This window comes from Dendropsophus ebraccatus, chromosome 3 (assembly GCF_027789765.1).
Source record: "Dendropsophus ebraccatus isolate aDenEbr1 chromosome 3, aDenEbr1.pat, whole genome shotgun sequence".
Lineage (NCBI taxonomy): Eukaryota > Metazoa > Chordata > Amphibia > Anura > Hylidae > Dendropsophus > Dendropsophus ebraccatus.
In genome coordinates, this window is record NC_091456.1 from 191,526,334 (window position 1) to 191,577,579 (window position 51,246).

The 51,246-nt window shown below is 43.7% G+C and overlaps 3 protein-coding genes and 1 pseudogene across 3 annotated transcripts; all 4 read right to left on the reverse strand.

Annotated features, from left to right (window-relative positions):
* Positions 1–2,829: 2,829 nt before the first annotated feature.
* LOC138786626 (gastrula zinc finger protein XlCGF71.1-like) lies at positions 2,830–3,352 on the reverse strand. Its single transcript, XM_069963607.1, has 2 exons — positions 3,306–3,352; positions 2,830–3,220 (listed from the first exon to the last, which is right to left on the reverse strand). The coding sequence occupies exons 1-2, from the start codon at positions 3,350–3,352 to the stop codon at positions 2,830–2,832; spliced, it is 438 nt and encodes a 145-aa protein (XP_069819708.1).
* Positions 3,353–3,432: 80 nt separating this feature from the next.
* Positions 3,433–22,790, reverse strand: LOC138786865 (zinc finger protein 84-like; annotated as a pseudogene).
* A 5,233-nt stretch (positions 22,791–28,023) lies between these two features.
* LOC138786627 (oocyte zinc finger protein XlCOF6-like) lies at positions 28,024–29,736 on the reverse strand. Its single transcript, XM_069963608.1, has one exon. The coding sequence runs from the start codon at positions 29,734–29,736 to the stop codon at positions 28,669–28,671; it is 1,068 nt and encodes a 355-aa protein (XP_069819709.1). The 3' UTR covers positions 28,024–28,668.
* An 8,236-nt stretch (positions 29,737–37,972) lies between these two features.
* On the reverse strand, positions 37,973–48,367 carry LOC138786628 (zinc finger protein 271-like). The gene is made up of 6 exons (XM_069963609.1): positions 48,303–48,367; positions 48,002–48,209; positions 46,217–46,884; positions 42,185–42,250; positions 41,721–41,844; positions 37,973–39,190 (listed from the first exon to the last, which is right to left on the reverse strand). Exons 2-6 carry the CDS (start codon positions 48,129–48,131, stop codon positions 38,193–38,195), a joined length of 1,986 nt encoding a protein of 661 aa, XP_069819710.1. The 5' UTR covers positions 48,132–48,209; positions 48,303–48,367; the 3' UTR covers positions 37,973–38,192.
* Positions 48,368–51,246: the final 2,879 nt, after the last annotated feature.

The following is a 51,246-nucleotide window of genomic DNA, read 5'->3' on the forward strand; positions in this document are numbered from 1 at the left end:
GCCATGTGATGCGCTCCAGCCAATGAAAAGGCTGCTGGTGCACAAGTGCATTCACTGCTGTGGAAGACGCTGAAAAGGAAGAAGACCAGGCCCGCCCCTTGCTCTGACGACATCGACCCAAGATGGCGCCCGGGAGAAGAGGACGGGGTCGACAGTTATTTCTCTTCCGGCAATGGCGGGGGGGGGGGGGGGGTTTGAGGGGTGGGAAAGGGGGGAAACGGGGCCAGATAGCTTATTAACACACATTACAAAGTTATATGACAACAAAAAAAGAGAAGAATCGCCGTAGTACTCCTTTAAATAGATGCAGGAAAGACAGGATAGGTGGAGAAAAAAAATAATGAAGAGCACACTGGCCCTTTAAATTTAAGAAGGAATGTGCGCACCCTAGAGGACAGTGGAGACACTTCATCTGTGTGAAAAGGCTGGAACCCAGATCGGGAGAAGAGAGGAAGTTGGAGGACACTCACTGCAATGGACCGAACAGGGAGCTGCAGCAGATCAGAGACAGGAGGCGAACTGCAGCAAACAAGCGGGCAGGACTAGGATCGGCCACATGCGGTAAGTGGAGGAACTCTCCTGCCTGTATGGAATTCCTAGCCAATTAATGAGGTTGACTGGGATTACAGTGGTGCCTTGGTTTACGAGCATAATTCGTTCCGGGGCGGCGCTTGTAATCCAAATCTACTCTTAAACCAAAGCACATTTTCCCATAGGAAATAATTGAAATGCAGACAATTGGTTCCACAACCCCCACTCACTGCTGCACACAGGTCTGAGCCCCTCTCACCTTCATCCACATGGCAGATTTCAGCAGCTCCCTCCGTGCTGTGACCCAGCCCCTCTCCCTCACACAGATCCAGTCCCCCTCACCTCCCTCCCTCCTCATGGCAGACATCGCTGACTGACCTGGCAAACGCTGGGGTGTGGAAGCACAGCTGATCCTGCTCCTCTGCTCAGACGGCTTGTGGCTGGAGGCTGGAGATTCACGGCTCCTGGGACACCAGAGGAAAGTGCGCACACTGCTAACACGTGGGTTCTCCTTCACTGATCTGGCTCCTCCTCCCTGCAGTCTGGACCACCAATGAGAGCAGGTAATGCAAATCACATGACTCCCAGCTCCCTGCTCGTAAACCAAAATTCTGCTCGTAAACCAAGTCACATCTTAGGAAAAATCAGAGCTAGTCTTTCAAAATGCTCGTTAACCAGGTTACGGGGGGTCCAACCTCCGTACTGCTCTATTCATTTCTATGGAGGTGTTGGAGTAAGTTGGAGGAGCGCTGCACTTGGCACTCTCTGGCACCTCCATAGAAATTAATAGAGCTGCAGGTCACGTGCCGTACCTGTATTACGCTCCGTGATTATGTTCTGTGCATTAGGTGTGCTGGAAACTGGAATAATGGAACTTCCGGCATTAGGATTCATGATGATACCGGAAGCTCCAAATCGGTTTTATCCTTCGCACTACAGTACTGATACAGCCGGGTAGCGGTGTCAGAACAGTAGCGCAAACATTTTTGAACTGATTTGGAGCTTCCGGTATCACAATCAATCGTGATGCCGGGAGCTCAGCATTTGGTTCCGCAGTACATCTTCCTTATATACAGATTGGCCTCTTAGTGGCCAATGGTAAATTGGCTGCTCGATGCAGGACCACAACTGATCTGCTGAATGGATTGTTTTGCCCATCGCATTGCAAATGTTTTAGCTTCCATGTGCTAAAGCAGGATTTTTTGTATATATATTTATAGATATACACATATACACAATCATGACAACACAATTTTACCAACAAGATTTACATTTAAACCTAAATGAAGACTGACGTATAACAGCACTGTATAAACACTCGACAAAGACTCAGCTGGGATGTGGTGACGTGTTGAGAAGTGTTTGAAGAATATCCTCGTACTCACGTATGGATGAGTCCCGGTTATCTCACCTAACCACCTTCTGCCCCACAGTGTCGGGTTACCCGTCATCTGGGGTAGTACAAGTCCCAGGTCTCTGCTCTGGGTGGGGCTGGCTTGTAAAGTCCTTCCTACAAAGCTGAGCGCTTGTCAGTAGAGAGCGGCTGAACTTGCACTGTGCTCTACTGCAGGTCCAGTCTTGAGCTTGTCCGTTTCTTTTCTAAGGTAGTCAACTGTCCTATGTAGTCTGTCCTCGGCGTAGGCAAGGTAGAGGTGTCTCAAGGAATTTAGGCTAGCAGTCCATAGAGGTTGGACAACAGTGTTAGGAACAGCTAAAAGTAAATACCCATCCTGCCTGGCCTATAGCGAGGTACTAACTGACTAAAGGAAGTGATTACTAAAGAGAGAGAAATGTATGTGTAGCTAGACCTAAGTGTTAGCTGCAGCTGTGCGGGTGTGACATCTAGTGGTTGGAGTAAGAAACAGCAGCCTCCTGTCTTAACCTGTGACACTAGAGTGATACAGTTTTACCAAGGTAAAACAAGAGAAAACAAATAGTGGGACACTAAAGGATTGAAGATATACCCAGGGTGATCGATGGTCGTCATCCAGGGATGTTACATCTGCTCATACGTTAAGGGTATATTCACACTGAGAAATAGGATAGGAATTGAAGAGGAATATTTCCTCTCCTTGAATTGGTGCAGAATTCGAGCAGAAAGCAGAAATGCAAAGCCTCAATAACCTCTATGGGATTCTCTAGCAGAACCTGCCTAAAGAATGGACATGTCGATTCCTTGGGCAAGAAGCGGTCCCGCAGCGAAAAATTTCACGCGTAAATTCCACCATCTGAACACTCTAATTATTTCTGTAGGTGTCAGAAACAGCTGAGCCCAGGTCACGTGCCATACCCGCAGCTCTATTCATAACACACGAAAATGGCTTCCCCCGTGTGACTTCCTTTATGTTGAACAAGATTTGATTTCGCATTGAAACATTTCCCACAATCTGAACATAAATATGGCTTTTCACCTGTGTGAAGTCTCTGATGTTTAACCAGATCTGACTGCTCTGAAAAACATTTTCCACCTTCGGGGCAGAAAAATGGCTTCTCTCCTTTATGAATTCTTTGATGTATAATAAGTTGTAATTTCCTATTGAAACATTTCTTACATTCTGAACATGGAAAAGGCTTCTCCCCTGTATGACTCCTTTGATGTTGCAGAAGATATGGCTTCACAATAAAACATTTGCCACATTTTGAACATGAAAATGGCTTCTCTCCTGTGGGACTTTTTTCCCCTTTATTCCTTTTTTATTATTTATAAAGTCACGATCATACGAAAACAATAAATCACATAAAAACTTCCAATCTATTCCTTATTACAATCCCACTTTTCCTTATTCTTCACTTTTATAACATTTCCTAAAAAACACCCCATCCCTAACCCCCCCCCCTCCCCTTACCTCTCCCCCTAAAACCCATCCTTGCAAGTGGGAGATTAAAAACAAAACAAAAAAAAAAAAAAAACCTTACCACAGTTTCTTCTCTAACTTCAAATTTCTTAACACAATTTTCCCAACTAGCAATATTTGAAATTGTGGGAGCCAGCCATTTTCTAGATATTAACACGCATAAAATAACCACCTAATTACCAAGTTAAGTTTCTGTACTGTTATTGGAGCATCCAATTGTTCTTTCTGTCCTCTGTGTGACTTCTTTGATGTTGAGCAAGATGTGATTTTGCAGTAAAACATTTACCACATTCTGAACACAAAAATGGCTTCTCCCCTGTGTGAATTCTCTGATGTTTAACAAGATCAGAATGCTGCCAAAAACATTTCTCACATTCAGAGCATGAGAACGGTTTCACTTCTTTGTGGGCTCTTTGATGTCTTTTAAGCCGTGATTTTAAAGTGAAACATTTTCCACATTCTATACATGAAAATGGCATTTCATCTGAGTGAAGTTGTTGGTGGACAGCAAGACTTGAGTTACGAGTAAAACATTTCCCACATTTTGAACATGAAAATGGCTTCACTCCTGTGTGACTTCTTTCATGTTGAACGAGATGTGATTTCACAGCAAAACATTTACCACATTCAGAACACGAATATGGCTTCTCCCCTGTGTGACTTCGTTCATGTTGAATAAGATGGGATTTTGCCGTAAAACTTTTCCCACATTCTGAACATGAAAATTGTTTATCTCCTGAGTGGTACTTTTGATGGATAACAAGATTTGATTTCTGAGTAAAACGTTTGCCACATTCTTGACAAGAAAATGGCTTCTCCCCTGTGTGAGTTCTTTGGTGCTGAACGAGGTACGATTTTTACTAAAACATTTGCCACATTCTGAACAGAAAGATGCCATTTCTGTATGAGCTGCCAAATGGTCACAAAGATTTGATTTCAGAGTAAAACATTTTCCACATTCTAGGCATGAAAATGACTCCTCTGCTGTGTGACTTCTCAGATATTCTGTAAGATCTGATTTAACGACAGAACAATTTCCATATTCTGAATATGTAGGTGACTGTTCCCCTATGTGACCTATTTGTATAGAAGGATCATATACCAGATCTTTGCTGTGAGGGTCTGGGGGTATATCTGGGGTAATAGAAGGTTCTTCATATGTATCTTGTGTGATCTGACCATCTGCTGTAATATCTGGAGATATCTGATGTCCCTCTGATCTCCGGGGACACTCAGCTGCCAAAAAGAAAACAATTCTTATGTTTGATTATAACCATGACTTTTGTATTGATATTTCACTAACATTTTTACATACAAGGTTCTGTTCAAGTAGCAAGAAGTATTCAAAGAATCTATTATTTATAGTCATATGTATTACCTGCTGATGGGAGGGGCTGCTGATCCTCCAGCATCACATCCTTGTACTGATCCTTGTGTCCTTCTACATACTCCCACTCCTCCATGGAGAAATAGACCGCCACGTCCTGACACCTTATAGGAACCTGACACACACAATGATCACACAGTCATCCCCCCCACCCCTCCAGTGGTGTTACTGTATAATGTCCCAGCATTCCCAGCAGCCACAGTCTCACCTCTCCACTCAGCAGCTCCACCATCTTGTTGGTGACTTCTAGGATCTTCTCTTCCTCCATTTCCTCATGTATCAGGGGCCCCGGGATTGGGCTCAGGGTTCTTCCCCATCCTTCACACCCAGGGGCCCCACAGCGCCCACTAGAGGACTTCTTCACTACTGTGTAATCCTGTGTATGAAGAGACACATTACTATCACTCCATCCATTCCCAGAATCCCTCACCTCTCCAGTCCTATCCATCTGTTATTCCATAGATAAGAATGATGTCATGATGACATCACTCCCAGAATCCCTCACCTCTCCAGTCCTATCTGTTATTCCATAGATAAGAATGATGTCATGATGACATCACTCCCAGAATCCCTCACCTCTCCAGTCCTATCCATCTGTTATTCCATAGATAAGAATGATGTCATGATGACATCACTCCCAGAATCCCTCACCTCTCCAGTCCTATCCATCTGTTATTCCATAGATAAGAATGATGTCATGATGACATCACTCCCAGAATCCCTCACCTCCCCAGTAAGCAGGAAGAGTATGTGTAGGGTGAGGGTTATTATCCTCTCGGCCATCTTGTCTCTGTCTCTCTCCATGGTTGATGGGTCGGTCTCTTATATAGAAGATATCAGCAGAGGATCCTGGAGTGTTGGGAGATGAATGGAGAGAAGACGACCAGGTAACAATCACACAATCTCAGGAGGAGGGGACATCACGGATGTATCTGCAGCATGTAAACAAAAGACTGGATCTAAACAAAGATAGGGCTGGTATAGGGGACACAGAAGTCACAAATTACAGATTTTTTCCCCCATACAGAACTATTCAGCATGCGTCCCTTATTCACAGGATAGGGGAAAAGTGTAAGATTACTACTAGAAATGAGCCAATCGCTTCGTTTGATCAGCAGCTTATTAAAGGGGTTGTTCACAATTTGTTTTTTAATCAACTGGTGCCAGAAAATGCCAGAGATTTGTAATTTACTTATACAGCATTACAAAAAAAATCTCAAGTCTTCCAGTACTTATCAGTTGCTGTATATCCTGCAGGAAATGGTGTATTCTTTCCAGTCTGGAAAACAGGAGAAGTTTTCTATGGGGATTTCCTACTGCTCTGGACAGTTCCTGACATGGACAGAGGTGGCAGCAGAGAACACTGTGTCAGAATGGAAAGAATAAGCCACTTCCTGCAGGACATCCAGCAGCTGATAAGTACTGGAAGACTGGAGATTTTTTTTTTTTATAGAAATAAATTACAAATCTCTGGTACTTGCTGGGACTAGTTGATTTTAACCCCTAGACGACCCTGGACGTAGGGTTACGTCATGGAAGTCTGTCCCCAGACGACCCATGACGTAACCTTACGTCATGGGTGTTATTCCCGCTATGAAGCGCGCTCCGGAGCGGAGCGCGCTTCATAGGAGGTGGGGGCCGGCTGCAGTGAGCAGCCGGGACCTCACCGGTAATGACACGCTGCAGCGATCGCGCTGCCGCGTGTCATTAACCCCTTAAAACGCCGCGATCGCGGCGCGACCCGCGGCGTTTAAGTGTAAGTGACAGGGGGAGTCCCCTGTCACTTACCGATCGGGACCCCCGCAGTGTGACTGCGGGGGTCCCGATCGGTAAAACGGACTGCTGGAGGTCTCTCACCTGCCTCCATGCGGTCCGATCGGCGATCTGCTACACTGAGCCTGCACAGGCAGGCTCAATGAGCAGATCGCCGATAACACTGATCAATGCTATGCCTATGGCATAGCATTCATCAGTGTATAAATCAAACTAAACTATGTACAAGTCCCCCAAAGGGACTTCAAAAGTGTAAAAAAAAAAAGTTCAAAACACTATTACACTACCCCAAAACCCCTCCCCCAATAAAAGTTGAAATCACCCCCCTTTCCCATTATATAAATAAAACATTTAAAAATGAATAAATAGATAAACATATAATATACCGTAGCGTGCGTAATTGTTCGATCTATTAAAATATAACAAGCGTCATTGCGACCGGTAAACGGCGTACACGAAAAGAGGGGAAAAAGTGCGCAGATTACCGATTTTTATGTTACATTATATATTAAAAAAAATCAATAAAAAGTGATCAAAACGTCCGATCTTCACAAATATGGTATTAAATAAAAACTAGAGATCATGGCGGAAAAAATGACACCCCATACAGCCCCGTAGGTGAAAAAATAAAACCGTTATAAGCATCACAATAGGCCCATTTTATTAATATTTAATTGCCAAAAAAAAGGATTTCATAAAAAAATATATAACATTAGAGAATCTGTGTAACCTGCATATGGTTGTGTTCGGTCTGACCTATAGAATAATAGTGTCATGTCGCTGTTACCATATAGTGCATTACGTAGACACAGGAACCCCCCAAACGTTACCATATTGCATTCTTTCTTACGATTCACCTATTTATATCTTCATAAATAATATATTTGGAATTCCATCATACATGTTATGGTAAAATGAATGACGCCATTACACAGTACAACTATTCCTGTAACAAATAAGCCCTTACATGGCTCTGTAGATAGAAAACTGAGAGTGCTAGAGCTCTTAGAAGGGGAGGAGGGAAAAACGAAAGCACTAAGATCAAAATTTGCGCGGTCCACTGGGTCATTTTGGGCCTGGTCCTCAAAGGGTTAAAGAAAATAAAAAAAAACATTTTGGTTAACAACCCTTCGAAGCCTGTCTCTCTAATTACTACTGAGGAGAGCCGAGGTCGGTGGAAGAGGCTGAGCCTGGGTAGAGTGTCCGATAACTATAGACCAATGGAGGAGATCACCGTTCTCCACCCAACCCCTCTGTGTCACACACCTGCAATCCTCTTACCCCCTTAATGGGCTCCATCCTGTCCCCTGTATAACATAGTAACAGATTGTAAGGGTAAAAAACAATACAGGGAATGGCGGGAATATAGAGTCCAAAAATATATCAAATAAAAATGAAGCAGAATATCCCTTTCTTTCATCCCTCCTCTTAAAAAAAAAAAGTTACCTACATCCTCAAGATGGTGCAACTAGAAACCAACTAGCAAAACAAAGACTGTACCAACAAGCCGTGTGCTTCCCCTGTGCTTCCAGGACCTGCCATGATGTCACAGTCATGTGATCAGTCACATGGAGGAGGAGGAGGAGGAGTCACATGATCAGTGCTGCTGCTCAGTGTATGCAGGACTCTGCTGTGCTGGATGAGCTGAAGTGATGTGTGTGGAGCAGAGCTGTGTGTGTGTGATGTGTGTGGAGCAGAGCTGTGTATGTGTGTGTTATATATGCCTATATTGCACCACTCTTGTCTCCAGTTCAGGTATTCTTTGCAATTAAGCTCCATTTACTTCAATGGAATTAAGTATGAAACCCCCACCCAATCTGGAAACAAGAGAGGGGGAAAAGTGGCCATGTTTTTGTAGCGTTGAATAACCCTTTTAAAGGGGTAGTGCGGCGCGAAGAAATTATTCACAAAATAACACACATTACAAAGTTATAGAACTTTGTAATGTATGTTATGTTTGTGAATCGCCCCCTTCCCCGTGTCCCCCCCACCCCCGCACGTGTACCCGGAAGTGTGGTGTCCGCCATTTTGTGCCACGACGTCATCTTCTGCCGGACATCCGAAGCTCTCCGATCGTCCCGAGTGCCGGCCGCCCTCTGCAACGTCATCAGATGCTCAGCCGCGATTGGCTGAGCATAACTGTGCTCAGTTATTCTCGGCTGATGACGCGGCAGAGGGGGGCCGGCACTCGGGACAATCGGAGAGCTTCGGCCGGCCGAAGATGACGTCGTGGCACAGAAGCAGAAGATCGGAGACGGGGGTTGGCCCGTGACAGGTATGTATAATGCACCACACTTCAGGGTACACGTGCGGGGGTGGGGGGACACAGGGAAGGGGGCGATTCACAGACATAACATACATTACAAAGTGTATAACTTTGTAATGTGTGTTATTCTGTGAATAATTTCTTAGCGCCGCACTACCCCTTTAAGACAAATTATATTGCCTATTATTTTAAACAATCATGACATGATGTGTGTTAAGGTTGTTCTCGCAGGAATAAGGTCTGATACTATTCGCCCCAATGACTTATATCTTCTTATTTTCCCAGAGATGCTACGATTGGTTTCCTGGAACGTGAAGGGACTACGGTCCCCTCATAAACGAGGTATGCTTCTAAGGCACCTTAAAAAGTTCAAACCAGACCTTGTTCTACTTGCAGGAGACACATCTGGAGTCCTCTGATTTTTTCAGGACTTCGTAGGTTTGGGTCAGGGAGGTGTATGGGTCTCCTGCAGTGGACCGTAAGGCCGGGGTTATTATCTTAGTGCACAGGGCATTTCAGGGCACTATATTGCGATCCTCACATGATGATCTTGGCAGGCTGTGCGCACTACAAATTCGCCTCCCTATGGACGATATTTCTGTCTATAATGTCTATGGCCCTAATAGACCTAGCACGTCCTTTTTCAGTTCCCTATCCTCCCAGATACTAGCTGATCCAATATCTGCTAAAATCATAGCTGGGGATTTCAATGAAGTGATGTCCACGGTGGAGCAGCAGCGCGCCTCCCATCCTCCACACTCTCCCCTGATTTCCCTGTGCCAGTCACAAGTTCTGACTGAGTCTGACACCTGGAGATACTTACACCCGGATGCCTGGGAATTTACTTATTCTCCGGTCCATGATACTTGGTCGAGAATTGACTAGTGTACTGGTTTCTGCCCCCCATCCTTCCCAAACTACATGCTCATGAGATAGAGGAGTTGGTCCTTTTAGACCACACAACCGCTACTTTGTACCTTTCCATACGCAACTTCCCAAAGGCACTGATTCCTGTGGAAATTCCCTATAGGGATGGCCAAAGATGACGAATTCAAAGCCTAACTGAAAGTGTGGTGGCTCGATATGCTCATGATAATTCAGGGCATATTTCGCAACCTCAATTATACTGGGATACCGCTAAAGCGGTCCTTCCGCATTATGGCTTATAAGGCAGCGGTGCAGAAGAAGATCAGTGCTCATATTTAGAAGTACAGTGCATTACTGCGTGCGGCTTACACCTCTTTTCAGTTGACCCCCTCAGAAGCAACTAAAAAGGCGTGGAAGGATGCTCGATCTGATTATGAGCAATGGATGGAGAAAAGAGAGGACATTCATAGATCTTATTATGAGGCCCTATTATTCCGCCATGGCAGCAAGGCTGGACGCCTGTTAGCGCGTTTTTCCTAGAGGTCCATTCAATACTCACCCTATTTCCCAAATGGAGGATGGAGGAGGTCGGGTGCAGCGTGATCCTCGCTTGATCACTTCTATTTTGAAGGACTACTATGAACAGCTGTACGCGACTCCTCCTCCCCCCCCCCACGCTGGTCTGCCAATATTATCAGAGGACCATCTTAACCTACTTATTCCCCTATCTCAGTGGAGGAAATTAAGCGGGATATAGGGCAGCTGAAATCGCAGAAGGCCCCTGAGTGACGCTATCTCTCCAGCACTACATTCTTTATTTCTTTGTATCTACAAGGGAAGTGGTTCCTAGCTCGTCTAATACCGCCTATATCAAGCTCTTACTTAAACCTGGGAAGAATCCGCAGCATCCAAATTCATATCGCCCTATCTCATTACTAAATTTAGACTTAAAACTTATCTCTAAGATTATGGCAGACCGTCTTGCGGTAGTGCTTCCAGAACTGATTTCCCCGGCCCAGGTTCGCTTCGTAAGAGGAAGGTCAGCAGTCATTAATATTCGAAAAGTAATGGCGGTGTTGGACGAGATAGGCCATCCAGCTCAGTTCCTTTTCACTTTAGTTGGAGCTGAGCTGCAGTAACCAGTCTTGGCCACTACACAGTGGATGGTGCTATCTGCTTCCTGCTCTGTGTATACCAGCAGCATAGCACTCACAAACAATGGATCAGTGGGGGGTGCTGGGTGTCAGACCCCCACCAATTCGATACTGAGGATGCCAACAATAAATCTTGCCAGGGAATACTCTCAGGATAACAAACTATATGGTCTGAACCACTACAAAAAGTCTATTGTTACTTCTAAGTCTCACCCATTCCCCGTATAAAACAAATGACATATGACACAAACAAGTAAAAAGGAGCTACCAGCTTTCTTTTTCTGAAATACAATTATTTAATTATCGTTACGCCTCAAGATGACATAATGAAATTATGTTCTTAGTGCGGTAAAAAAGGGAAAAAAAATGGCAGCACCTCTATGCCTCTGTTCACACTGCAGGTTGCACGCTTCTTGTGGCTTAAAGCGTAACTGTCATGTTTTTTATTGCAGGAATCAGTAGTATAAGCGATTTTAAGAAACTGTGTAATAGGTTTCATCAGCCAAAAAAGCCTCTTTCTGTACTCAAGAAGCAATCTCCCAGCCTCCCCCCCTGACTTCTTATCTGTGCATTATCAGGCAAACACGTCTTTATTACAGAGAAGCCAGTGAATACGGGCTCTGCTCTCTCAATTGTAAGCCTATGAAGGGGGGAGGGGGCCGAGGGAGATGAGGGAGCAGGAAGAGGTGACATGAAGGTCAGCTGTTTGTAGACTCTCTAGGCACCTAAACCGCAGGATTCTGGGGTCAGAAAGGTCAGTGCTTATCTATGAACTTACTGAGAGAAGATTGCAAGGTGTTGTGCTGTGCTGGACTGCTCCGTGCTCAGTCACTCCTAACAGCCCCTCCCATCTCCATAGCCACATAATGGAGACAGAAATCCTGCTTCATTTGATGTGAGGGGGGAGGCTGGGAGATTGCTTTTTCAGTCCAGAAGGAAACTCTTTTAGTACATAAAACCTATTACAGAGTTTCTTAAAATCGCTTGTACTGTTGACATTTAATGTTTTCAGAAAAATGACCCTGAAATGACAGTTACGCTTTAAGTACAAACAAAAAACCAGAAAGTGCTACAGCAACCCACAGATGCAAGCGCTTACTGTACATACCCCCCCGGTGTATACATGATAAACACCTGCTCTGTAGATATAAAAAAATGAGGATCTTAGCAAACTATTTGATCAGATTGTACTATGTCGCCACGTTAAGGCGTCCTCAGAGACAAGGTCCCTACTCTAGCATTTTCACACTAGCAATGGCCTCTCCTGGGCTGAATAAGCCTACAACTGGGCAGATAGGAGCCTAATGATCTCTTTTATAGCACCCTTGGGACATGGGTGAAGTGCAAGCCAACAGGAGGTAGCCACACACCCCACATTCAACAGAAAAAAAATGGCCGCACCTCTATGCCTCTGTTCACACTGCAGGATGCACGCTGCTTGTACAGCCAAAAAAAAACAAAACAGAAAGTGCAACAGCAACCTACAAGCACTTACCATATACACTCACCGGCCACTTTATTAGGTACACCATGCTAGTAACGGGTTGGACCCCCTTTTGCCTTCAGAACTGCCTCAATTCTTCGTGGCATAGATACAACAAGGTGCTGGAAGCTTCCTCAGAGATTTTGGTCCATAGTGACATGATGACATCACACAGTTGCCGCAGATTTGTCGGCTGCACATCCATGATTGCGAATTTCCCGTTCCACCACATCCCAAAGATGCTCTATTGGATTGAGATCTGGTGACTGTGGAGGCCATTGGAGTACAGTGAACTCATTGTCATGTTCAAGAAAACCAGTCTGAGATGATTCTAGCTTTATGACATGGCGCATTATCCTGCTGAAAGTAGCCATCAGATGTTGGGTACATTGTGGTCATAAAGGGATGGACATGGTCAGCAACAATACTCAGGTAGGCTGTGGCGTTGCAACTATGCTCAATTGGTACCAAGGGGCCCAAAGAGTGCCAAGAAAATATTCCCCACACCATGACACCACCACCACCACCAGCCTGAACCGTTGATACAAGGCAGGATGGATCCATGCTTTCATGTTGTTGATGCCAAATTCTGACTCAACCATCCGAATGTCGCAGCAGAAATCGAGACTCATCAGACCAGGCAACGTTTTTCCAATCTTCTACTGTCCAATTCGATGAGCTTGTGCAAATTGTAGCCTTAGTTTCCTGTTCTTAGCTGAAAGGAGTGGCACCCGGTGTGGTCTTCTGCTGCTGTAGCCCATCTGCCTCAAAGTTGGACGTACTGTGCGTTCAGAGATGCTCTTCTGCCTACCTTGGTTGTAACGGTTGGCTATTTGAGTCACTGTTGCCTTTCTATCAGCTGGAACCAGTCCTGCCCATTCTCCTCTGACCTCTGACATCAACAAGGCATTTCCGCCCACAGAACTGCGCTCACTGGATGTTTTTTCTTTTTCGGACCATTCTCTGTAAACCCTAGAGATGGTTGTGCGTGAAAATCCCAGTAGATCAGCAGGTTCTGAAATACTCAGACCAGCCCTTCTGGCACCAACAACCATGCCACGTTCAAAGGCACTCAAATCACCTTTCTTCCCCATACTGATGCTCGGTTTGAACTGCAGGAGATTGTCTTGACCATGTCTACATGCCTAAATGCACTGAGTTGCCGCCATGTGATTGGCTGTTTAGAAATTAAGTGGTAACGTGCAGTTGGACAGGTGTACCTAATAAAGTGGCCGGTGAGTGTATACTTATTGAAGTAAAAGCAACTTTCAGATCATTGTTAGGCTATATTCCCACTATGGGATTTTTTGGCTGTCACTGATGACGATATTTGCAAACGACTGGTGTGTATAATGATCATGCTCGTTATAGACGGCCATCTTTAGCAAGTATCAGACATCTATTTGACGGCCACCGCCAACGACGGTCAAAAAATAACATAGTATGAACATAGCCCTTCCAATTTATTACCAAATCGTTGACAAATCTTCCTACTCATTGAATAGAGACGAAAAAAAGGATCATTGAGGGTAAAAATAGAAATGTATTTATTGCATAGGACGATAGATAAAACAACCCATTAGAAATGAAAAAAAACAAAAACTTGGTGGTCCATAGTAAAAAGAAATTCTTATAACTATTCTTTACAAAAATAAAGTAAAAACAAAAACACAAAGACAAATTATCTCCACGACTACTACTCCCAATCAGCAGATGAGCTTATGTAAACAGTTAGGAAAAGAACAAGTAGGGGGTGCCTGGGTCCCTTTACCCTGTTCTTCCACCACCGCTCTATGGCTACTCAACAAGAACACTGACTATGACTACTACTACTGACAGTGAGCCTATGGGGGGGGGGGGGAATGAGTGCCACTCACTCCCTTTGATATATTGTGACTGCCGCATAAAACATTCCCCACCTTCTGAATATGGCATCTTTCTTAAGCAAGTTTTAAGATCTGATTTCCAGGCAAAACATTTCCCACATTCTAAACATCAAACTAGCCACTTTCCCGTGCGGCTTCCCAGAAGTCTGACAAAACTGAGTTATCAACAGAGATGAGGGTTACTCAAGCATATTCAAGACTGATTGTTCAGCAATTAAAAACCGATGGGTGCAGCCCGAGGGAATCCTGGAAAACATGGATACAGGCTGTCTCTATGTTTTCCATGACTCCCTAGGGCTACATCCAACGCTATTCATATGCTGAACGACCAGTCTCGTGAAGTGCTCATCTCTAGTTCACAGTAAAACATTTTACTCATTCTGGGCTTAAATATGGCTTCTCCCCTGTGTGAGTTCTCCGATGTGCAACAAGACCTGAATGGCGAGTAAAACATTTCCCACATTCCGAGCATGAAAATGGTTTTTCCCCTGTGTGGGTTCTTTGATGAGTAATAAGGTGTGTTTTTCGAGCAAAAAATCTCCCACATTCTGAACATGGAAACGGTTTCTCCCCTGTGTGAGTTCTTTGATGTTGAGCAAGATGCGCTTTCTGAGTGAAACATTTCCCGCAGTCTGAACACGAAAATGGCTTCTCCCCTCTGTGAGAATTTTGATGTTTTATAAGAGCCGATTTCCAAATAAAACATTTTCCACATTCTTCACATGAAAATAGATTCTCGCCCGTGTGAAGTCTGTGATGTCTGACAAGATGTGATAGCTGAGAAAAAGATTTCCCGCATTCGGAACATAAAAAAGGCTTATCCGCAAGAACTGATGTCGTCGTAAAACATCTCCCACATTCTGAACATGTAGACGGCTGCTCCCCTGTGTGAGTCATCAGCTTTAAAGGATCAGATGACAGATCTGTGGTAACAGAATGCTCCTCATATGCATCTGGTGTGATATCAGCGTTATAATATACTGATATCAGAGGTTCCTCAGAGCTCCTGGTACCATCATCTGCTCAAAATAAAAAAGATTGTATCTTTGAATAATCTAATCTCGAAAATGCAAATTACAGAACATCAAATTTACCACCCGCCACCATAATTCTCTCCCATTGCCCAGTCTATGACTGCCTGCCACAGCCCTCCGTAGACACAGTGCCCCTCCATTGTTGCTTGCCACTGTCCCCTCATACTTGTCCATCTAAGCTCACACTAAGATTACTATTACACGGGCCGCCCGATAGTGGTCTGATCAATACTGTAAATGAGCGCCGATCTAGCAGTTTTCTGGCCCTATTAACAGCTTGATAATCGTTTAGCAAGGGCTGCACGGACATCGTTACCCTTTAGCCAAACAGTTTACATTACTTCTCTTTGCTCCCGGTCTTCTCCTGCGCTCTGCAGCTTCAGAGCGGTCTCTGAGCTCATAGGCCGCCCAGCCGATCACTGACCTGGATGCTGTGGCCAGTGATTGGCTGTCAGCTCAGACAGGCCGCTCTGAAGCTGCAGCGTGCAGGAGCGGGGATGAAGCAGAGTGCAGGAGAAGACTGGGAGCCTTGATAGGTAACGTCTACTGATTGCTGAATCATCAGTAGTCGGCCGTGCATCGCTACACGGTCGGCGGCTGATGATTTCAAGGTCTAAAGAAACGATCAGCCGATGATAGTTGTCATCTGCTGATCATTGTCTCTATTATACGGAGTGATAATTGGCCAAATCAGGCTTATTATCACTCTGTGTAATAGGGCTTTCGAGTCTACACCATAAGCAGCAAGGGCAAGTGCACCACAGTAGATCTGCCCCGAACTGTTTATTGATTTAGCTGTATATCGCCGTCCACCATGTCATGTCCAGGCACAATCTAACTCATCACCATGAACCAGCCAGCCGATGCTGGTTACGTTACTGGCAGTTTATGTGGCTGGATATTTTTTCTGACATTGATTTGTATATACCGAGCAGGCGAGGGTCAGTCAGGGGGCTTGAAGACAGCGGTCATTCTGTGAGTCCTTTTCTTCTAGGTTGAAGTGTCACTGCCGTTTGGAAAAACTTTCGACATGTCACAAAAACACGTCAAAAGGGTTTGGTACCGATCCTGAGAAGACCGTTCTAAGTGCAATCTTCTCCCGTTTCTGTGTCATGTGATCAGTCGGGCTCTGACTAATTTTCTACGTAAGGGTATGTGCACACTGAGGAAAACACGTGGAGGACTTGCAGCACATTCCGCCGCTCGTCCCCGCTTCACTCTCCACCTGTGCCATGGACTCCATTCTATGGTCAGGCAGATTCCGCAGAAGAATGAACCCTGATACAAAGACGGGAGAGAAGCGCACTTAGTACGGTCTCCTTCCGACTCATTCTCAATATCTGTACCGACACCTGGTGTCTTTATGACGTGTCAAATGTTTTTTCAAACAGTGACATTAAGTTTTTTCCACTGAAGCTGGATCATAATTGGTTTATATACTACAATATCTCCTTCACCTGTACTTTACTCTTCACACTTTTCTACAGGAATCATAATGGCTTTACATCAGTTACCACTGGTCATTGTTCTCTTTCTGTTGACATATAAAAAATATTTAGCTTTGTCTATTACCTGCTGATGGGAGGGGCTGCTGATCCTCCAGCATCACATCCTTGTACTGATCCTTGTGTCCTTCTACATACTCCCACTCCTCCATGGAGAAATAGACCGCCACGTCCTGACACCTTATAGGAACCTGACACACACAATGATCACACAGTCATCCCCCCCACCCCTCCAGTGGTGTTACTGTATAATGTCCCAGCATTCCCAGCAGCCACAGTCTCACCTCTCCACTCAGCAGCTCCACCATCTTGTTGGTGACTTCTAGGATCTTCTCTTCCTCCATTTCCTCATGTATCAGGGGCCCCGGGATTGGGCTCAGGGTTCTTCCCCATCCTTCACACCCAGGGGCCCCACAGCGCCCACTAGAGGACTTCTTCACTACTGTGTAATCCTGTGTATGGAGAGACACATTACTATCACTCCATCCACTCCCAGAATCCCTCACCTCTCCAGTCCTATCCATCTGTTATTCCATAGATAAGAATGATGTCATGATGACATCACTCCCAGAATCCCTCACCTCCCCAGTCCTATCCATCTGTTATTCCATAGATAAGAATGATGTCATGATGACATCACTCCCAGAATCCCTCACCTCTCCAGTCCTATATCTGTTATTCCATAGATAAGAATGATGTCATGATGACATCACTCCCAGAATCCCTCACCTCTCCAGTCCTATCCATCTGTTATTCCATAGATAAGAATGATGTCATGATGACATCACTCCCAGAATCCCTCACCTCTCCAGTCCTATCCATCTGTTATTCCATAGATAAGAATGATGTCATGATGACATCACTCCCAGAATCCCTCACCTCCCCAGTGCTATCCATCTGTTATTCCATAGATAAGAATGATGTCATGATGACATCACTCCCAGAATCCCTCACCTCTCCAGTCCTATCCATCTGTTATTCCATAGATAAGAATGATGTCATGATGACATCACTCCCAGAATCCCTCACCTCTCCAGTCCTATCCATCTGTTATTCCATAGATAAGAATGATGTCATGATGACATCACTCCAGAATCCCTCACCTCTCCACTCCTACCCATCTGTTATTCCATAGATAAGAATGATGTCATGATGACATCACTCCCAGAATCCCTCACCTCTCCAGTCCTATCCATCTGTTATTCCATAGATAAGAATGATGTCATGATGACATCACTCCCAGAATCCCTCACCTCTCCAGTCCTACCCATCTGTTATTCCATAGATAAGAATGATGTCATGATGACATCACTCCCAGAATCCCTCACCTCCCCAGTAAGCCGGAAGAGTATCTCTAAGGTGAGGTTAATTATCCTCTCGGCCATCTTGTCTCTGTCTCTCTTCATCCTTCACTGGTTCAATTGGAAAATGATCTTATATAGAAGATATCAGCAGGACCTGAATGAAGAAAACATAGGGAAATATAAAAAAAACACGTAAAATCTTATGTTTAAAGAAAACCAGCACATACTGGAGATAACATTTAAAGGGAAACTATCAGCAGGTTAGACGAATGTAACCTGATATGTCCCTTTTGAGCACGGGGCGCTGAGGATGAAGGTCAGTTTCTTACCTTCATCCTTGGTGCAGTTTCTATGTAGTTAGTAGTTATATTCTTGGACTAAAACATCTAAAACAGTCTATGTAACCCACCACCACTCTGCTCTAAAAGCAGTGGTCTGGCTGATGTGTATATATAACGTAGATGTACAGCCATATATATGTATCTCTTATAGTAAGAGTCTCATTATTGCCCATAGCAACCAATCACAGCTCTGGGTTCACTTAATATTACTCTGGTGAAATGAGAGCTGAGCTGTGATTGGTCGCTATGGGCAACAAAGGAGAATCCTATTATAAGTAATCCCTTCAGTAATTGTTCTGTGTTTCACTGGTATGTGTTTTGTCTTTTATTGGTACGTCTGATTGTGTATAACATAGCTTGGCACCATCTTTCCTTTCCCAGCTGATAAGCTTCTCCCATCTGCTCTATCTCCACCCATTATCACACCTGAGTTCTGATCAAGTCTGATTCAACTTCCCTTCAAGTAGTATAAATTTAGATCTAAGGTCTCATTGTAGACCCTGGTCTCATTATAGAACATCTTAAAATGCCAACTTTAAGTGTAATATTTAGAATTAGGCCAGAATTGGATCAGAACAGCTCTCTAAACATACTTTTGTAAGTGACAAACTACTTAACCATGAAATATTTCCTCAACTTTCTATCTGCCCTCATCTACATGTCTTGTGATTTCTTTCTATTCTACCCACCCTCCATCCGCACTGAAAATCACCTTTACATCAGCCCCTCTCTCCTCCCCTCCCCCATGTATTGCTCCCATGCCCTGTACACTCTTACCTCCCTATAACTCCTTCCACTGTGCAGCACAGAAATCGCTCCCACAAGTCTTGTAACCTCCTGCTAAACCACCTGCTGTCTCTCTCTATCCTTCTGCTTCTGGCTGCTGGTGACATCTCTCCTAATCCTGGCCCACCTTTCTCCCTCGCTAGTGCTCCTCTCTTACTTCCCTCAAGTAACACTCTTAGCTTCATCTAGAACCGCTGTCTGCCATCTTCTGCTCCCTCTGTCTCTCCAGTTTCCTTTACCTGCGCTCTCCTAAATTCTTGCACCGTGTGCAACAAACTCACGGAGATTCATAATCTTTTCATCGCTAAAACCTTCACCCTTCTGGCCCTCACTGAAACCTGGCTACAACCATCTGACACTGCTTCCGCTGCTGCTCTATCCTATGGTGGTCTTCTTCTCTCTCACACCCCCAGACCTGAGGGTAGGCATGGTGGAGGAGTTTGGGTTCTTCTCTCCCCGCAGTGCACCTTCCAGGTCATTCCCCCTGAGCCCTCACTCTCTTTCCCCCTCCTTTGAAGTTCACACCCTCAGACTCTTCCGCCCACTTCCCCTCAGAGTTACTGTTATCTATCGTCCCCCTGGCTCTCCACGACAATTCCTCGACCACTTTGCCACCTGGCTCCCTCATTTCTTATCTGCTGAAGTTCCCACACTAATCCTGGGTGACCTCAACATTCCTGTCGATACTCCTATGTCCTCTCCCACCTCCCAGCTTCTCTCTCTAACCACGTCTTTCGGCCTCTCTCAGCTAACAAACTCTCCTACACACAAGGGTGGGAATTCCCTGGACCTGATCTTCTTCGGCCACTTTTCCATCTCAAACTTCACAAATGATCCCTCAGAGTTATCCGACCACAACCTCCTCTATTTCACAAATACTAACAATCGCCCCCCTCCTGACACTCCTACCCCACACATATATAGAAATCTGCGTGGCATCAACACTCAACAACTCATAGACTCCCTACAATCCTCACTGTCCCCAATCTCATCCCTCACCTGCCCAAACATGGCCGCCAAACACTACCACAACACCCTGAAAACTACCCTAGACTCTTTAGCCCCCCCTACTCTCCGCACACCCCGCCACAGATGCCAGCAGCCCTGGCACACCCCGGAAACTCGCTTTCTTCTGCTGTGCTCTAGGACGGCCGAACGTCTGTGGAGGAAATCGAGAACCTCCGCAGATTTCATTCATCACCAATTCACCCTCAAATCTTATTACTCTGCCCTTCACCTCGCCAAACAATATTATTCCACCTCCCTCATCTCTTCACTGTCAAAAAATCCAAAATGCCTTTTCGACACCTTTAATTCTCTTCTCAAGCCCAAAGCTCAGTCACCCATCACTGACCTCTGCGGTGAAGATTTGGCCTCCATCCGCTCTGACATCACCTCCCAGCCCCAAAGCCCCATAGATCCCATCCCCTCTCCCATAGATCCCATCCCCTCTCCCACCTTCTCTTCACTCTCTGCTTTTGATCCAGTGACAGAGGAAGAAGTTGCCAAGCTCCTCTCCTCCTACTACCTGCCCTAGTGACCCTATTCCCTCACACATCCTCCAGTCCCTCTCTCCTGCTGTCACTACTCACCTCACCAAAATATTCAACCTCTCCCTCTCCTCTGGTATATTTCCATCCTCATTCAAGCACTCTGTTATTACCCCGTTACTGAAAAAACCATCTCTAGACCCATCCTGTGCAGCCAACTATCGGCCTGTTTCTGATCTCCCCTTCATCTCTAAGCTCCTGGAACGTCTTGTCTACTCTCGCCTTCCTGGCTATCTCTCTGATAACTCTCTTCTCGACCCTCTACAGTCCGGCTTCCGACCCCTTCACTCCACTGAAACTGCTCTCACCAAGGTGTCAAACGACCTCCTGAAGGCCAAGTCACAAGGAAACTACTCCTTGCTGATTCTCTTGGATCTCTCAGCAACGTTTGACACTATGGACCCCAGCTCCTCCTCTCCATGCTCAGCTCTCTTGGTCTTAAGGACTCTGTTCACTCCTGGTTCTCTTCCTACCTCTCTGACCGCTCCTTCAGTGTATCCTTCTCGGGCTCTACTTCTTCTCCCTTACCTCTCTCTGTTGGGGTTCCCCAGGGATCAGTCCTGGGTCCCCTCCTCTTCTCCCTCTATACAGCCCCCATCGGACAGACCATCAGCAGGTTTGGCCTGCAATACCATCTCTATGCTGATGACACGCAGTTATACACCTCTTCCCGCGACATCTCCCCTGCCTTCCTGCAAAATACAAGTGACTGTCTATCCGCTCTCTCTAACACTATGACCTCTCTGTTCCTCAAACTTAATCTCTCTAAAACTGAACTTCTTGTATTTCCTCCCTCTAACAAACCTAAACCCGACATCTCACTCTCAGTCTGTGGTACTAGCATCACTCCTGTGCATCAAGCTCGATGTCTGGGGGTCATGCTAGACTCCGATCTATCCTTCACTCCCTATATCCAAGCTCTTACACGCTCCTGTCATCTTCATCTCAAAAACATCTCCAGAATCCGTCCATTTCTCACCACTGATACCGCTCAGACTCCCATTCCCGTCTTGACTACTGCAACTCCCTACTAATCGGTCTTCCTCTCTCTAAGCTTTCCCTCTCCAGTCTATCCTGAATGCAGCAGCCAGGCTCATCTTCCTCTCCAGCCGTTACACTTATGTCTCCCCCCTGTACCAATCACTGCACTGGTTACCCATTAAATATAGAACACAGTTCAAACTCCTCACCCTCACCCATAAAGTTCTCCACAACTCTGCCCCTCCATACATCTCCTCCCTCATCTCCACCTACCATCCTTCCCGTGCTCTGTGTTCTGCTAATGACCTTACACTAACCTCTTCTTTAATCAGAACTTCTCATTCCCGCCTCCAAGACTTCTCTCGTGCTGCACCAGTTCTCTGGAACTCCCTACCCAAAGACCTCAGTTTTATTTCCAACATCCCGTTTTAAGCGTGCCCTGAAGACCCATCTCTTCAGGCGTGCTTATAACATTTTGTAATCTCGTCTCCCTTTGCTATCCCTTCTCCATCCTCTCTACAACTTCTTTGGTGCTTGTTACACTGTCCTTGTTATCTGAGCTCAGAAAATGGCTTGTGACTGGCTCGCCCAGTCACCTATAGGCACTTTGAGATTCTACGTATACTGACTGGAACATTGACAAATAAAGCACTTGTTGCCTCTCGTGTTACTTCCAGTCATCCTAGTCTGTACGCTCTTGAGAGCAGGTCTCTAATTCTGTATTTTAATTTATTCATTGTATAACTATATATATAACCTGTAATGTATTTATATATTTAAATAAGCGCTGCGGAATCTGTTGGCGCTATACAAATAAATATTATTATTATTATTATTATTATTATTATAATAAGGATGAAAAATAACACAGATACAACTCACTGCACAAACAGCAACAACAGCGGAGAAACAGGAGGAGGCGGAGCCGAGATCAATGGAGAATAATCAAGCCTCATCCTTCACACCCAAAACTGCCCCATGCTGAAGGGGTTAATCCTCCTGCTGTCCCTTAACTCCTTCCCTGCGGTGACTCCGCACATCCCTCCACCTGCAGAGCTGTACAGGAGCCGTATGCTTCCCCTGAGCTTCCAGGACCTGCCATGATGTCACAGTCATGTGATCAGTCACATGAAGGAGGAGTCACATGATCAGGGGCTGCTGCTCAGTGTATGCAGGACTCTGCTGTGCTGGATGAGCTGAAGTGATGTGTGTGTGGAGCAGAGCTGTGTATGTGTGTGTTATATATGCCTGCAGCAGAGCCCTGTGTGTAATGTACATGTAGCTGAGCTGTATATGTGTGTGTTATATATGCCTTTGAGAGATGATGGTATTCGATCGAATATTGCAGTATTCAAAAGATTCAAATTCAATTGAGAAGTGAGGCGAATACGTAGGAAATATTTGAAAGCCCTCCCATCGCACTTGGCGCTTTTTTTAATCCAATCTCCATGCAGGGAGGCCGTGAGGGACCCTGTGAGTACACACGCAGCGCGAAACCGGTGTCTACCCTCATTGGATGGCTGAACCACATGACCTTGAATCTTAAATACTTGCCTCCCGCCTCTCGACCACAGATGCGCTTTCAACCTAGTCAGGGAAAGATCTTGCAGCAGGGGGAGATAGGTTTTAGTAGCGTTTTGGCTAGGCAGGATTACTACAGAAGCCAAAAGTCCTTTTTGGGGCTGAGATCCAGCAAAAAAGTCATCACTGAATCCAAAGCACTTCTCAGTGCTAAGAAATAGATGATATAACAGCAGCAGCAGCAGCTGTATTCATTCCAATACCCTGTGTGTACAAGTGACTTATAGTGTCCCTGGTTTAGCCCACTAAGGGCACCTGATATATACTGTTTCAGTAGCCCAATAAAAAGCATGTGATACCTATTGTTCTAGTAGCCCAGTAAAAGGCACATGATACATATTGTTCCAGTAGCCCAGAAAAAGGCACATCATACATACTGCTACAGCATAATGCGTGATACACACGAATAACATGACGCTCTACGGACGCACATTGGAATCATGTATGTAACGCTTAAATACGAACAAAATGTGTGAACATTTGTAAACGTTCATAAAGCGTTCACAAATATTTTTCCTTCGCAACTGCGGTGAGTGGCATTAGACTGTGATTTTGGGGTGTTGGGTGCACCCAGGCATGCTCCCCCTGATGTCCCAGTGTCATTCCAGAGGTGTTTGCATCGTCTAGGGAGGTTTCATGGGGGACTTGTTGACCTCCAAGTGGTCGAATTTTGATTTCCAAGTGCCACAATTTTTTTCCCCATAGACTATAATGGGATCGAATATTTGTTCGAATAGTCGAATCTCGGTGCCTATTTGATTGAATATTTCACTACTCGCTCATCTCTAATGCCTAACTATTTATATCTAGGTTCTATTTATGAACCAGTATTCAGTAAAAAGTTGCACTATTTAGATGCAGCTGGTACTGGAGGAAGGGGTATGGTACTGGAGGAAGGGGTATGGTACTGGAGGCTGGGTGTGGTGCTGTAGGAAGGAGTACGGTGCTGGAGGAAGGAGTACGGTGCTGGAGGCTGGGTGTGGTGCTGTAGGAAGGAGTACGGTGCTGGAGGAAGGAGTACGGTGCTGGAGGCTGGGTGTGGTGCTCTAGGAAGGGGTATTGTGCTGGAATCAATTGGTAAGTCAGGTAACCTAGAGAGGACTGAGCTGTACTGACGATGGAATGGTTCCCCGTGATATCATTATGGGAAGCCAAACTTTACACCTGGACCACCAAAGAGGTATGTGAAGGGCGTTTGAAACCAGTTTTGACAGCGGCGTCTAAATAGTCCAATAGCCAGCAGCTACTAATGGAGCGGGCTTGAGTTCTCTCCATACACCCTTAGGCTGCGTTCACACTACGTATATTTCTGGATGGCCGCCATTTAATGGCAAATATTTGCTGTTTTTTTAGAACAACGGCTGTTATATTGAAATAATGGCCGTTATTTACTGTTATATGGCGGCCATCCCCTCAATTTCAACATTGTGTGAACAGATCCTTTCTGTGTTTTTAATCCACTCCTGGTTTTGGTTGCAATACTGACTGAAATATACGTAGTGTGAACGCAGCCTTAGGCTGGGTTCACACTGAGTATATTTCAGTCAGTATTGTGGTCCTCATATTGCAACCAAAACCAGGAGTGGATTGAAAACACAGAAAGGATCTGTTCACACAATGTTGTAATTGAGTGGATGGCCGCCATTTAATGGCAAATATTTGCTGTTATTTTAAAACAACGGCTGTTATATTGAAATAATGGTTATTTACTGTTATATGGCGGCCATCCACTCAGTTTCAACATTGTGTGAACAGAGCCTTTCTGTGTATTCAATCCACTCCTGGTTTTGGTTGCAAAATGAGGACCACAATACTGACTGAAATATACGTAGTGTGAACCCAGCCTTAAAGGGGAACTCCAGGTACAGGTTAATAAAATTAAACTTCTGCAGAAGCATATAGCATTACTTACCTATCTATCCCAGTTTTGAAACTACCAAAAATCCATTTGTTTTTGTTTTTTTTTCTGTATTGTGTTTCTGTCCTTCCTGGTTGAGCAGTTCCCAGAATGCAAGGAATGCATTTCCTTCAGCTGATCATGACAGTCCCCACCCATTACAATTAGTAAAATTAGTGCTATATAACTTTTAATGTACTTTTAATAGAAAACAAGTTTTTCTTATCCGGAGTTCCCCTTTAACATCCCTTTGATGAAAATAATCACCTTTGGTAGCTGAAAGGCTAAAATAAACCTACCTGTCATCTGCAGACCGAGCACCAAAATGCTGACAATGTTATTTAGTTCTTGGGGAAAGGATACAAGTCATCATATGTTTGTTAGTATGGGCATATAGAACCATCACATGATCATAATACATTCAATATATACCGTATTTTCCGGTGTATGAGGCGACTGGATGTATAAGACGACCCCTGACTTTTAAGCAGATTGTCAAGGGTTCACCTTATACGCCGAAAAATTAACTCCTGCCTGACCGCAGCCCTGCAGTCAGGCAGGGGTTAACTGCAGCTAAATTTAACAAACATTTAACTCATCTGGGGCCCGTTCCCGGCCTCCGCGTGCCTCCGGTACCGTTCCCGGCGCAGGCAGTGTGACGTACACTAGCTGCGCAGGAGACGGAGATCGCCGAACCTCTCCCCGGCAGCAGAGCGTCTCATCGAAGAGGCCCATAGTGGTCGCCCCATACGTTGGGGATGGGGCAATTTTTGAGCCCCCACCGTATGGGGCAACCCCCGACTTTAATCCCGATTTTTCAGGGTTAAAAAGTCATCTTATACGCCGGAAAATACGGTAGTTAAAATCCTCACCACACCAAGTGTCACAAAAAAGATGCAGTTAACACAACAAGGCAGACGTGACAGCGCTCCCCGAACCATATAAAGGAAGCACCGCCCACATCATCACGTAACCTTACAGACGGGTTTTCATAGACATTAGACCTAAAATCTGTCCCTCTTAACATAGTTCCTGTGGCAAGATACACATGACGACACAAGATATGAGATACACATAACGGCGCAAGTGTAACAATGTTTTACAGAATGTAATCAGACCCCACCCCCATCATCATGTCTGTCTAAAAATGACACCAGTTACAGTGCTCCCAAAAACATTCTACGCAATCAAACCACAATAATATAACACTAGGCAATTTTTTATTAAATACGCTATATTATAACACTATATGCGTAATATAAAGAGCATACTATAAGCTGAATTATCATGAGAGAGCGCTACCTTTAAATTATACCCTTTTTAATAAAAAGCAAAAACAAAAACATCCTAACAAATATATAGTGAATATCAATGGAAAAAAATATAATGAAAAAGTAAAAAATGTGTAAAAAATTGTGTAGAAAATTGTGTCAGTTAGTGATTGTGAGGCTCCATCCTGCTCCAGACTGATGAGGGGTAAAACCCCGAAACAACTGTCTGTAGATAGACACCTGGCCTTGGTATTTCCCTGGTCATATCATCAGACTGGTAATTGAATTGTATATTGACTGAAGGGACCACTTAACCCCTAGACGACCCAGGGCGTATAGTTACGCCATGGAAGTCTGTCCCCAGACGACCTAGGGCGTAACTGTACGCCCTGGGTGTTTCTCCCGCTATGAAGCGCGCTCCGGAGCGGAGCGCGGTTCATAGCAGGTGGGGGCCGGCTGCAATCAGCAGCCGGGACCTCACCGGCAATGACACGCTGCAGCGATCGCGCTGCCGCGTGTTATTAACTCCTTAAACGCGGCGCAACCGCGGCGTTTAAGTGTGACAGGGGGAGTCCCCTGTCACTTACCGATCGTGACCCCCGCAGTGTGACTGCGGGGGCCCCGATCGGTAGAACGGACCGCCGGAGGTCTCTTACCTTCCTCTGTGCGGTCCGATCGGCGCTCTGGTCACTTACCCTGCACAGGCAGGCTCAATGAGCAGATCGCCGATAACACTGATCACTGCTATGTCTATGGCATAGCAATGATCAGTGTAAAAATCCAAGTACTGGATGTAAAAGTCCCCCAAAGGCACTTCAAATGTGTAAAAAAAAAAAAAGTTAAAAACACTAACACACAACCCCAAAACCCCTCCCCCAATAAAAGTTTAAATCACCCCCCTTTCCCATTATATAAATAAATAAACAAACAAACAAATAAACATATAATATACCGTAGCGTGCGTAATTGTCCAATCTATTAAAATATAACAAGCGTCATTGCGAACAGTAAACGGCGTACACGAAAAGAGGGAAAAAAGTGCGCGGATTAACGATTTTATGTTACATTATATATAAAAAAAAATTAATAAAAAGTGATCAAAACGTCCGATCTTCACAAATATGGTATTAATAAAAACTAGAGATCATGGCGGAAAAAAATGACACCCCATACAGCAACGTAGGTGAAAAAATAAAACTGTTATAAGCGTCACAATAGGCCCATTTTATTTATAATTAATTGCCAAAAAAAAGGATTTCATTTTAAAAAAATATATATAACATTAGAGAATCTGTGTAACCTGCATATGGTTGTGTTCGGGCTGACCTATAGAATAATAGTATCATGTCGCTGTTACCATATAGTGCATTACGTAGACACAGGAACCCCCCAAACGTTACCATATTGCATTCTTTTTTGCGATTTCACCTATTTATATCTTCATAAATAATATATTTGGAATTCCATCATACATGTTATGGTAAAATGAAAGACGCCATTACACAGTACAACTATTCCTGTAACAAACAAGCACTTACATGGCCTGTAGATAAAAAACTGAGAGTGCTAGAGCTCTTAGAAGGGGAGGAGGGAAAAACGGAAACACTAAGATCAAAATTTGCGCGGTCCACTGGGTCATTTTGGGCCTGGTCCTCAAAGGGTTAATATGGTGCTTTGGTGTGTCTCTGTACAGGAGCCATCCCTTTTCTAGGCCCTTCCCTGGAGGGATATCTGCCTTGTTCCGTGTTTTGAGATTCGTAACTGAGGCTCCACGGGCCTTTTTGTATATAGAACTACTTTGTGCCACTCTGAACTCAACAGATTTTCTTGTGTGGCATCCTTCTTTGTGTGCTGGACGTGTAAGGTCTTTGCCACCAAACTCATAACCCTTTGAAATGTGCCCACTTTAATGCCAGTTTTTATGCCAGGAATCTGTTTATGGAAGGCTGAACCCATCTGGTTTGGATATGAGGCATCCATCCCTATGTGCTTGCAGTGTCAGACAAGTGGCCCCCTGGTTGCCCATTTCTTTGCCAGCTGATTCAAATGTTCGGCTAATTTCACATGCACTGACTGTACCTTGATATCAATAAAATTGATTGAGTTCTTTTTATGACAAAGAAAAATTACTAAGAAATTGGAAACCAACTTCAGCCCTGAATAAGAAACCGACTTTAACAGTGTGACATTTCCCTCATTCTGAACATGAGAATAACTCATCTGCAGTGAATTATTTGATGCAAGTCACGTCTTGATTTAGTTATAAATTGTTTCCCACAATCTGAACAAAGGAATGGCTTTTCCTCCGTGTGAATTCTCTGATGTGCAACAAGACTATATTTTTCACTAAAGCGTTTCTCACATTCTGAGCAAGCAAATGGCTTTTCTCCTGTGTGAGTTTTCTGATGTCTTTTGACTTCTGCTTTCTGAGTAAAACATTTCCCACATTCCGGGCAGGAATATGGCTTCTTACCCGTGTGAGATATCTGATGTATAGTAAGTTGTGAATTCACACAAAAACATTTCCCACATTCTGAACATGAAAATGGTTTCTCCCCTGTGTGAGTTCTTTGATGTCTCACAAAACTTGTTTGATCATTAAAAGATTTCCCACATTCTGAACATGCAAATGGCTTCTCCCCTGTGTGAATTCTCAAATGTCTACTAAGCTTTGATTTGAAAAAAAAACTTTTCCCACATTCAGGACATGGAAATGGCTTATCCCCTGTGTGGGTTTTCTGATGAAAGTTAAGTAGTGATTTTGAAGCAAAACTTCTCCCGCAATCTGAACATAGAAATGGCTTATCCCCTGTGTGGGTTTTTTGATGTAAGTCAAGTAGTGATTTTGAAACAAAACTTCTCCCACAATCTGAACATAGAAATGGCTTTTCCCCTGTGTGAGTTTTCTGACGCCCAGAAAGTTGTTTTTTTTCTGAAAAACATTTTTCACATTCTGAGGATGAAAACCGCTTTTCTCCTGTTTGACTTCCCGGATGACCAACAAGCTTTGGTTTTACAGTAAAACATTTTCTGCATCGTGAACATTTATTCTCTCCTGTATGAGCTCCTTCATGTTCAGCACTCCTTCCAAAACTTTTATATTCCTCAGCAGAATTTAAGGAATCGGTAGACAGGACGTGTATAGAAGGATGAGATGCCAGATCTTCACTGTGAGGGGCTGGGGGTATATCTGGGGTAATAGAATGTTGTGTTATAAGATCATCTGTTGTAGAATCTGAAGGCAACAGATGTCCCTCCCATTCATCTGCCAAGAATAAGAACATTTTTATTACTATGATAAAAGGGATGTCAGTCAGTTTTTATGTGTAACATTACACGGGCATCAGAATTATATCAGCTCGGACATGGCCGTGTGAAGATGAGCACCGGCCATGTTCTCAATTATTCATGCCTCCCATATCCCACAGGACAGCACCCCATCATCTGAGCCTATGTCTCCATATTGCGTAGATTGTATTTTGGCTGAATAAGGTCGTATACAGCAGAATAGACTGACAGGACACAGAGCTTATAATATTCCACACAGAATAGTTACAGCCGGTGACTGAGGAGAATGTGTGACTGTTCTCTGCATTTAGTGGTCACTACTCAAATGGGCGGTTACCTTTAGTGATGTCCTCCTTATACTGCTCATCACTGCTGTCATCTGTCTCTTCTTCCTCTTCTTTTACTAGTATGTCTATAGCATTAATACAGTTCAGACCTTCATCCTGATCCATAAACTTTGAAAAGATATTATAAAAGCATCAATAAAACCTCTTACACTGTACATGCGACACAGCTAGACAGGCTTTAGGTTGTGTGAGTGAAGGGGATCACCTTCTGCCAGACACATCTGGATTTGTCTGTAGGAAAATAACAGATCAGATAGGAATAAATCCACTCTGTTCTCTCCAAAACTAGAAACTGGGATAAGATCCAGACACCAGACACCATGTGATGTCTATGGTCGGCTTTATCCACCATCTCCACCTTTCTCATTACACAAGTATAAGGGCCCTATTCCACCGGACGGTTATCTTCGCATAATCGTTAACAATCTTAAACGACTGCTATTGAGAAAGACCTGAAAACGTTCACTCATTTCTATGGAACGATAATTGCTACTTATGATCGTATTTGCGATTGTTTTTTTCGTCGCTATTGCTTTCGTATCTACTGTGAATGACCGAACGATGTCTTATTCAATGCGAACGATTTGCGAACGAGCAACGATAAAAATAGGTCCAGGTCTTCTAAAGCGATCGACGATTTCTCGTTCGTTCGTTAATTGTTAACTGCATTTCAACTGAATGATTATCGTTTAGATTCAAACGATTTAACGATAATCTGAACGATAATTGTCCAGTGGAATAGGGCCCTAACCCATATAATGTGTAACAAGAGATACAAAAAGTAGCACTCACCCGTTATCATCAGCTGAATGTCTTCATTGTAACCACACAGAGCGGGGGAGAGGAGCTAGGTGCACCTGGTCGACAAAGGGGTGGTCCTCGATACGGCCGTCCCAGGACACGTCTGCACCAAGCTCCCTCCCTCCCTGCTCTCCGTGGTTACAATGAAGACATTCAGCTGAAGATCTCGTTACACATCAGTATACCTCTGCTCCATTGTCTGCACCCCGTACAGCAATCTCTTATCCACGGCAAGGACTTGTTAGCGGCATCTCTTCCTGGTTTAGTGGTTCTGTCTTAGTGTGGTGTGGGTTTCTGCTACTCATCACGTCATATAATAGTGTAGGATAAGCCGAAACTGAGAGTAAGAGCCTCAAATCTACAGATCATTGGGAACATCTCCATCTACCTGATCCTGATCCTGTGGGAGAAGAGGACGGGGACATCTCTCTGGTGCTGTTCTCTTACTGGATCTGACTGGAGGGAACACATACAGAGACTGAATTCATTCTTTCCATCCAGATAATACAGAGAGGAGGTGTGTATATAGTCCTGTCTATTACCTGCTGATGGGAGGGGCTGCTGATCCTCCAGCATCACATCCTTGTACTGATCCTTGTGTCCTTCTACATACTCCCACTCCTCCATGGAGAAATAGACCGCCACGTCCTGACACCTTATAGGAACCTGACACACACAATGATCACACAGTCATCCCCCCCACCCCTCCAGTGGTGTTACTGTATAATGTCCCAGCATTCCCAGCAGCCAGTGTCTCACCTCTCCACTCAGCAGCTCCACCATCTTGTTGGTGACTTCTAGGATCTTCTCTTCCTCCATTTCCTCATGTATCAGGGGCCCCGGGATTGGGCTCAGGGTTCTTCCCCATCCTTCACACCCAGGGGCCCCACAGCGCCCACTAGAGGACTTCTTCACTACTGTGTAATCCTGTGTATGGAGAGACACATTACTATCACTCCATCCATTCCCAGAATCCCTCACCTCTCCAGTCCTATCCATCTGTTATTCCATAGATAAGAATGATGTCATGATGACATCACTCCCAGAATCCCTCACCTCTCCAGTCCTATCCATCTGTTATTCCATAGATAAGAATGATGTCATGACGACATCACTCCCAGAATCCCTCACCTCCCCAGTCCTATCCATCTGTTATTCCATAGATAATGATGTCATGATGACATCACTCCCAGAATCCCTCACCTCTCCAGTCCTATCCATCTGTTATTCCATAGATAAGAATGATGTCATGATGACATCACTCCCAGAATCCCTCACCTCTCCAGTCCTATCCATCTGTTATTCCATAGATAAGAATGATGTCATGATGACATCACTCCCAGAATCCCTCACCTCCAGCCCTATCCATCTGTTATTCCCTAGATAAGAATGATGTCATGATGACATCACTCCCAGAATCCCTCACCTCTCCAGTCCTATCCATCTGTTATTCCATAGATAAGAATGATGTCATGATGACATCACTCCCAGAATCCCTCACCTCCCCAGTAAGCAGGAAGAGTATGTGTAGGGTGAGGGTTATTATCCTCTCGGCCATCTTGTCTCTGTCTCTCTCCATGGTTGATGGGTCGGTCTCTTATATAGAAGATATCAGCAGAGGATCCTGTAGAGATGGGAGATGAATAGAGAGAAGATGAGACAATGTAATATATTTCAAAACCAGAGAAAAAACACTTCCTACCTAAAACTTAATAAAGTCCAGTCCTGAATGGGTTAATCCTACTGTCCCCCAGCTCCTTCCCTGCAGGGACTCTACACATCCCTCCACCTGCAGAGCTGTACAGGAGCAGAGTAAGCTCCTCCCAAACAAGTCACATGGGCGTGATGTCATCAAGGGTACATAGATTTACTTGGACAGAGCATCTACCATGTGCTTCCAGGACCTGCCATGGTGTGACAGTCATGTGATCAGTCATATGGAGGAGGAGTCACATGATCAGGGGCTGCTGCTCAGTGTATGCAGGACTCTGCTGTGCTGGATGAGCTGAAGTGATGTGTGTGCAGCAGAGCTGTGTGTGATGTGTGTGATGTGTGTGGAGCAGAGCTGTGTATGTGTGTGTTATATATGCCTGCAGCAGAGCCCTGTGTGTAATGTACATGTAGCTGAGCTGTATATATGTGTAATGTACATGTAGCTGAGCTGTATGTGTGTAATGTACATGTAGCTGAGCTGTATATATATGTAATGTACATGTAGCTGAGCTGTATGTGTGTAATGTACATGTAGCTGAGCTGTATGTGTGTAATGTACATGTAGCTGAGCTGTATGTGTGTAATGTACATGTAGCTGAGCTGTATATATGTGTAATGTACATGTAGCTGAGCTGTATGTGTGTAATGTACATGTAGCTGAGCTGTATGTGTGTAATGTACATGTAGCTGAGCTGTATATGTGTAATGTACATGTAGCTGAGCTGTATATGTGTAATGTACATGTAGCTGAGCTGTATATGTGTGTAATGTACATGTAGCTGAGCTGTATATGTGTAATGTACATGTAGCTGAGCTGTATATGTGTAATGTACATGTAGCTGAGCTGTATATGTGTGTAATGTACATGTAGCTGAGCTGTATATGTGTGTAATGTACATGTAGCTGAGCTGTATGTGTGTAATGTACATGTAGCTGAGCTGTATATATATGTAATGTACATGTAGCTGAGCTGTATATGTGTGTAATGTACATGTAGCTGAGCTGTATGTGTGTAATGTACATGTAGCTGAGCTGTATGTGTAATGTACATGTAGCTGAGCTGTATATGTGTAATGTACATGTAGCTGAACTGTATATGTGTAATGTACATGTAGCTGAGCTGTATATGTGTGTAATGTACATGTAGCTGAGCTGTATGTGTGTAATGTACATGTAGCTGAGCTGTATGTGTGTAATGTACATGTAGCTGAGCTGTATATGTGTGTAATGTACATGTAGCTGAGCTGTATGTGTGTAATGTACATGTAGCTGAGCTGTATGTGTGTAATGTACATGTAGCTGAGCTGTATATGTGTAATGTACATGTAGCTGAGCTGTATATGTGTAATGTACATGTAGCTGAGCTGTATATGTGTGTAATGTACATGTAGCTGAGCTGTATATATGTGTAATGTACATGTAGCTGAGCTGTATGTGTGTAATGTACATGTCGCTGAGCTGTATGTGTGTAATGTACATGTAGCTGAGCTGTATGTGTGTAATGTACATGTAGCTGAGCTGTATGTGTGTAATGTACATGTAGCTGAGCTGTATATATGTGTAATGTACATGTAGCTGAGCTGTATATGTGTAATGTACATGTAGCTGAGCTGTATGTGTGTAATGTACATGTAGCTGAGCTGTATATGTGTAATGTACATGTAGCTGAGCTGTATGTGTGTAATGTACATGTAGCTGAGCTGTATATATGTGTAATGTACATGTAGCTGAGCTGTATATGTGTAATGTACATGTAGCTGAGCTGTATGTGTGTAATGTACATGTAGCTGAGCTGTATGTGTGTAATGTACATGTAGCTGAGCTGTATATATGTAATGTACATGTAGCTGAGCTGTATATGTGTAATGTACATGTAGCTGAGCTGTATATGTGTGTAATGTACATGTAGCTGAGCTGTATGTGTGTAATGTACATGTAGCTGAGCTGTATGTGTGTAATGTACATGTAGCTGAGCTGTATGTGTGTAATGTACATGTAGCTGAGCTGTACGTGTGTAATGTACATGTAGCTGAGCTGTATGTGTGTAATGTACATGTAGCTGAGCTGTATGTGTGTAATGTACATGTAGCTGAGCTGTATGTGTGTAATGTACATGTAGCTGAGCTGTATGTGTGTAATGTACATGTAGCTGAGCTGTATATGTGTGTAATGTACATGTAGCTGAGCTGTATATGTGTAATGTGGTGCAGTGACCATCAGTAAGCTGCTATACCAGTACTGTGTCATCCACCGTCACACACCTTCATAGACATCTACCTCTCCCATCAATGGCATATGGTTCTCCACAATTTTCATGTCACTTCTTCACACTGGAGCCTTACCATACACAACAGCACAAGAACAGTTCATACACTGTACATTGTCACCAATATTTTGGTCTAAGAACTTGTCTCTCCTGTAGTGAAGTTTTTGCTGTTTTTGCTCTGATCGGATCTTGGGGTGACAGATCACTGTTCTCATGGAAAAGACTGAAAGAGATTGAGCCCTTGTCTCTCCGGGCGGAGGCCGCGCCCCCTTGTCTCTCCGGGCGGAGGCCGCGCCCCCTTGTCTCTCCGGGCGGAGGCCGCGCCCCCTTGTCTCTCCGGGCGGAGGCAGCGCCCCCTTGTCTCTCCGGGCGGAGGCCGCGCCCCCTTGTCTCTCCGGGCGGAGGCAGTGCCCCCTTGTCTCTCCAGGTGGAGGCAGTGCCCTCTTGTCCTTCTGAGGGGGTTTTACCTGGAACATCTTTTCCCCATATTTCTTGTAGGGGCCATTTATATGTTTAAATAAGTTAATCATATCTCCCCTTAAACGTCTCTTCTCCAGACTAAACAAATGTAATTCTTTTAATCTCTCCTCATAACTAAAATGATCTATTGCCCTTATTAGTTTAGTTGCCCGTCTTTGTACCCTCTTCAGCTCTAGAACGTCCTTTTTATGAATTGGTGCCCAGAAATGACCAGCGTCCACCACATGGGGGCGCACCAAAGCTTTATAGAGCGGTAATATTATATCCCTGTCCCGTGAGTCCATGCCTGGTATATACATGACAATATCCTGCTGGCCTTAGAAGCCGCTGACTGACATTGTGTGCTGTTCTGTAGTCTATTATCTACAAGTACAACCAGATCCTTCTCCATCAGCGACTCCTAGGACATATAATGCTGCAGGTTATTACTCCCCCCCCCAGGACATATGATGCATGTGGGTTATTACTCCCCCCAGGACATATGATGCTGCAGGTTATTACTCCCCCTAGGACATATGATGCTGCAGGTTATTACTCCCCCTAGGACATATGATGCTGCAGGTTATTACTCCCCCTAGGACATATGATGCATGTGGGTTATTACTCCCCCTAGGACATATGATGCTGCAGGTTATTACTCCCCCTAGGACATATGATGCTGCAGGTTATTACTCCCCTAGGACATATGATGCTGCAGGTTATTACTCCCCTAGGACATATGATGCTGCAGGTTATTACTCCCCCTAGGACATATGATGCTGCAGGTTATTACTTCCCCTAGGACATATGATGCTGCAAGTTATTACTACCCCTAGGACATATGATGCTGCAGGTTATTACTCCCCCTAGGACATATGAGGCTGCAGGTTATTACTCCCCCTAGGACATATGATGCACGCAGGATATTACCCCCCCTAGGACATAAGATACTGCAGGTTATTACTCCCCCTAGGACATATGATGCACGCAGGATATTATTCCCCCTAGGACACAAGATGCTGCAGGTTATTACTACCCCTAGGATATATGATGCTGCAGGTTATCACTTCCCCCAGGACATATGATGCTGCAGGTTATTACTCCCCCTAGGACATATGCTGCTGCAGATTATTACTCCCTCTAGGACATATGATGCTGCAGGTTATTATTCCCCCTAGGACATATGATGCACGCAGGATATTATTCCCCCTAGGACATATGATGCTGCAAGTTATTACTCCCCCTAGGACATATGATGCTGCAAGTTATTAGTACCCAGGTGCATAACTTTACATTTATCCACATCGAACCTCATTTGCCAAGTGGACGCCCAAACACTCAATGGGGGACATTTATTAAGGAGTCTAATAAGTGCAACTATTCCAATGGGGATTGGTGTTTATTTTGTTCCAATATCTTGTGACTCATTCATTAAAATGTAGCACTGCCATAGTGAATGTATCTAAGTAAAAAATTGCAAAAAAAAGTTGCAAATTATAAATTGGGCGCTAATCCCGGATTATACAAACTTTTGGGTGAATACTCAAAACAGGCAGATTAAAAAAAGTCGCATCTAAAAAATATTCGCCTGTCAAATACTGGTTCATAAAAAGAACTTAGAACAAAAATGGGTGAAAAATCCAATTAGTCACCGAAAATAGGCACAAAGCCCTTCATAAATTTCCCCTCAATGTGTCTAAGTCGTTCTGTAACACCTGCACATTTACCATGAACTGTATTGTACAACAAAGCTTTTAACACCTGCACATCTTCCATGGACTGTACTGTACTACAAAGCTTGTAACACTTGCACATCTTCCATAGACTGTACTGTACTACTGTACTACAAAGCTTGTAACACCTGCACATCATCTATAGACTGTACTGTGCTACTAAGCTTGTAACACCTGCACATCTTCCATAGACTGTACTGTACTACAGATCTTGTAACACCTGCACATCTTCCATGAACTGTACTACAAAGCTTGTAACACCTGCACATTTTCCATGGACTGTACTGTACTACTAAGACTGTAACACCTGCACATCTTCCATAGACTGTACTACAAAGCTTGTAACACCTGCACATCTTCCATAGACTGTACTGTACTACAAAGCTTGTAACACCTGCACATCTTCCATAGACTGTACTGTACTATTGTACTGTACTACAAAGCTTGTAACACCTGCACATCTTCCATAGACTGTACTGTACTACAAAGCTTGTAACACCTGCACATCATCCATAGACTGTACTACAAAGCATGTAACACCTGCACATCATCCATAGACTGTACTGTACTATTGTACTGTACTACAAAGCTTGTAACACCTGCACATCTTCCATAGACTGTACTGTACTACAAAGCTTGTAACACCTGCACATCATCCATAGACTGTACTACAAAGCATGTAACACCTGCACATCTTCCATAGACTGTACTATTGTACTGTACCACAAAGCTTGTAACACCTGCACATCTTCCATAGACTGTACTGTTGTACTGTACCACAAAGCTTGTAACACCTGCACATCTTCCATAGACTGTACTGTACTGTACCACAAAGCTTGTAACACCTGCACATCATCCATAGACTGTACTGTACTACAAAGCTTGGTGTCATCTGCAAAGATAGAAACATTGCTGTTAATTCCATCCTTTATTGATGTTGTTTTGTTGAATTTATATTATTCTTATGTTCAACCCTTATATATACACAGCACTAAGGAATCTAGGGCTCCTTAAAAATAAATAGCAAGTTCTTTTTACTCGAAAACCACAAAAAAGTGAAAAGAATCTTCTAATAATTGGAGAATAACAAACCAGCATCATGACATTTCCCACATTCTGAACATGAGATTTCTTTATCCGCAGTGTGTCATTTGATGTAAGACAAGTTGTGATTTTCTCGTAAAACGTTTCCCACAATCTGGACAAAGGAATGGCTTCTCCTCTGTGTGAATTCTCTGATGAAGAATAAGACTTGATTTTTCATTAAAACGTTTCTCACATTCTGAGCATGCAAATGGCTTCTCCCCTGTGTGCGTTCTCTGGTGTCTTCTGAGATCTGATTTCTGAGTAAAACATTTCCCACATTCCTGGCAGGAACATGGCTTCTCTCCTGTGTGAGTTATCTGATGTTTAACAAGATTTGAACTCACACTGAAACATTTCCCACATTCTGAACAAGAAAATGGTTTCTCCCCTGTGTGAGTTCTTTGATGTTTAACGAAACTTGATTGATCATTAAAACATCTACCGCATTCTGAACATGCAAATGGCTTCTCCCCTGTGTGAATTCTCAGATGTCTAACAAGCCTCGATTTTAAAGCAAAACATTTCCCACATTCAGGACATGGGAACGGCTTATCCCCTGTGTGAGTTTTTTGATGTAGGTCAAGTAGTGATTTTGTAGTAAAATATCTCCCACAGTCTGAACACAGAAATGGCTTCTCCCCTGTGTGAGTTTTCTGAAGCCCAAAAAGTTGTTCCTTTTCTAAGAAACATTTTTCACACTCTGAGGATGAAAACACCTTTTGCCCTATGTGACTTTGTGAGTGACCAACAAGCTTTGGTTTCACAGTAAAACATTTTCCACATCGTGAACATGAAAATGGCTTCTCTTCTGTATGAGCTCTTTCACGTTCATCACTCCTTCCCAAACTTTTATTTTCCTTTGTAGACTTTGGGGAATTAATAGCCAGAAATTGTATTGAAGGATGCGATGAGAGATCTTTGCTGTGAGGGGCTGGGGGTATATCTGGGGTAATAGAAGGTTCTTCATATGTATCTTGTGTGATCTGACCATCTGCTGTAATATCTGGAGATATCTGATGTCCCTCTGATCTCCGGGGACACTCAGCTGCCAAGAAGAAAGATGGGTTTATTATTGAGTATTATATTTAAAAAAGTGTATACATTTAATCAGTCTTCCCTATGTGTAATATATGTGTTATCTGAGTCTATGTCTCCATGTTGTGTATCCTGCTATCTGGTCTATGTCTCCATGTTGTGTGTCCTGTTATCTGGGTCTATGTCTCCATGTTGTGTGTCCTGTTATCTGGGTCTATGTCTCCATGTTGTGTATCCTGTTATCTGGGTCTATGTCTCCATGTTGTCTATCCTGTTATCTGGTCTATGTCTCCATGTTGTGTGTCCTGTTATCTGGTCTATGTCTCCATGTTGTGTGTCCTGTTATCTGGGTCTATGTCTCCATGTTGTGTGTCCTGTTATCTGGGTCTATGTCTCCATGTTGTCTATCCTGTTATCTGGTCTATGTCTCCATGTTGTGTATCCTGTTATCTGGTCTATGTCTCCATGTTGTGTGTCCTGTTATCTGGGTCTATGTCTCCATGTTGTCTATCCTGTTATCTGGTCTATGTCTCCATGTTGTGTGTCCTGTTATCTGGTCTATGTCTCCATGTTGTGTGTCCTGTTATCTGGTCTATGTCTCCATGTTGTGTATCCTGTTATCTGGGTCTATGTCTCCATGTTGTGTATCCTGTTATCTGGGTCTATGTCTCCATGTTGTGTGTCCTGTTATCTGGTCTATGTCTCCATGTTGTGTATCCTGTTATCTGGTCTATGTCTCCATGTTGTGTATCCTGTTATCTGGGTCTATGTCTCCATGTTGTGTGTCCTGTTATCTGGTCTATGTCTCCATGTTGTGTATCCTGTTATCTGGTCTATGTCTCCATGTTGTGTATCCTGTTATCTGGTCTATGTCTCCATGTTGTGTGTCCTGTTATCTGGTCTATGTCTCCATGTTGTGTATCCTGTTATCTGGTCTATGTCTCCATGTTGTGTGTCCTGTTATCTGGTCTATGTCTCCATGTTGTGTATCCTGTTATCTGGGTCTATGTCTCCATGTTGTCTATCCTGTTATCTGGTCTATGTCTCCATGTTGTGCGTCCTGTTATCTGGTCTATGTCTCCATGTTGTGTATCCTGTTATCTGGTCTATGTCTCCATGTTGTGTATCCTGTTATCTGGGTCTATGTCTCCATGTTGTGTGTCCTGTTATCTGGGTCTATGTCTCCATGTTGTGCGTCCTGTTATCTGGTCTATGTCTCCATGTTGTGTATCCTGTTATCTGGGTCTATGTCTCCATGTTGTGTATCCTGTTATCTGGTCTATGTCTCCATGTTGTGTGTCCTGTTATCTGGGTCTATGTCTCCATGTTGTGTGTCCTGTTATCTGGGTCTATGTCTCCATGTTGTGCGTCCTGTTATCTGGTCTATGTCTCCATGTTGTGTGTCCTGTTATCTGGTCTATGTCTCCATGTTGTGTATCCTGTTATCTGGTCTATGTCTCCATGTTGTGTATCCTGTTATCTGGTCTATGTCTCCATGTTGTGTGTCCTGTTATCTGGTCTATGTCTCCATGTTGTGTATCCTGTTATCTGGGTCTATGTCTCCATGTTGTGTATCCTGTTATCTGGGTCTATGTCTCCATGTTGTCTATCCTGTTATCTGGTCTATGTCTCCATGTTGTGTGTCCTGTTATCTGGTCTATGTCTCCATGTTGTGTATCCTGTTATCTGGTCTATGTCTCCATGTTGTGTGTCCTGTTATCTGGTCTATGTCTCCATGTTGTGTATCCTGTTATCTGGTCTATGTCTCCATGTTGTGTATCCTGTTATCTGGTCTATGTCTCCATGTTGTGTGTCCTGTTATCTGGTCTATGTCTCCATGTTGTGTGTCCTGTTATCTGGTCTATGTCTCCATGTTGTGTATCCTGTTATCTGGTCTATGTCTCCATGTTGTGTGTCCTGTTATCTGGTCTATGTCTCCATGTTGTGTGTCCTGTTATCTGGGTCTATGTCTCCATGTTGTGCGTCCTGTTATCTGGTCTATGTCTCCATGTTGTGTATCCTGTTATCTGGGTCTATGTCTCCATGTTGTGTATCCTGTTATCTGGTCTATGTCTCCATGTTGTGTGTCCTGTTATCTGGGTCTATGTCTCCATGTTGTGTGTCCTGTTATCTGGGTCTATGTCTCCATGTTGTGTATCCTGTTATCTGGTCTATGTCTCCATGTTGTGCGTCCTGTTATCTGGTCTATGTCTCCATGTTGTGCATCCTGTTATCTGGTCTATGTCTCCATGTTGTGTATCCTGTTATCTGGTCTATGTCTCCATGTTGTGTATCCTGTTATCTGGGTCTATGTCTCCATGTTGTGTGTCCTGTTATCTGGTCTATGTCTCCATGTTGTGTGTCCTGTTATCTGGTCTATGTCTCCATGTTGTGTGTCCTGTTATCTGGTCTATGTCTCCATGTTGTGTGTCCTGTTATCTGGTCTATGTCTCCATGTTGTGTATCCTGTTATCTGGGTCTATGTCTCCATGTTGTGTGTCCTGTTATCTGGTCTATGTCTCCATGTTGTGTATGGTCACCTGGGTGGCTACCTGTAGTGATGTCCTCATTATACTGCTCATCGCTGCTGTCATCTGTCTCCTCTTCTTTTACTATTATGTTTATAGCATTAATATAGTTTAGACCTTCATCCTGATTCATAAGCTGTGAAGAAATGTTATATAACCATAAAAACCTCATACACTGTATACTTGGAATAGCTAGAGGCATTAAGTTGTCTCAGTGGAGAAGATCGGCCTCTGCCAGACACATCTGGGGTTTGTCTCATAGGAAATAAAGGATCAGATAGGAATAAATCCAACCAGCAGTCTCCATAACCAGAAACTGGGATAAGATCCAGACACAACGTAATGTCTATGGTCGCTTTATCCACCATCTCCACCTTCCTCATTACACAAATATCATCCATATAATAGTGTAGGATAAACAGAGACTGAGAGCAAGAGCCTCACATGTACACATCATAGGGAACATCTCCATCTACCTGATCCTGATCCTGTGGGAGAAGAGGACGGGGACATCTCTCTGGTGCTGTTCTCTTACTGGATCTGACTGGAGGGAACACATACAGAGACTGAATTCATTCTTTCCATCCAGATAATACAGAGAGGAGGTGTGTATATAGTCCTGTCTATTACCTGCTGATGGGAGGGGCTGCTGATCCTCCAGCATCACATCCTTGTACTGATCCTTGTGTCCTTCTACATACTCCCACTCCTCCATGGAGAAATAGACCGCCACGTCCTGACACCTTATAGGAACCTGACACACACAATGATCACACAGTCATCCCCCCCACCCCTCCAGTGGTGTTACTGTATAATGTCCCAGCATTCCCAGCAGCCACAGTCTCACCTCTCCACTCAGCAGCTCCACCATCTTGTTGGTGACTTCTAGGATCTTCTCTTCCTCCATTTCCTCATGTATCAGGGGCCCCGGGATTGGGCTCAGGGTTCTTCCCCATCCTTCACCCCCAGGGGCCCCACAGCGCCCACTAGAGGACTTCTTCACTACTGTGTAATCCTGTGTATGGAGAGACACATTACTATCACTCCATCCATTCCCAGAATCCCTCACCTCTCCAGTCCTGTCCATCTGTTATTCCATAGATAAGAATGATGTCATGATGACATCACTCCCAGAATCCCTCACCTCTCCAGTACTATCCATCTGTTATTCCATAGATAAGAATGATGTCATGATGACATCACTCCCAGAATCCCTCACCTCTCTAGTCCTATCCATCTGTTATTCCATAGATAAGAATGATGTCATGATGACATCACTCCCAGAATCCCTCACCTCTCCAGTCCTATCCATCTGTTATTCCATAGATAAGAATGATGTCATGATGACATCACTCCCAGAATCCCTCACCTCTCCAGTCCTATCCATCTGTTATTCCATAGATAAGAATGATGTCATGATGACATCACTCCCAGAATCCCTCACCTCCCCAGTCCTATCCATCTGTTATTCCATAGATAAGAATGATGTCATGATGACATCACTCCCAGAATCCCTCACCTCCCCAGTCCTATCCATCTGTTATTCCATAGATAAGAATGATGTCATGATGACATCACTCCCAGAATCCCTCACCTCTCCAGTCCTATCCATCTGTTATTCCATAGATAAGAATGATGTCATGATGACATCACTCCCAGAATCCCTCACCTCTCCAGTCCTATCCATCTGTTATTCCATAGATAAGAATGATGTCATGATGACATCACTCCCAGAATCCCTCACCTCTCCAGTCCTATCCATCTGTTATTCCATAGATAAGAATGATGTCATGATGACATCACTCCCAGAATCCCTCACCTCTCCAGTCCTATCCATCTGTTATTCCATAGATAAGAATGATGTCATGATGACATCACTCCCAGAATCCCTCACCTCCCCAGTAAGCAGGAAGAGTATGTGTAGGGTGAGGGTTATTATCCTCTCGGCCATCTTGTCTCTGTCTCTCTCCATGGTTGATGGGTCGGTCTCTTATATAGAAGATATCAGCAGAGGATCCTGGAATGTTGGGAGATGAATGGAGAGAAGATGAGACAATGTGATATATCAGGTATCGCTTTAAACCAGAGGAAAAAAAAACACTTCATACCTAAGGCTTAGTCCAGTCCCTAAGGGGTTAATCCTCCTGCTGTCCCCCAGCTCCTTCCCTGCAGTAACTCCACACATCCCTCCACCTGCAGAGCTGTACAGGAGCCCTGTGCTTCCCCTGTGCTTTCAGGACCTGCCATGATGTCACAGTCATGTGATCAGTCACATGGAGGAGGAGGAGGCAGAGCTGTGTGTAATGTACATGTAGCTGAGCTGTATCTGTATCATGATCTGGAGCTACACTACCGTTCAAAAGTTTGGGGTCCCCCAAACAATTTAGTGTTTTCCATGAAAAGTCACACTTCTTCACCACCGTACGTTGTAAAATGAATAGAAAATAGAGTCAAGACATTGACAAGGTTAGAAATAATGATTTGTATGTGAAATAACATTGTTCTTACATCACACTTTGCTTCCGTCCCAGAATCCTCCTTTTGCAGCAATTCCAGCATTGCACACCTTTGGCATTCTAGCTATTAATCTGTTGAGGTAAGCTGGAGAAATTGCCCCCCACGCTTCTAGAAGCAGCTCCCACAAGTTGGATTGGTTGGATGGGCACTTCTGGCGTACCATACGGTCCAGCTGCTCCCACAACAGCTCAATGGGGTGGTGATCTGGTGACTCCATTACCTATGATAGAATACCAGCTGCTGCTTCTGCTGGAAATAGTTCTTGTACAATTTGGAGGTGTTTAGGGTCATTGTCCTGTTGTAGGATGAAATTGTCTCCAATCAAGCGCTGTCCACTGGGTATGGCATGGCGGTGCAGAGTGATAGCCTTCCTTATTCACAATCCCTTTTACCCTGTACAAATCTCCCACCTTACCAGCACCAACCCCAGACCATCACATGACCTCCACCATGTATAACAGATGGCGTCAGGCATTCTTCCAGCATCTTCTCATTTCTTCTGCGTCTCACAAACGTTCTTCTTTGTGATCCAAACACCTCAAACTTGGATTCATCCGTCCACAACACTTTTTTCCAGTCTTCCTCTGTCCAATGTCTGTGTTCTTTTGCCCATCTTAATCTTTTTCTATTATTGGCCAGTCTCAGATATGGTTTTTTCTTTGCCACTCTGCCCTGAAGGCCAAAATCCCGCAGCCGCCTCTTCACTGTAGATGGTGACACTGGTGTTTTGCAGCTACTATTTAATGAAGATGCCAGTTGGGGACCTGTGAGGCGTCTGTTTCTCAAACTAGAGACTCTAATGTGCTTATCTTCTTGCTTAGTTGTGCAACGCGGCCTCCCACTTCTTTTTCTACTCTGGTTAGAGCCTGTTTGTGCTGTCCTCTGAATGGAGTAGTACACACCGTTGTAGGAAATCTTAAATTTCTCGCATGGAATAGCCTTCATTTCTAAGAACAAGAATAGACTGGCGAGTTTCAGATGAAAGTTCTCTTTTTCTGGCCATTCTGAGCGTTTAATTGACCCCACAAATGTGATGCTCCAGAAACACAATCTGCTCAAAGGAAGGTCAGTTTTGTAGCTTCTGTAACAAGCTAGACTGTTTTCAGATGTGTGAACATGATTGCACAAGGGTTTTCTAATCATCAATTAGCCTTCTGAGCCAATGAGCAAACACATTGTACCATAAGGGTATAAACACACACACCGTATACGCAGCGTATTTACTGCTGCGATACGCAGCAAATACGCAACAAACACGCAGCAGATTGGATCTAAATAACTGAACACAGCATCAAATCTGCTGTAGATCTGCTGCGTATTTGCTGCGTATCCAATGTGTGTGTTTGTACCCTTAGAACACTGGAGTGATAGTTGCTGGAAATGGGCCTCTATACACCCATGTAGATATTGCACCAAAAACCAGACATTTGCAGCTAGAATAGTCATTTACCACATTAGCAATGTATAGAGTGGATTTGTTTAAAGTTAGGACTAGTTTAAAGTTATCTTCATTGAAAAGTACAGTGCTTTTCCTTAAAAAATAAGGACATTTCAATGTGACCCCAAACTTTTGTACGGTAGTGTGTGTATGTGTATATATATATATATATACATACACATACATACAGCCCAGCATACCATTATACAGTATATGTATATATATATATATATATATATATATATATATACAGCCCAGCATACTATTAGCTTTCCCTACCACCTGGCTGCAGTGGTGACTCATTTCTTTTTTATTATGTGTATTTATCAGATATATACATATACATATATATATAAAATAAGAGTTATATAAACTGCCCATCGTTGTAATACTACTGACTTGAGGGACATAGATAGATAACGTGTCTGAGTTGTCACAAGGCGAACGTTGTAAAGACAACCCGACCCCCCAAAAGAATTCTTAAAAAAATAGAAAAAATAGATTTATTATATATTTTGTTATTATAATTTCACATACGTAGAGTAGTTCATTAAAAGGGTTTCTCTCTTCCGTGCGTTCTGAGATGTTTAACAAGAGTTGATTTCACAGTAAAACATTTTTCACATTTTGGACATGAAAATGGCTTCTCCCCTGTGTGAATTCTCAGATGTTCGGTAAGAGATGATCTCACAGTAAAACATTTCCCACATTCTGAGCATGAATATAGCTTCTCCCCTGTGTGAGTTTTATCATGTGAAATTAGATGTGCTTTCTGAGTAAAACATTTTCCGCATTTTGAGCAGGAAAATGGCTTCTCCCCAGAGTGAATTCTCTGATGTCTACCAAGATCTGATTTCCGACTAAAATCTTTCCCACATTCTTCGCATGGATATGGCTTCTCCCCTCTGTGAGCTCTCTGATGTATAACAAATTTTGATTTCACAGTAAAACATTTTCCACAGTCTGAGCATGACCATAGATCTTCTGTGGGAGCATTCTGATATTCGACATTCCATCTGTAACTTTTATTATCATTCACAGTCTGTGATGAATCAGTAGACAGGACGTGTATAGAAGGATGAGATGGCAGATCTTTGCTGTGAGGGGCTGGGGGTATATCTGGGGTAATAGAAGGTTCTTCATATGTATCTTGTGTGATCTGACCATCTGCTGTAATATCTGGAGATATCTGATGTCCCTCTGATCTCCGGGGACACTCAGCTGCCAAGAAGAAAGCAGATTTTATCACATTAAATGTTTCTAAGGAAGGAGCCATCATCTTCCCCCATTCACCCTATACCTGAAACTAGCACCGTACCATCCTGTAGCTAGGTCAGGGTTTGACCTACTAATGTAAGTCTATGGAGTGGGGGGGAGGTATATGGGAGGGAGAGTGCCTGGGTACACAGGCAGAGAGAGAGGCAGCTCTGTAAGAGAGCTCATCCAGGGCTTAATACGCTGTTTAGACTGCTCAGTATAACTTTATTATGGCTTCCAGGCTGCGCACAGAGACAGTGCAGGATCTCCTCCTCGGTGTGTATAGACACCATAGACATTAGGCTCCGCCCAGCAGCCCTAGAAGGACTGACAATTGTAGATTTAGCACGCCATATATGTAATATAACGGGCTGATACAGCACTGCTCCTTTTATACACACAGCAGCCTACCCTGAAAAGTCTGGGAATTCCAGGGACAGTGTTTATGGGGTCATGCTTATTAGGGAGCATGCCTAATAGAGGGCTCAATGTAGGGTCTATAAGGGGTAACAGAGAGAAGTGCTGGCTCTAATCCCTTCTAGCCTGATGGCCAACAGATCATGGACTGATGTCCCCCCCCCCCCCTGAATAGACTGGAATGGACCCTATGGGGAAGATTTATCAAACATGGTGTAAAGTGAAACTGGCTCAGTTGCCCCAAGCAACCAATCAGATTCCACCTTTCATTTTCCAAAGAGTCTGTGAGGAATGAAAGGTGGAATCTGATTGGTTGCTAGGGGCAACTGAGCCAGCTTCACTTTACAGCATGTTTGATAAATCTCCCCCTATGTTTATATTCCTTTTCTAGTTGCATCTAATTGAGAAGTTTGGCTAAACCCCCATCCCAGATCATCATATGACTGATCCAGATCCCCTTAGAGGTGGTGAGTGCTGTCCCCTTAATAAAACCTTTTATGATCCCAAGAAGGCTGAATGTAATGGTCACTACTAAAGATGAGAGAAACAGATGAATGAGAGAAAAGCATTGAACCTGACAATTGATTTTCTCTAATCAGTAGTGACAGCAGATGATGTAGATATCGGCCTCGTGCCACAACCATGTCATGTGTTATCTACTCACCTGGGCGGTTACTTGTAGTGATGTCCTCCTTATACTGCTCATCACTGCTCACATCTGTCTCTTCTTCTTTTACCATAATGTCTATAGCATTACAACAGTCCAGATCTTTTTCTGTAGTGATGTCATCCATATACTGCTCATCATCCCACGTATACGTCTCTTCTTTTACTATTATGTTTATACCATTAATATTGTTCCCATCTTCCCCCTGATTCATAAGATGGGAGAGAAATATTGTAAAAGTCATCAGACAGTAGGAGTCAGGTGGGATGTACAGATCATAGGGAACATCTCCATCTACCTGATCCTGATCCTGTGGGAGAAGAGGACAGGGACATCTCTCTGGTGCTGTTCTCTTACTGGATCTGACTGGAGGGGACACATACAGAGACTGAATTCATTCTTTCCATCCAGATAATACAGAGAGGAGGTGTGTATATAGTCCTGTCTATTACCTGCTGATGGGAGGGGCTGCTGATCCTCCAGCATCACATCCTTGTACTGATCCTTGTGTCCTTCTACATACTCCCACTCCTCCATGGAGAAATAGACCGCCACGTCCTGACACCTTATAGGAACCTGACACACACAATGATCACACAGTCATCCCCCCCACCCCTCCAGTGGTGTTACTGTATAATGTCCCAGCATTCCCAGCAGCCACAGTCTCACCTCTCCACTCAGCAGCTCCACCATCTTGTTGGTGACTTCTAGGATCTTCTCTTCCTCCATTTCCTCATGTATCAGGGGCCCCGGGATTGGGCTCAGGGTTCTTCCCCATCCTTCACACCCAGGGGCCCCACAGCGCCCACTAGAGGACTTCTTCACTACTGTGTAATCCTGTGTATGGATAGACACATTACTATCACTCCATCCATTCCCAGAATCCCTCACCTCCCCAGTCCTATCCATCTGTTATTCCATAGATAAGAATGATGTCATGATGACATCACTCCCAGAATCCCTCACCTCTCCAGTCCTATCCATCTGTTATTCCATAGATAAGAATGATGTCATGATGACATCACTCCCAGAATCCCTCACCTCTCCAGTCCTATCCATCTGTTATTCCATAGATAAGAATGATGTCATGATGACATCACTCCCAGAATCCCTCGCCTCTCCAGTCCTATCCATCTGTTATTCCATAGATAAGAATGATGTCATGATGACATCACTCCCAGAATCCCTCACCTCCCCAGTCCTATCCATCTGTTATTCCATAGATAAGAATGTCATGATGACATCACTCCCAGAATCCCTCACCTCTCCAGTCCTATCCATCTGTTATTCCATAGATAAGAATGATGTCATGATGACATCACTCCCAGAATCCCTCACCTCTCCAGTCCTATCCATCTGTTATTCCATAGATAAGAATGATGTCATGATGACATCACTTCCACAATCCCTCACCTCTCCAGTCCTATCCATCTGTTATTCCATAGATAAGAATGATGTCATGATGACATCACTCCCACAATCCCTCACCTCCCCAGTAAGCAGGAAGAGTATGTGTAGGGTGAGGGTTATTATCCTCTCGGCCATCTTGTCTCTGTCTCTCTCCATGGTTGATGGGTCGGTCTCTTATATAGAAGATATCAGCAGAGGATCCTGGAATGGAAGAAAAGTAGACAATGTAATATACAGTGGTACCTTGGAAAGGAACATAATTTGTTCCGGGAACGCGCTTGTAATCCGAATCAACTCTTAAACCAAAGCAAAACTTCCCATAAGAAATCACTGATATGCAGACAATTGGTTCCACACCCCCAAAAATAATGATTTTTTTTTTATTCTGAATAACATGTAAAACAAATGAAACAAACATTTAGAAACAGCTGAATATGTGATATATAAGTTACTGTACAGTATAGCAGCATGTGGTATATAATGTATAGTAACTGTATAACCCTGATAACACAGCAGCTGGATATGTGATATATAAGTTACTGTACAGTATAGCAATCAGCATGTGGTATATAATGTATAGTAACTGTATAACCCTGATAACACAGCAGCTGGATATGTGATATGTTACTGTCCAGTATAGCAGCATGTGGTGTATAATGTATAGTAACTGTATAACCCTGATAACACATCAGCTGGATATGTGATATATAAGTTACTGTACAGTATAGCAGCATGTGGAGTATAATGTATAGTAACTGTATAACCCTGATAACACATCAGCTGGATATGTGATATATAAGTTACTGTACAGTATAGCAGCATGTGGTATATAATGTATAGTAACTGTATAACCCTGATAACACAGCAGCTGGATATGTGATATATAAGTTACTGTACAGTATAGCAGCATGTGGTGTATAATGTATAGTAACTGTATAACCCTGATAACACAGCAGCTGGATATGTGATATATAAGTTACTGTACAGTATAGCAGCATGTGGTGTATAATGTATAGTAACTGTATAACCTTGATAACACAGCAGCTGGATATGTGATATATAAGTTACTGTACAGTATAGCAATCAGCATGTGGTATATAATGTATAGTAACTGTATAACCCTGATAACACAGCAGCTGGATATGTGATATATAAGTTACTGTACAGTATAGCAGCATGTGGTGTATAATGTATAGTAACTGTATAACCCTGATAACACAGCAGCTGGATATGTGATATATAAGTTACTGTACAGTATAGCAGCATGTGGTATATAATGTATAGTAACTATAACCCTGATAACACAACAGCTGGATATGTGATATATAAGTTACTGTACAGTATAGCAGCATGTGGTATATAATGTATAGTAACTGTATAACCCTGATAACACTGCAGCTGGATATGTGATATATAAGTTACTGTACCGTATATCAATCAGCATGTGGTATATAATGTATAGTAACTGTATAACCCTGATAACACAACAGCTGGAAATGTGATATATAAGTTACTGTACAGTATAGCAATCAGCATGTGGTATATAATGTATAGTAACTGTATAACCCTGATAACACAGCAGCTGGATATGTGATATATAAGTTACTGTACAGTATAGCAATCAGCATGTGGTGTTATAATGTATAGTAACTGTATAACCCTGATAACACAGCAGCTGGATTATGTGATATATAAGTTACTGTACAGTATAGCAGCATGTGGTGTATAATGTATAGTAACTGTATAAACCCTGATAAAACAGCAGCAGCTGGATATGTGATATATAAGTACTGCTACAGTATAGCAATAAGCATGTGGTGTATAAGTATAGT

Excerpts from the sequence above, each read along its gene's own strand:
- LOC138786626 (XM_069963607.1), bottom strand. The coding sequence starts at position 3,352 with ATGGGGTGTTTTTTAGGAAATGTTATAAAAGTGAAGAATAAGGAAAA. Across the intron at positions 3,221-3,305 it reads AAAGTGAAGAATAAGGAAAA|GAATAAAGGGGAAAAAAGTC; the intron begins GTGGGATTGTAA and ends ATAATAAAAAAG.
- LOC138786627 (XM_069963608.1), bottom strand. The coding sequence starts at position 29,736 with ATGTTCTTATTCTTGGCAGATGAATGGGAGGGACATCTGTTGCCTTCA.
- LOC138786628 (XM_069963609.1), bottom strand. The coding sequence starts at position 48,131 with ATGGATGACATCACTACAGAAAAAGATCTGGACTGTTGTAATGCTATA. Across the intron at positions 41,845-42,184 it reads TCCCACAGGATCAGGATCAG|CTTATGAATCAGGATGAAGG; the intron begins GTAGATGGAGAT and ends ATTTCTTCACAG. Across the intron at positions 39,191-41,720 it reads CACTACAGGTAGCCACCCAG|CTGAGTGTCCCCGGAGATCA; the intron begins GTGACCATACAC and ends TCTTCTTGGCAG.